This window comes from Mirounga leonina, unplaced genomic scaffold (assembly GCF_011800145.1).
Source record: "Mirounga leonina isolate KUSES-001 unplaced genomic scaffold, KU_Mleo_1.0 Mir_321, whole genome shotgun sequence".
NCBI classification, from domain to species: Eukaryota; Metazoa; Chordata; class Mammalia; order Carnivora; family Phocidae; genus Mirounga; species Mirounga leonina.
In genome coordinates this window covers 503375-574196 of record NW_023270680.1, presented here as the reverse complement: position 1 = coordinate 574196, position 70822 = coordinate 503375, and the positions used below count along the sequence as shown (strand labels likewise).

The 70822-nt window shown below is 46.4% G+C and overlaps 2 protein-coding genes and 1 long non-coding RNA gene across 4 annotated transcripts in view; 2 read left to right on the top strand and 1 right to left on the bottom strand.

Annotated features, from left to right (window-relative positions):
- Positions 1-10976: 10976 nt before the first annotated feature.
- On the top strand, positions 10977-52404 carry RHEB (Ras homolog, mTORC1 binding). The gene is made up of 8 exons (XM_035029836.1): positions 10977-11157; positions 32811-32882; positions 38949-39016; positions 44613-44695; positions 45337-45393; positions 45509-45556; positions 46309-46390; positions 51891-52404. The coding sequence occupies exons 1-8, from the start codon at positions 11106-11108 to the stop codon at positions 51981-51983; spliced, it is 555 nt and encodes a 184-aa protein (XP_034885727.1). The 5' UTR covers positions 10977-11105; the 3' UTR covers positions 51984-52404.
- An 819-nt stretch (positions 52405-53223) lies between these two features.
- On the bottom strand, positions 53224-56263 carry LOC118026820. The gene is made up of 3 exons (XR_004683684.1): positions 55787-56263; positions 55321-55450; positions 53224-53787 (listed from the first exon to the last, which is right to left on the bottom strand). It is a non-coding gene; the product is annotated as an uncharacterized LOC118026820 (long non-coding RNA).
- An 11498-nt stretch (positions 56264-67761) lies between these two features.
- Positions 67762-70822, top strand: part of CRYGN (crystallin gamma N) — a 6806-nt gene continuing 3745 nt past the window's right edge. The window contains exons 1-2 of one of the 2 annotated variants that reach the window (XM_035029835.1): positions 67762-67924; positions 69557-69805. In XM_035029835.1, coding sequence (XP_034885726.1) covers positions 67904-67924; positions 69557-69805 — 270 coding nt within the window. In that variant the 5' untranslated portion in view covers positions 67762-67903. Of the gene's footprint in view, positions 67925-68424; positions 68824-69556; positions 69806-70822 lie in introns of those variants that run through there. The other variant, XM_035029834.1, reaches the window with a different exon arrangement.

The following is a 70822-nucleotide window of genomic DNA, read 5'->3' as shown; positions in this document are numbered from 1 at the left end:
CAAATCAGAATGGGATATTTCAGTTTAGAATTTATGTATTGCTAAGCTAAACTCCATAAGGTAATCCACTGTTCAACCAGGGCACACAGCTTACTCCCCAAATTATCCGGTTTAAATATTTTTACCGTTTAGTATATGATACACTGAATGACAAATTTTCTTGAACCATTGACAGTTGACTAATTTTATGCTTGCATTAATCTTAAAAATTTTAATCCTCGTGGAAAGAAATTAACAGCCAAATTTTCTTATGCACAATAAATTCAAGCTGGCTTCTTTCCTTGTAGCTTATCTGGGCACATCACCAGTTTTTTTTTTTTAAATATCTAACCCATATTGTAAGTTTCCTGTTTGACCCTGACCTTGGTCATGCTGACATCCGACTAACAAAGGAGACTTATGAATCAAGCCTGGCTTTGCCCAGGTCAGGGAAGACCTGTGTGCCACACACTGAGATCAGACTGCTTTCTTCCCCCAGCCAAGAGCTGCCTCCAAGGCTTTTGGTTGGTTCCTCTCCAGCTGGCTGTTCCTCTCTCCTCTTAACTTAAGCAGTTGGTTCTCTTTTCTTCTGGGCTACCTCCTTCAAGGTCAAGCAGTAAGAGCCCTCCCAACTTTATTGGCTCTGGGACGGGACCCCATTTAGTTCAGGGAAGCATTTGATACTCCTTTCATGTTTGTGTTTTGGTTGAGTTGCTTTAATTTCAAAATATTTATCCGATTAATCTTTCCTCCATTAAAATCAAAGGAAAAGTTGGCCTCCCTTCGGAAATGAAATCTTTAACCAAAACCACGTATTAAGAACAAGTAACAAGAAATGAACTACTATTATGAAAGAATTCAGGGAAAAGTCAATATCACAGAATAACCGGAAAATGAGATTAAGAGGAAACTTCATATTCAGTGTCCTAGCATACACTATATGTCACACTGAGGACAGATCAAGCATTTAATCCAATCCCAGAAAAGAGGAAAGGTGAGGGGAAGGGACAAGATGACAAGCCAAGCCTTCCACCAGAGTTAGATCACAGCAGGTCTGGGAGGCACAGAAGGTAGAGTAGCTTATCCAAGGCTGTGCAGACTTCAGGAAGCAGAGCAGGAATTCAAACCCAGGGTACTCATTCGAAACTGAAGTCCTTCCCTTGGTAATAGGCATTTCTCCAGAAACGGCATACCAGTCAATGTTTCTCTTTTCATAATGATTTAAGACACAAATATCTCTTGCTGAAGTCTGAGGGTCTGATCCAATTGTATCTTGTCAAATAAACACCACACTTAATGGTGGAATTTGGGTTGCTTACCCCCTAAATCAAGGACAAGATAAGGATGTCCGCTCTCACCACTTCTATTCAATGTTATAGTGTAACAAGGCAAGAAAATTATATTGAAAGCACCCAAAATGAAATGTTTCAAGTAAAAACTACATGATTACCTATGCAGAAAAGCCAATGGACTCTATGAAAAATCTACTGAAACAAGTTTAGCAAAGTTTTAGGATAAGAGATCAATAATCAAAAATCGTTGTATTTCTGTATACTAGCAACAATCAAAAATTGAAAATGCCTTAATCCCATTTATATTAGTATCAAAATATGAAATACGTAGAGTAAATTTTATAAGAGATATTTATAGCCTGTACAGTGAAAAATACTAAATATTGCTGAGAAATTCATGAAGACCTAAATAAGTAGAATGATGTCCCTTGCTGGAATGGAAAAACTCAGATTTTTCCTTTCTGAGTAGGGAAAAACCCAGTTCTTCTCTCCTGTGTTTCTCTCCTGGGAGTCTCCTTTACTCTTCACGGAGAACACTTCACTTCTGACACTTCTGGTCACCAAAATGTGTGAAGTTTCTCCCCCAAAACCAACAAGCAATTCTTGGTCGAGTATCCAAGAAGTCAACTCAATTCTGACACCATCTGCCTGGAGAGAGCATCAGGCTAAGAAGTCACTTCCACAGTACTGTCCCCACCCTCACTTCAGATGCCAACTGCAAGTCCATGTTGCGACCTGTGCTTCTGACTCATCAGCTATAAATCAGATATTCCCACAACCACTTCTCTCGGTTCAATTAATTTGCTGGAGCAGCTCACAGAACTCAGGGAAACACATTTACCAGTTTAGTAAAGGATACAGATTAACATCCCAAAAGAAAAGGTGCATAGGGCAAGGTATGAGAGAAGGGGTGCCACTCTCCCAGCACCTCCACATGTTCACCAACCCAGAAGCTCTCCGACCCAGTACTACTGGGATTTTATGGAGGCTTCCCCACATAGGCATGATCAATTATTAACCCCATTTCGGGTGCCTCTCCCCTTCTGGAGAAGATGGGTGGGGAGGGCTGAAAATTCCAAGCTTCTAATCATGGATTGGTCTTTCTAGAGACCAGCCCCCATCCAGGAGCCCACCCAGAGTAACCTCATTAGAACAAAAGGTGCTCTTATCACCTTAGAAATTTACAAGGGTTTTAGGAGCCCTGTGTCACGGATGGGGTCAAAGACAACTATTAGAACAAGAGATGCTCCTAATGTTCTTATCGCTTAATACGTTACAATGGTTTTTGTTTATTTGTTTGTTTTTAGATAAATGTTAAGTTTCTTTTTGTTTTTTTTTTAAAGATTTTATTTATGGGGCACCTGGGTGGCTCAGTCGTTAAGCGTCTGCCTTCGGCTCTGGTCATGACCCCAGAGTCCTGGGATCAAGCCCCGCATTGGGCTCCCTGCTCAGCAGGAAGCCTGCTTCTCCTCTCCCACTCTCCCTGCTTGTGTTCCCTCTCTTGCTGTGTCTCTCTCTGTCAAATAAATAAAATCTTTAAAAAATAAATATTTTATTTATTTATTTGACCCAGAGAGAGCTAGAGAGAGAGACAGAGAGCAAGCACAAGCAGGGGGGAACAGCAGGCAGGGGAGAAGCAGGCTCCCTGCTGAGCAAGAAGCCCAATGCGGGACTCCATCCCAGGACCCTGGGATCATGACCTGAGCTGAAGGCAGACGCTTAACCGACTGAGCCACCCAGGCGCCCCTGTTACAAGGGTTTTACGAGTTCTGTGCCAGGAACCACGGGCATATATATATATATATTTTTTTTTTTTTTCCTATTATCTCACAGTTGCTCATGGGTCAGAAGACTCAATATGCTAAAATGCCAAATTGATTTATAGATTCAAAACAGTGCCAATCAAAATCCCAGCAGGATTTTTATAGAAAGTGACAATTCTAAAATTCATATGAAAATGCAAAGGACTAGATTAGTCACAATGACTTTGAAAAAGAAGAACAAGTTTGGAGGGATAAAACGACCAGATTTCAAGATTTATTATAAAGCTACAGTAATCAAGACAGTATAGCATTGATGTAAACACAGAATAATACATCAATGGAATAAAAGGGTGTCCAGAAATAGCCTTACACATATATGGGCAACTGAATTTTGACAAAATACAAAGGCAATTCAATGGATAAAGGGAAGTCTTTTCAATATATGGTGCTGGAACAATTGGATATTCATGTGGAAAAAAAAAAAAATGAACTTTGCTCCATACATTTCTCTATATGCAAGTATTAAAACAAAGCTCGTTTTCAGAATCCAGAATTTTTATAATACATCCTCCATAAGGCCCACTACAAAAGTTACTAGATGTGAAAACAAAATGACCTATAATCAAGAAAAAAGTCACTCAAGGGGCGCCTCGGTGGCTCAGTCGTTAAGCGTCTGCCTTCGGCTCAGGTCATGGTCCCAGGGTCCTGGGATCGGGCCCCACATCAGGCTCCCTGCTCTGCGGGAGGCCTGCTTCTCCCTCTCCCACTCCCTCTGCTTGTGTTCCCTCTCTCGCTGTGTCTCTCTCTGTCTGATAAATAATAAAATCTTTAAAAAATAAAAAAAATTTTTAAAAAAAGTCACTCAATAAAAGCAGACCTATTAATGCTCCAGATGCTACAATTAGCTGATTTAAAAATAACAGTAAGTGTGTTAAACCTAGAGAAAACAAGGGTATGTTGGGTAGAAAGAGGAGAATTTCAGGAGAAAAGGGAAAGTATAAAAGAGAACCAAAGGGAAATCCTCGAAATGAAAAATGTTACCTGATTCTTTTAAAAATCACTAAATTAGCAAGGGGGGAAAATACAGAAAAGAACAAACAGAGACTCAATGACTGGCAGAACACTATCAAAGTGTCTAATATGTCTGAAACTGGAGTCTCAAAAGGACAGAGTATGGGACAGAAAAATACTTGAAGAAATATTGACTGGGAAATTTTCCAAATCAGATCAAAAATAGTAACTCACAAATCTAAGAAGTTCAGTAAACTTCACATGGCATAAAAGCAAAGAAAACTACAAACACATCATAAACTCCGAACACCAAAAATAAAGAGAAAATCTTTAAAATTTTACAGTCTTGGGGCGCTGGGTGGCTCAGTTGGTTAAGCCTCTGCCTTTGGCTCAGGTCATGATCCTAGGGTCCTGGGATCAAGCCCCATGTTGGGCTCCCTGCTGAGTGGGGAGCCCACTTCTACCTCTCCCTCTACCCCTCTCCCCTGCCCATGCTCTCTCTCAAATAAAATCTTTAAAAATAAAAAGAATAAAATAGGGGCGCCTGGGTGGCTCAGTTGTTAAGCGTCTGCCTCTGGCTCAGGTCATGATCCCAGGGTCCTGGGATCGAGCCCCGCATCGGGCTCCCTGCTCCTTGGAGAGCCTGCTTCTTCCTCTCCCTCTGCCTGCTGCTTCCCCTGCTTGTACACTCTCACTCTCTGTCAAAAATAAAAATAAAAATCTTAAAAAAAAAAAAAAAAGAATAAAATAAAATTTTACAGTCTTAAAAGCAGGTATTACATAAAGGAAATAATATAATCACTGATTTCTCATTAGGAAAAATTGGAAGCCAGAAGAAAATGGAACTTTAAAGTACTAAAACACACACATAACACATGCTATCTACCTAAAATTCTAAATTCAGCAAAAAAGTGTTTCAAAAATGAAAAGAAATAAAAGGATAACATGAGAAGATCTCTGTGGTGATGGGACAGCTCTGTATTTTGACTATGGTTTTGGTTACACAAATCTACACATGTAATAAAATTGAATAAAACCACATAAACACAAGTGCTTGAAAAACTGGTAAAAACCTGAATGAGTTCTGTGGACTGTATCAATTTCAATTTCTTGGTTTTGATATTATAGTATATTTATGTTAGATGTTACCATTGGGATATTGGTACACAGGACTGCCCTGTACTATTTTTAAAACTATCTATATATATTTTTTAAGATTTTATTTATTTGACAAAGAGAGAGAGCACAGCAAGGGGAGCAGCAGGCAGAGGGAGAAGCAGACTCCCTGCTGAGCAAGGAGCCCAATTCGGGGCTTGATCCCAGGACCCCAGGATCATGACCTGAGCTGAAGGCAGACACTTAACCAACTGAGCCACAAAGGCGGTTCCATCTATAATTATTTCAAATAAAAAGTTAAAGAAATGAAATAAAGACAATTTTCAGATAAGTTAAGGCTGAGTTTGTTGCCAGGAAACTCCAGGAAATGCCAAAGGAAATTCTTCAGGTAGAAGGAAACTAGGGTAAAGCATAATTAACTCCCCAGTTTGTGAGGGCTACACACAGTAATTCCCTTTCAAAGAAAGCAGTGTGGAGAAAAGAAAAAAAAAGTATAAAAATCTGACAAACACTACCTCAGCCAGGAGATCAAGGTCAACATCAACAGTGATAAGCCACGCTGATAGCCTGCACCCTTGATATGATGTGATGGAAATGCACTTTACCTCTGTGGTCTTCCTCTCAAACCCAAATTCCCAGTCTAAACCTGGGAAAAATATCAGACAAATACCAATCTACAAAACACCTGAGCAGCACTCCTCAAAACTGTCAAGGTCATCAAAAAATAAAGTCTGAGCAAACTATCACATCTAAAAGGAGCCTAAGGAGACGTGATGAGTAAATGTTGGGTGGGATCCTGCAACAGAAAAAGGACATTAGGAGAAAACTTTAGAAATCTGAATAAAGTATGGACTTTAGTTATTAATAGAGTAGCAATATTGGTTAATTCTAACTAATATACCACACTGATGTAAGATGTTAAGAATGAGGGAAACTGGGCACAAAGCATAGAACTCTCTATACTATCTTTGTAATTTTCCTGTACATCTAAAACTGTTCTAAAAAAATAAAGTTTATTTTTTAAAAACTTAAGACATATAGCAACAAACTGCATTATATGGGCTTTTTTTTGGATTTGAATTTGAATAAACAGTTAAATTATGAGTCATTAAAAGACATCGAATAGTCTGGATATCTGGTGGTATTAAAAAGTCCTTAACTGGTTTTGTTTTAGGTGTAAAAATGGTACATTTTATTTTCTAAAGAGAGTCATCTTTCAGGGAAAATACTGACATTTACGAATGAAATGATGTCTAGGATTTGCTTCAAAATGATCCATGGGCGGGTGGGAGAAGCAGGTATGGTATAGATGAAACAGGATGGTCCATGATTCAGTAAATACTGAGTAGGTAAGAGGCTGTGTGGGGCTCATTATACCAATCTCTCTAGTTTTATATATATGCTTGAAATATCCCCCCCCCACAAAAAAAAAGTTGCAGAAAAACTTTATAAAGTCTGCCTTAGTGTTTTGGATGCTTAGTTTTTAAACATCTTGCTGTTTGTTAAGGGATACTCACTATGTATCATTAGCTAACATCAAGATGTAATTATACTTAGTCATCATTAATGATGTGGATGTGAATCTATATTTTAAATGCTCTTGTCAATTTTGACTTTTTTGTAAAAAAAAAAAAAGGTTAAAAATAAAAAATGTTTAAAAAAATAGAAATTTTGTTTTTCTTTTTTTCCCTGCACACCAATGAAAGAAACTCCCTGGATCCCAACATGCTAGAATAAACCCCACACTGAGATGTCTTCCCATAGGAGGAAGAACCAACAGTGAACACGTTCCTCAAACAGTAATTATAACTTCGGGTAGCTTGTGAACACCGTGAATAAATTCCACATCTAATATGCAGTTGAAGAGCTTATATAATCCAAGCCTGACTGGCACAAGCCATCACCTGTTTTATTGCACAGAATTAGCCTCCTGGCTCGTCTCAAGCATCCCCCAGGCTCTTAGGAACAGGTGTTCTGCTCCAGCCATCTTGCCTGACCACTACCAGGGACTGGTGAAAGCTCCTACGGGGTGCACTCTGGCTTTGGAGGTTAGGGATGAGGCCAATTTCATTCACGGCCCAGCAGAAACTAGATTCAAACTTTTAATGAAACTTTACTGATGATTTGAGGATAACTGATGGATTTCTTTTTCTTTTTTTTGGATTTTTTTTTTAATTCGTTTTCTAAGGCTGCCGTGACCAGGTGCCACAAGCTGGGTAGCTTAAAATAACATAAATTTATTCTCTTCCAGCTTCTGGGACCCCCAGGTGTTCCTTGGCTTGTGGCAGCATCATACCAGTCCCCGCCTCTGTCCTCACGTGGCTGTGGGCCCTGTGTCTGTGTGAGAGTCTCTTCTCCTCTTAGGACACCAGTCATATTGGAGTTGGGCCCACCTTTTTGAAGGACACGTTCAACCTCTAACAGCTGCAAACAATTGACAACTAGTGCATGTATCTAAACCTGTCCTCAGAGTTCCTTGCTGAGCCAACTTCCTCCCTTACGCGTGGCCTACCTCCATGGACCTAAGAGCCTTACTCCACTTCCCGCCTCTGGGGGCATCCCATGCAACTCTGTACCTCAGGGTTTGAGCCAGACTGATCCCAGGCATCAGAGAGAAAAGGATCTTTTTCATCCCAGTGCAGGTCGGGGACTTGCTTTCCCTAGGATGGCCTCCTGCTAGGATGCTGAGGACAGGCCTATCAGGATCCTGCTGAGAAAACCACTCTCTCATCCATAAGACCACACAATGCAATGACCTTGGCCTGTTTCCCCAAATCTGCACTGTTTGATTTGAATAATACTCTATATGAGCGAGACGTAACAGATCAGTCTAATTCAGCTTATGCCATGATTAAGAGTAGCTCTTTTCCAGTCTTCATCAAATATTGAGAAGCAAAACAAAAACAACAAAACGCCTTCATATCCACTTGCACTTAGGGTCACCCTTTCACATGTAAAAAGGTAAAATCATTTCCCAAAGTCCTTTTAGCAAAAGCAAGCACAGCAGTTTTACTCTTTGTCTAACCTAGTGTTAGATAAAAATAAGTTTTGTATAGTACCACAGGGAATTTAAAAAAAATGTTGAAGCTAGAAATAAGAGGTCATTGAACTTGGACATTATAATTTTCCCATAATAACGACGAGTTCATGCTTCAAAAAAATGCCATTAATTGCCATACCCAGCAATGCTGGAGGTTTAGGCCAATGGAGCCTTTCCTGGCAAATCTACAGGCTTAGCCTGAGCTCCTCACTCAAGGGATAGTGGTAATTAGCTGAACCAATCATGTCCTCTCTCTGGAATTTAAATGGAAGAGACAGAATTCTTAGATCCCAGGGAAATGGAATATAGTGGAAGGACACACAGAGGGAAGGCAGCATGCAGAGACCATAAGACAGAACGGTCCTGAAGAAGCAGAACCTGCAGAGGAGATATTGACTGGTGGCCGAAGTTCCAGCTGCTTAGACAGTTAACAAGTGATCTCAATCAGTAGAACTACTCTGAATTCAGAAGCAAGCACGTTTCTCCCCACCATGTTCCTGTAAGGTCTGGCTGCAGTCAGTCACTTCTACGTGAATTCACACCGTCAATCACAAGTAATTTTAGGGAACCGGAGTCATTTCTTAAACCAAATAAATTCTCCCCATTCTGGAATAATGGAATCTTCACAATTCCTGGGTCTGACCTTAATGACTTTAGGACACCTGGAACATTTCTTTAAGGACTCTGTCCTTTACAATGGAGCTTCTCAGTCTGGACTCCTAATATTCCCAGGCTAGGGCAACACTTTCAAACTGTGAGGCAACTCACAGTAAGAAATACATTTTACAATGGAACTCAGTACCCAAAACACATATCACACATTTACAAATACATATACACACAACAAAACATCATGAAACAATACAAAACAATACTTACCAATTCGAGCAGTTTTCTGTTCTGTTCTTCTATTTAAGAAAATAAAAGGTAACACCCACAAATCTGATTTCACAGCCAACCAAGGAGTTTAGTAGCATCAGTTCATCAGTTTACTGTGGTAAGGGGCATCCGAGTTGACGGGATAAAAATGATACATTTTCCTGGAGCTTCCCATTTTAAGACCTGAAGTTTTTAAATATCTCAACTAAATATAGAGTAGAATGCAAAAACCATTAAGACAAAACACAGAATTTCACAGATATTTCTCAGTTCCAGCTGGTTGTCTGGGACTTCAATCTGTAGAGTTCCTAGGATGTGAACCCACACCAATCCTCTCTTAGAAGCACTTCAGCAAGATGGTGGAAGGATTCTGCCCTAATGCCAGTGTTCTAACTCAACAGGGCATATTTATGGGACAGTCACACCTCTGAATCTTCATACCCAGGAATCCAATCCTGCAACTCCTCTGGGTTTCCTGGGAAAGGCGAAGGGCTGTGACCAGCAGGTGGTTGTCCCAACACGGTCAAACAGCCTGAGGACAGTAGGGGACATCTGTAGGAGTAGCAAGAGTATCTGCTTCTTCAGCAACCACCAAGGGCATGAAGCTCAAGCATGATGGAAGTCTCCCTGGCTGGAAAGGTCCCAAGCGCATCCTCATTTCTCAGGCCTGGCTTCCACCTTTATTTTCCATGACCGAGGCCTCCAGCGCTGGCTTCCCTCCCCCTACTCCAACACCCGTGCTCTTCGCGAGCACCAGTGGAAAAAGGGGTTGCCCGTGTGCTTTTTGTGGGAAATACAGCAGCGTCCCCTTCCCGGAGATGTCAGCCCGCACAGGAGGGCAGGCCCAGCAGACTTGACTCTCCCCCACCCCCCGCAAGGATGGTTCTGGAGCGTTCTCAGCCAGCGACGGCTGGTGTTGGAGTTTGCCTACTTAATCAGCCACTCAGGTGTTGACAGGTAAAGAGGTGTTGAATCGCGCTGGGTATTTTCCGTGAGGCGTGCCGGGTTCGCCCGTGGCAAGGCCGAGACCAGAACTGGGGAGGCACACACGTTTGTAGAGAAGTGTGTAAGATTTGGAATTAACGCATATTCCATTCTTCCCAGGATCCTTCATCCAAGGCTGGCGCCTAGTAACCACCTACAACCTCAATCCTAGTCTTACTAACTCTAAGAGAGTGAAGGGGTTAAAAAATTAAAAATTAAAAAAAACACCAAGAAGGAAGCAGCCAATCCACAACCCAGCCTGCAAGAGCTACGGGCCTCGCGCCTTTTAAGGGCCTGTGGGCGCGAGTTCACAAATCGCTCAACGTTCCACCAATCACCGCACTCCCCGCAGTTTGCCCTGCCCCTCGCCCTCCTCTAACCAATCGCTGGGGAGTTAGTTTCTCTCCGCCCCTCACACCCGCCCCCCACCCGTGAGACGTCGGAATCCTTCAAACTTCACTCGCGCTCAACCCCGGGGTCGCAGCCGGAATTTATTTTTAGCTGTGGGCGAGCAGCCCCGCCCTAGGCTCCGCCTCCTAGCCACCCCCAATCAGAGATGGAGTTTCCGCCGCGTCATTGCGCGGGCGGGCGGGAATCGTCCAATCAGCGCCCGGGGAGAATGGCGTAATTAAACAGCGGCGGAAGAGGGTGGGAGGGTCATGACGCAGCGAGTTTCAGTCGTGACTTTTCCGGGGGCATCTTGGCGTCCCCTCTATTTCCCCTTAAAGTAAAACGTCGCACGCACCCCCGTGCGTTTCAAGGGCGGGGGCGGCCGCCGCGGCGGGGAGGGCGGTGCTGACGCGAGCCGCGGCCGGGCCGGCGGCGGCGGTCACGTGGGCGTGTTTGGGGGCGGGGCCGCGCGGCGGTTCCGGGCGGTTGGGCGCGAGAGCGAGGAGCCCAGGCAGCCGCGCCTGCCCGCGCCCGCCCGCCCCGCCCCTGGATGCCGCTCTGCCCCGGCGCGGCCGCCGCCGATCGCAGCACAGGAGCCGCTGCTGCCGCCGCGGTTGATGTGGTTGGCCCGGGGCTGAGGAGGCCGCCAAGATGCCGCAGTCCAAGTCCCGGAAGATCGCGATCCTGGGCTACCGGTCTGTGGGTGAGTGGCGGGCGCCGCGCGGCCTCCGCGCCCGGGCCCAGCCTCGCCTGGGCGCCGGGACGCGGCGGCCCGGCCAAGTTTGGGGTCGGCGCGGCCATGTGGCGGCCGCGCGTTTCGTAACCAGCCGCCCGCCCGCCGCCACCTCCATTTTGAGCGGAGGCGGCGAGGCCGGGCCCCGCGGGGCGGTGGCGGCGGCGGCGGGGGGCGGCCCGGGCTCGGGAGGACGTGCGTGGGAGGCCGCGGGCAGACGAGGAGGTCCAGGGTGGCCCGGGGCCGCCGAGCTGGCGGAGGGGGTCTGCTCCCGGCCGGAACCGCCGCAGGGAGCAGTCGCACCTGTCTCCTCTCCACCCATTTGCTGCTGGCTGGCGTGATCTTGCCCGCGGCCTTTCCGCCCCAAATTAAATAAAGTCCGGGGGATTTTAACAAAGGGAACAGCACCTTGGGTTTTTTTCAATCCGTGGCGAAGTTCAGCGTTTTAGGGACCTAAAGGACGTTTGGCTACTGAGGGCAAGTTTCCTGCCGAAGAGACCCGAAAGAGCCCTCTTCGGAAAAGCCCCCTAGATGTGGCCGGCGACCGAAGTAGGAAGGCAGAGAAAACGAGATTTCTGATTTCTCGGTGTCCTATTTTTCTCCGGGAAAAAATAAGGCCAGGTACTTGCAACCGGGCTGTTGAAGTAATTCAGAAGTTTGCTGGGGTTCCCCCCCATCCCCCCAAAGGTTGACATATATTTGAAACTGTTCGTGGCAGTCGCCTTTTTGCCCAACGGGGGTGGTCTGTGGTGGGGTCGGGGGTGGACTGGGTGCCGGAAGACGAGTGAGAAAACAGCCGTTGAACTTCACCATGCTCCAGGGCGAGGCTTTATTGTCTTTGACAACCGGAAGCCTGGAGAAATCACGTTTCTCTTTTAGTGTTGTTTTAAGAAGTAACTGTCTAAGGAAAATGTGCACTTGATCGGGGGGGGGGGGGCGGTGAAAGCGAAGGTTTGGAGTCTACGGTGATTGCAGGAGGAGGCAACAATAACTGCCGTAGGAAAGCTTGTAACTGCCTGCTACCCACTGGATGAACTCCCCGACTCCGCTTTCTGTTCTGCTTCCTCACTCCCATTTTCCACCGCCGGTGCCAGGGTCTGTGCTCTTTGACCAAGATCAGCTACAGCATGCTTACTCATCCTTTTATCATCTCTCTCGTCAAAGTGCCGGGGGGGGGGGGGGTCATAAGAATGGGGGGAAATCAAAGGCTGAGAGATGCTCGTGTAGACATAGGGGGTGCCGAGAGTCAGAGGGATAACTCTTGTATGATGCAGTGCGAAACCGTGGGTCTGTATGTGGGGGAAGACTGGCTGAGGGGGCCTTAGCAGCTGCAGCTCTAAAGTAACCGTGCATCACATGGAGGCTTTTAAAAATCACTAGCGGTCCACTCCCCAAATGGCCGTGTAGAATCGAACCTTTATTGGCAGCCTGAATCACCCAGCCCTTGCTTCTCTGTTCTCTTTATTTCCTTGGCATTTTGAAGAGTGGGAAGAGGACATATCCTGTCTCTTGAGTGAGTTCTGATCAGATACATAGATACATAGTGCCCACTAGTTGAGGATAGCAATCTCTGAGTAATTTACAGGTGACATCTACCTGGGCTACCTGTTTTCAACTTGAGGGAATGTCCTAAAGATAGATGCTGACTTACTCCTTGAAATTCTCCAGATGGTGATTCTAGTTTTCAGTAATAAGCAAGTCTAGTGTTTTATTGCCATTTTGCTCAAGTTCCTTATATCCAGTTGAGATCCGTTCTGTTTTGTCTTCCATCTAATCATCCCCCTCAAAACCCAAATGTGACAGGTCACCCCTTGACCTTCTGTTCACAAACATTTATTTTAAACTGCTTTTGAAATACTGTGCTCAACTAACCTCCGGTGGGATACAGACTAAGTTCTGGTCCCCATTTTCTGTGCCTTCCATATGTCATATTACCGTATCCTACTTCAAGTGTAGTGATGATGAAACTAAAAGGTATTTTGGAGAGGTTAGATTATTCTCAACCTTTGCCTTTGATTTTAAAGTTGTTTACCTTTGTTAGGAACCAAGACACTTTGTGGTTTGTGGGTCTTTTGTTTTGCCAGCATCAAAAAAGGAAGTATTTCCCTGATGCTATGTACTAGCCACTCTTCAGAGAATTATTCAGTATTCAGACTTAATAGAGGTTACGGACAATACTTGCTCACATGTGATGCTGTACTAGAGAAGTTTGAGTACACGTGTTTCTAGGTTGTGTTATTTTGCGATGCTGAGCTGTTGTGTCATATTGACTAAAGGTAAAGAGTGGTAGAAAAGGGGGCGCCTGGCTGACCCAGCGGAGTGCGACTCTTGATCTCAAGGTTGTGAGTTCCAGGCCCATGTTGGGTGTAGAGATTACTTAAAAGTAAAATCTTTTTGAAAAAGGTTCAGCTAGAAACCACACCTTTCTTAGAATGTTCTCTTGATTATGCCAGTTTGACAAGTAGGGTACTTGTCACTGTGACTTTGTCATGTCACAAACTTTAAAAGTTTGCCTTCAGATAAAACTACTAAATTCTATGATTGTTTTACTTGGCTTTCAAATTTTGCGTTTGTTTTTTGTTTTTTTTTTTTAACATTGATAAAACTACCACTGAGGAATGTATAGTTCTCAGGTAATTTATACAACCCTTTTTCCTGAAGTACTTTTCCTGTTATTTACAATGTTAAGCTTTTAAGGACACGTCACCTATAACGCAGTCTGGCTTTCTGGGAGTGCTTTGTATTAATTGTTTAGTGGTGGCAAATGTTTGAGCTCCCTTACATCCATTGTTTCTAACACAAACAAGGAGTCCTATGATAGGAGGTAACTAAACTTAAGTTAAAAATGTAGTGTCTGGTAATGATCCTTAAATAAAATCTGGTACATCCTTCGCTGGAATCTTCTGCAGAGAGCTTTAATAATCCAGTTTACCATCAGACTGTAATCAAAAAATTTTTTGTCCTATAAAAGTCTCTGAGGTTAACAAAAGGGGGAGAGGATCACAGGAATGTGAAAGATCATTAAAGAGAAAATGAAACAGCTCTGTGGTTTGGTAAAAGAATTCAGAAGTAACTCAAATTATTACCTTGCCAAAATGTTTTAGGTAGTAAAGAAGATGCACCTTTTAGTTGGATACTTCATAGGGAAAATGTCATTAAATTTGTTCCCAATAAAATACAATCCAGTTGTATTCTGATTTACTGTCTTTTTTAATTACTCTATCCTTTCCTGACACATTTCATTGAAAACGCTAAAGGTAAAACGTTCTTTGCCATATATGAAGTCAATTAACATGTGAAGTTCTGTTCAGGCACTCAGTAACATTTTGGTTGTGCACCTGTGGGTAGGGTAGTTCTATAGTGGCCACCTTGTGTTGAAGCTTGAAATTAACTTTTTTTTGGTGGTGATCATTTGTTCTGTACAAGAGGATAGTCAGAGCTTGCATTTGTGATTATGATATTTCAGTGCCGAATGCTATTTTGATGTCCATGTGGGTTGTATCTGTCCATAACCTTCATCACCCCAAAAAGAAACTCTATACCTATGGACACATTCCCCCACTCACCCCTGCCCCTGGCATCCATTAACCTGCTTTCTGTTTCTATGAATTTACCTATTCTGGACATTTCATATAAATGGAATCACATGTACATGGTCTTTTGTGGTGAGCCACTTTCATTTAACATGAGTATTTTCAAGGTTCATCCATTTTGTAGCATATACCAGTAATTCCCTTTTGTCACCAAGTAATTTTCTGTTATTTGAAAATGCCACATTTTATTTATACATTTGTCAATTGATGGACATGTGATTGTTTCTACATTTTGGCTATTATGAATAATGCTGTTATGGCTATTCCTATAAAATTTTTGTATAGACATATGTTTTCATTTCTCTTGGGTATATTCCTAAGAGTGGAATTGCTGGGTCATATGGTGACTCTATGTGTAACATTTTTTTTATATATATAAAGGTTTTATTCATTTGAGAGAGAGACCGAGAGAGTACAGCAGGGGAAGGGGCAGCAGGAGAGGGAGAGGGACAAGCAGACTCCCTGCTGAGCAGGGAGCCCAATGTGGAGCCCGATCCCAGGACCCCGAGATCATAACCCAAGCCAAAGTCAGACACTTAACTGGGTGACCGAGCCACCCAGGCGCCCCTGTGTGTAACATTTTGAGGAACTGCTAAAACTGGTTTCTACAGCAGCTGTGCCATTTTACATTCCCACCGACAGTTGAACATTGGTTTCAATTTCTTTACATCCTCATCAACACTTGTAATTGTCTTTTTTATTTTAGCCATGCTTATGGGTGTGAAGTGGTATCACATGAGACTTGCACATGATTTCTTCCATTCTGTGGGGTTGTCTTTTCACTTTCTTGACGATGCCCTTTGAAGCAAAAGTTTTTGATTTTTACAAAGCCCAGTTTATTTTTTCTTTGGTGACTTGTGCTTTTGTTGTCATGTCTGAGTAACCATTGCCTGACCCAAGGCCATGGAGATTTACTACTATGTTTTCTTCTAAGTGTTTTATCATTTTAACTTGGACATATTTGATCCACGATCTACTCAGAGTTAATTTTTGTATATGGTAGGAGATAGGGGTACAACTTTATTCTTTTGCATGTGGATATCAAGCTGTCCCAGCACCTTTTATTAAAGACAATTCTTACTGAATTATCTTGACATCCTTGTCAAAAACCAAGTGACCATACATGTTAGAGTTTATTTCTGGATTCTATTCCTTTGACCTATATGTCTGTCCTTACGCCAGTATCATATTATCTTGATTGCTATAGTTTTGTAGTAAACTTCAAAATAGGAAGTGTCCGTCTTTATACTTTAGTCTTTTTCAGGATTGTTTGGGCTATTATGAATCCCTTGCATTTCCATATGAATCTTAGGTCTAGATTGTCAATTTCTGGGAAAAAAAAAAATCCACTAGGATTTTGACAGGATGTTTTATAATTTTGCAATTATCTTTAAATGTCTGATTTTGAAACCCGCTGAATTCTCATATCTGCTTCTAAATTCATTCCATTGCAATATGTTATTTTATTGCAGTATGTGAAGGAAATCCAGCCTTGTATAGATACCTAGTTGGGAAAGAGAGGAGTATTTTTTTTTAAAGATTTTATTTATTAGAGCGCACGAGCGAGGAGGGGGGGGCCAAAGGGAGAGGGAGAAGCAGACTCCCCACTGAGCATGGAGCCCGACATGGGGCTCAATCCCAGGACCCCGAGATCACCACCTGAGGGAAGTCGGATGCTTAACCGACTGAGCTACCCAGGCACCCCAGGAATATTTTAATACCTTTCTCAGATAATTGTTTCTGTTCTGTGCTACTCACCAGAACGCCATTGGTGTTGGTGGTAGTTTCAACTCCATAGGTGGTTGGTTGTTGTATACACAACCTGAAGTCATGTGGAGCAATTTTTTCTACGCTGTTACACTGAATTTCGTTGCTTTATTTTGCACTTTGAATGGATCTTCTACCCATGACTGATTTGGTAACGTCATATCTTGGTTATTTTGAAAAGAATGGCTCACTGTTATGCAAATCCTTCCACATTTTGATACATTTCAACATACAAACTTTTTTTTTTAAGATTTTATTTATTTGAGAGAGAGAGTGCACGTGTGAGTCAGCAGTGGAGGGGCAGTGGAAGAGAGAGACTCTCAAGCAGACTCCCCATGGAGCAGAGCCTGACCCGACAGGGGGCTCACTCCCACCACCCCAAGATCATAACCTGAGCCGAAACCAAGAGTCGGATGCTTCACCGACTGAGCCACACAGGCGCTCCAACATACAAACTTTGTATTCACATTTTTTAGTATCACCATCAGTCATTTTATTTACGTTACAAAAAAATGTAACTATTAGAAAGCTTGAAGCTCACCATGAGTGATGCAAGTTCTCCAAAATTCGCATTTCCTCCTGAGGGTTTGAATTGGATCCTTGGCAAAGTGCTCCCAGTCTTACTTGAAGTGACAGTCTCATTTCTTTCATTTCAAGAAGCTGCCTGCCGAATACAAACTGTTTGAAATAATGATCGCTTGTTGGTCATTCCTGCAAGTAAAAATGCTGTTTTGTGATAAAAGTGGCTAATTTCAGATCACTTCCCAAACAGCGGTGCACGTGCTTTTCTTCAAGGCAGCCGTCACACTTCAGTATCCGGGAGCGCTTGGTGTATACATCCCATTTGGTCACACAGTATTAAAAAGGCACACTTAAGGGTCAGGATAAAATTAATCGTTTTTACCGCTCCCTCAAGGACACTGTTAAGTGGAAATAGTTTGCTTTTGTAATGGCGGCAGCATGGCTGTGAAGACTGCCGTGCTTTCCACTACGGTGTGTGATCACGGTCTTGAGTCGAGCTGAGGGGTCCCACGCCAGCAGTGCCGCATTGCTTTTGCACCATTAGTGCAAATATGGACATGGCGGAAGAGGCAAATACTATCTTGGTATGGTGATGGAAACAGTTTGGACCTCATAAGCCCCCTGAATAGGGCTCCCGGGACCCCCCAGAGTGTCTCTGGCTGCACTCCGACTCCTTGAACCGTTGGTGTGCAGAACCTTGCCAGACTGCTCCTTGCAGTTGCGCAGAACTGGATCAAGAGGGGTTGCATCGTGGGTGCTACTCAAGGGGCAGGGTCACCACAGTGTCAGAGGAGCCTTCCGAAGAGGCCCTGTCGCCTGGCAGGAGAGAGGGATGGTGGGGCAGGAAAGAACTTAACGTGCTTGGGAGCTGAAGGAGGCAGGGTGACTAGCAGAGAATGTGGTGAGAGTAGGAAATGAAGTTAGTTGGAGGTGGTCAGGGGCCATGGATGAGGCAGGGCCTTGCAGGAGGTTCAAGAGACCATTCCTTCTGAGTAGTAAGCAGTGGGTTACTAGAGTATGGGGAGACTTAGGGTTCCGAAAGGCAGTTGAAGTGGCCTCTGATTGTGGTGCAGTTTGGAGTGAGTGTCGTTTTTTGATCTGGTAATGGTGAGGCTCCCAGAGATTAATAAAAATAGACATGGATGGCAACATATCAGGACCTATGTGCTAATAACACGGTTTTCCAGTACGAGCAGGAGAACTGGGGTGCAGGGGGGTACTGAACTACCAACAGCAACATTATCACAAAATCAGAAATGGCCATCTCTACCTGTGATTATGAAGTCAGTAATACCCAACACTTCTCTTACTTGGAGGTTTAAAATAAGGAGTTAACAACTTCAATATTGTCCATGAGTGGATTGTACTTTTATTTATTTGAATAAGTCAGAACTGCAGTTGGACATGATTGTGCAAGTTAAACCATTATCAGGTCTTGAGTGATCACCCTTGGGAGAACCTTTATTCTTAGTTCTAGAACTGTTTATCATGAAGTACCAGAGTAAGCCTTAAGTAATACAGTCCTCAGTCTGTCTTAACCTCATACCTGTCACAGTGCAAACTGGTGGGGACCTTTATCATGAATTGCTTGCTTGATTTGGAAATACAATTTTATATCTCAAACACAGAGGCCCTGGAATACTGTTTTTAGTATTTTAATATTGTTAAATGTATATTGGGCCTCTGATTAAAAAAAGGGTTCCATATAAGACATTGGAATTTGAAGTCTAAATTGAGATTAATTGAGAACAGAAGCGCTAGAAGCAGAAGTCTGGCGCTCTGTGGGCAAGTGAAAGCAGGGCAGTTTGAGGACCCTAATAAAATGAACTCCCTCATGTCCTCGGTTGGTTGATGTCCCCCTTAGCTCCCCGTCCCCCCTCCCTCGTTTTTCTTTTTGTTGTGCTTGCTTGCTTGCAGAAAGACTCCTCAGGGACTTTTGAAACAGAAACTGGTGTTTTAACAAGATCCTGCTTCTTGCAAGATCAGAAGTTGAATGTTAACTCTACAGCGTCACAGTAAATAATTTGTGCACGTGGAGATGAAAATACCGGCTCTTACAGTTAATATAGTTTGATGAAACAAAAATGCTTTTCTTAAGACTTGTATTAGATATAAATGCATCCAGTTACATTTAGAATTTATTTTAAAGAGAATATTTTAAAATATAGGTTCTTCTTTTTTCTTTTTTAAAGATTTTATTTATTTATTTGAGGTGGGGAGAGAGAGAGCACACGTGTGCGCAAGAGCGAAAGAATGGGGAGGGAGAATCAGGCTCCCCGCTGAGCAGGGAGCTGAGACATGGGGCTCAGTCCCAGGACGCTGTGGTCATGACCTGAGCCGAAGGCAGACGATTAACCGACTGAGCCACCCAAGCACCCTGGTTCTTTTTATTCTTGTTCATTTCTTGTATAGGTGCCTGAGTAAAAAATGTAAGTGGCAAAATTCAACCATGGTGGCTAACATCAAGGGGAAGGAGGGCTCAAGATGACCATGGCAAACCAGACGCACCAAGGTAAACTGTTGATGCTCTGTGGCGGCAGGGAAGTGGGAAAACACTAGAATCTCCAGTCCACATTCTAGAAAAGAACTCTATGTGGTAGGGTGAATCTCTGACCAGGCTCGTGTGGCCTTGAGTACACCAGGGGGCTGGAATGCCTGACTCTGGAGACGGCAGAGCTCTGTGAACGGAGAACCAGAACATTACTGACATGGCTACTGGAGGAAAGGACGACCAGAAATGTAAAGTCTTGGGGCACCTGAGTGGTGAAGTTGGTTGAGCGGCCAACTGTAGGATTCAGCTCAGGTCATAATCTCGGGGTCCGAGGATCAAGCCCCACATCCGGCTCTGTGCTCAGCATGGAGTCTGCTTCAGGATTCTCTCTCCTTTCTCTCTCCCTCCCTCCCTCTCCCTCTCGCTCCCTCTCCCCCTCCCCTTCCCCCAGCTCATGTGTGCGTACTCTCTCAAATAAATCTTTAAAAAAAAGAAAGAAATGTAAAGTCTTATGCTTATGTTTCAGAAAAGGTCTCCTGAGTGCATACAGGTTGAGGACCTGGGTTAATTTTCTGGGCATTTTAGTTAACCAACACTCCTTCTGAACCACAAGTAGAGCAGTCTCTTCAGTGCTGGGTGTCACGTGTTGAGGAGCATTGCCAACTTAGAGGAGTGGTTCTTGGAGGTCATGAGCTTTCCCTGAAATCATGGGCCTATTTTCTGGGTAAAGAGTTGGCTTCTGTCAACTATCCAAAGGACTTCAGTCCCCCAGAAGATTGAGTTGCTAAAATGATGGGTTGAAGAGGACACTGTGTGGATTAGGTGTCATGTTATTTAGATAGGTGTTCATTAAATGTTCGAATCAGCCAGACACTGTATACTTAGTCACAGAAGCAAAGACAGTCCTGATCCCTGCCCTCAGGGAGCTTCATCTAGTGAGGGAGTCACGGGAGACTGTACTGCTACTAATAATGTGGTGGTTTTTAAAGCATCAGTGGTATGGGGTGCCCTTAAACTCTGTGAGGTAGGTATTATGATGATGATGATGATGATGATGATGATGATGATGCCTGTTTTGCAAATGAGGAAACTGAGCAACAACAAGGTTAAATGATTTACCCAAGGTCAAACATTTATTAAGTAGCTGAGCCAGGATCTGAATTTAAGCCATAGTTCAAAGCCAGCACTCTCATTGGGCCACTATACAGATGATTATTTAAAGACAGTTGGGATAAATGCTCTGAGAGAAATCATCGAGGGGAGAGCTCCTGTAACCATGGGTGAGGGTAGAGAACGGTCCCTAAAGAACTGTCATTAAAACTGGAGTTAGCCAGGCAGAGGGTGGGGGTGACTGGGGTAGGGGAAGAAGGGCAGAACCTTCCAGTCAAAAGGAGCGGCATACGCAAAGCTCCCAAAGGATGAGTGGAGCTTGGCACAGTGTGGCTGGGCCTGGGAATGGTGAACGAGGCAGAGAAGAGTAAGATGGGAGTGGGCAAGGAGGGGTTTATCTGTGTGCTGACTGTCTATCAAGAACAGCCTTGGAGGCCTTGTTGTGGAAGTTTTAGTCTTTTCCCTAGAAAGAGAGGAAAGTCACTGACGGATTTTAAGCAACAGATAAGATGATCATCTGCGCCAGGATTGACAGACTTTTTCTATAAACATATTGTGTATATATATATGTATTAGATATTGTATTGTTGCAGTAAAGTAAGCTAGAGAAAAAATGTTACTGAGAAAATCATAAGGAAGAGAAAATACACGTATAGTACTGTAGTGTTATTTATTGGGAAAAATCTGCACATCAGTGGACCTGTGCAGTTCAAACCCATCGTGTTGGAGTCAGCTGTGCTCCTGCCTTTTGTAGCCAGCAAGAGGCTGTAGATAGTACGTCAATGAATGTAGCTGTGTGCCAGTGAAACCTTACTTACAGACACTTGACATTTGAATTTCATCTAATTTTCACATTGTGAAATATTACTGATTTTTTTTTTTCAACCAGTTGAAAATGTAAAAACCACTTGGAGTTCCTAGGCTGTACAGAAAAAGACTGTGGGCCACATTTGGCCCCTGGTCTGTAGTTTGCTGATCCTCCTGTATCCTCAGATCCCTCCCCTCCCAAGCTCTCTGAGGTGGATGGGGCAGTGAGGGATCAGAAGTGCCAGGGCCAGCCATGTACTGAAGTTCACCGGCCAAGGTGTCAGGGACTGGTGCAGTACAGGCAGGATGATGAGACAGAGTTGAGAAGTGACGACGGGGGAATCGCCAAGGCTGTGGTGTGGGGATGTTAAGGATAACCTTCAGGTGGTTCGCACGAGGGCCTGAATGAACAATGGTGCCACTGGCTAAAGGGAGAAAGGGTGGACCAGGATTTGGGGGTGGACCACATTCATTTATGTACCTGCCAGATAGACGCACTCACCTTGCTTTCTGGGTATAGAGGCCCTAGCAGGGACCCACACAGTTCCCACGGTCCTAGAGATAGGTGGCTGTGCCTGCATCATGGACTCTGAGGGTATGCTGCTCCTGGGTCGTCATGTGACCCGAGGCTGTGCCCAAACACCTTCCTGCTGCGGCGTTGTTTCCCTGCTGCCTTGGACACCAGAGGTTGCAAGACCCGCTTGGCCCCACACACCCACACTGTTCATCCACCAGGCAGGTGGGAGATGGGGAGTTGGGCTTCATCTCTAGACTTTTTCTTTTTTTGTTTGTTAGTTTTTTAAGTAGGCTCCACGCCCAGTGTGAGGCTTGAACTCATGACCCTGAGACCAAGACCTGAGCTGAGATCAGGAGTCGGACTCCTAACTGACTGAGCCACCCAGGTGCCCCTAGACTTTTTGATTCTACATAACTGCTACCAAAATGTATGAAATGTGTTTTGTTTTGTTTTGTTTTTTTAAAGATTTTATTTATTTATTCATTAGAGACAGAGAGAGAGAGAGGCAGAGGGAGAAGCCCGATGCGGGACTCGATCCCAGGACCCTGAGACCATGACCTGAGCCGAAGGCAGACGCCCAACCATCTGAGCCACCCAGGCGCCCCTGAAATGTGTTTTTATAAAAGAAATTGTTTTCCTAATCCAACCATGTTTCTGTTATCCTAAAAAATTGGACTATACACAAAATGGACATAGCTTCTATTTTTTAAACTTCTGTGGAAGTCTTTTTGGTAGGCAGCTAAGTTCATACAAGTAGGATGTTCCTGTACCTTTAAACCATGGTGTAGAACAGCATTGTCCAACAGAAACAGAATGCAAGCCACATAGGGAATTTAAAATTTTCCAGTAACCACATTAAGCAAGTAAGAAATAGTTGGAATAATTTAAGTATAGCTTTAATTTAGCCCAATATGTCCAAAATACTATTTCAATATATATTGAGTATTTTTTATATTGTTACCTTTTTTTATGCTAAGCTTTCAAAATCTTATATATGTTTTACACTGTGTATGACACATCTCAGGACCAACCATGTTTCAAGTGTTCACTGCCCACTGACTCCCCACTGTGGGACAGCACAGGAATAGGAATGAATGAATTGGTGGTCATAAATGGATCATTGTAGACTCTTAAAGAACTTCTGAAGAAATAATTTTTATAAATAACCATTCGTGCTGATGTCCCATTTCATTTTCCTAATTTTTTGTTACTACTCTTGATGAGTCTTAAACTTCATGTTCTTTAATATATTAAAGATTGTGTTATAATTTGAGGATCTATCTCGTTTGCTTTTCCCTAGCTCTTTTCCACCCTGAACCCCAGCTTTCTCCCCAGTTTTGGCCACATATGTAGCAAAAGTCTTTCTTCATTGTTGCCAAACATTGAATTTCCTGCAGTTTATCAGGTCTGTCCCTGCCTTCCAGCTCAGCTGTATCTCTGAATCATCCCACGGAAATGGATCTCCTGTTTCAAAACTCTTCAGGGAGATGGTTCCATAGCCTTTCTTGGCAGAATTTTGTTTTTCTTTTAGTTTAGTAACCCTGACAGTTAATAACATTCTTCATTTATGTAGCTCAAATCTTTATGTTTTAAAGATTTTATTTATTCATTTATTTGAGAGAGTGAGAGAGAGAGAGAGAGCGCACATGAGAGGGAGGAAGGTCAGAGGGAGAAGCAGACTCCCCGCCGAGCAGGGAGCCCGATGCGGGACTCGATCCCGGGACTCCAGGATCATGACCTGAGCTGAAGGCAGTCGCTTAACCAACTGAGCCACCCAGGCGCCCATCAAATCTTTATGTTTTATTTTTTTTTTAAAGATTTTATTTATTTATTTGAGACAGAGAGAATGAGATACAGAGAGCATGAGAAGGAGGAAGGTCAGAGGGAGAAGCAGACTCCCTGCCGAGCAGGGAGCCCGATGCGGGACTCGATCCAGGGACTCCAGGATCCAGGGACTCCAGGATCATGACCTGAGCCGAAGGCAGTCGCTTAACCAACTGAGCCACCCAGGCGCCCCAAATCTTTATGTTTTAATATAAACTTATTTATTGTGTTCTCAGTGGCATACATCTGGTAGCATCATGCTTGGCAATAGTAAGCACCCTGGAAGTATTTGAATGAGTAATAATTTTATGAACCAATTTTGCTTGGTCATTCTGTCTTGTCTTTGTTGTAATAATAATTGCACCTTCCATTTTTTTTTCTCTCACCTAGCATCTATTTGAAAAAATCAGGAAGGGGGTGTGAGAAAGAATGAGATGATGTCATCCCTGGTTAACTCAGGAACAAATGAGATAATTCATACGAAAATGTTTTACAAACTCTTAAAACAGTGTCTGGCTTGTAGGTTCTAGTGAACAATTAAATTTTGGATTATCTGCATCACGTGCCTTCATCTGACTCTGATGGAGATGTTGTAGGGGTGGGTATGTATGTTAGAATAACGGCAAACACAGAACACACAAGGACTCTTTACGCACCGCCTTTTTAAATTAGAATGGTGAGGTAAGTGTATTTTTTCAAAAGGCTTCCTTGGTGACCCTGATATATGTATATGTGTGTGTGTGTGTGTGTGTATGTATCACCCCACCCCCTCAAAAAAGCAACAACCTGCCATTGACAGAACCACACATTTACTAAAGTGGGTGCGGTATTTTAGTAAGCGTCTACTTGGCATTGTGTATCATCTGAAGAACATTGTTGAACCTTTATACAGTTCATTGTTATTCTAGCCCTTTTAATAATGATATGTTCAGGTTGCAGTCCATTTATAACCCCAGGTGATTCTGCAGTCTTTCTGCTGTTTGCAAACTGGGTTGTTTTATTGATGTCCCTTCTATTGGTGGTTCCCAGAGAAACACCTTCCTGGTATTCATGCCCTTTCCCTGTGACACTCTTGAATTAGCAGAATGCTGCAGATATAATGATGGGCTGGTGCCAGACTTTACTCCTTAAGAAATCAGCAACTGCTGCTTTTGTGTTCTCTGGAACTGTTAGTAACATGTGGGCATGCTAGGCGAGGAGGATGTGTGGAAGGTGGAAGGCCCAGCTGGCCCAGCTTAGGCTAGCCACCCGCCCTCCCCCCCCACCAGGGAGTGACTGCCAGACGAGCAGAGGGCCCAGCTGAGCCCAGCTTTGGTTGTAGAATTCGAGAAGAGATGATGTAGCTGTTGGTATTAGCCACTGAGTTTTGTTTGTTTGTTTGTTACGCAGCAGTGGATGACCGAGCAGTTGGTCATTTACTGCTGGGGGGGTGTATTTTTATACTTATAAAAATACCGATTTCTTTATCGTGTTTTTTTTTTTAAGTAATCGCTACACCCAAAGTGGGGCTCGAACTCACGATCCAAGATCAAGAGTCACATGCTCCACCAATTGAGCCAGCCAGGCACCCCTGTCATGTTATTTTGAGGCCTTAGCTGAAATAGTTGTTAGTATCTGTCATTTTCTTAGATTACAGATTAATTTATTAGGAGTAATTATTGAATGCATTTTTCTCCAAAGCTGTTTAGTCTTAAGAGCAGTTAATAGTATTGCTACTAATGGGGACATTTAGTGAGGACTTACTACGTACCAGCTACTCCCCGCGTATTTTCATTTAAACCTGACAGCAATCTATAAGGTAGGTCCTGTTATTACCTCCAGTTTACAAACAAGGAGAAAGACTCAGGAAAACTGCCCGCAGTGACGTAGCTAAACTAGTAAATGTCTTCCTTTTTTTAATATACTTTTTTTAATCAACTTTTATTGATGTATTATTTACATATAATAAAGTATGCATTTTAAGTGTAAAGTTACATGAGTTTTGATAGATTTATTCACCTGTGCAACCATTACTCCAAAATACAAAACATTTCTGTCATCCCAAAACGTTCCCTTATACCCCACCCCCACTCCACTCGCAGGCAAGCATGGATGTGCTATCTATCACCAGGGATTAGATTTTCTTGTTCTACAGTTTTCATATAAATGGAATCATACAGTAAATACTCTTTTTGTCTGGCTGCTTTCAGAAAGCGTGATGTTTTTGAGATTCATCCGGTTGTCACATTTGTAAGTAGTTTCTTTTTATCGCTGAGGAGTATTCTATCATATGGCTATGCCATGATCTGTTTCTCCCATCACCTGTTGATTGTTTCCAGTATTTAACTACTAAGAATAAAGCTGTGAGAAGTATTTCTTACGTCTTTGTGGACGTGCGGTTATTTTTCTTTGGTAAATACCTAGGAATGGGGTTGCACAGGCTACATATATGTTAAGTGTATAATTTTGTTGGAATACCAAACTGTTTCCCAGTACATTTGTACCATTTTACACTTCCACCAGCAACAAATGAGAGTTCCATCCTCGCTGATGCTCAGTATCCTCGAACTTTTTAACTTTAACTAATGCTGTAGGTTGTGGTTTTATTTGAATTGTCCCAGTGACTGGGGAGGTTGAGCGTCTTTTCATTTACCTGTTGGTAATTCAAAGATCTTTTGTGAAGTGTCTGTTCAAGTCTTTTGCCTCTTTTATTGGGTTCCTTTTGAGTTATTTTGCATAACAGACACAGAAAGTAGCTCAGTGGTTGTGGGGGGGCTGGGGAGCACCCAGGGGAATGGAAGTGACAGCTGACAGGTATGGGGTTCCTTTTTGGAGTCATGAAAATGTTCTAAAATTGGTTGTGGTGATGATGGCACAGCCCTGTCAATATGCTAAAAACTTAATTATGCTCTTTAAGTGGTTAAATTATATAGTATGTGAATTCTTTCATATTAAAGTTGTTCAAAATCAAAAGGCAAGAGAAGTGTATTCATTTCCCGGGGCAGCTGCAAGAGAGCAACCCAAATGGCAGGTTAGGGGGCTGGAACAACAGACCTTTATCATCTCACAGCTGTGGGCTCAGAAGTCTGAACTCAAGGTGTGACTTAGGGTGATCAGTTAAGTTTGAATTGGTTTCCTGAGGACAGTGCTTTCTTCAGCTTTAGTGTGCAGCTGAATGGGAGTGGAGCTTGTTAATACTCTCGGGAGGTTAGGTTGGGGCTCACTAATTTGCATTTGTAATAGGTTACCCTGGGATGCTTCTGGGACCACATTTCCACTACTATACTGCAGGAGGAAAGGGGGCTCCAGGGAGGATTCCTAAGGCCTTGGGACAGCCAGGGGGAAGGCGGAAAGACCATAGATTGAGAATAGTTGTTAACCAATCTGATTGCAGAATTTTTCTGCAGCTGAGCTCAACAGGCTCACCAAAAGGCAAATGATTAGATTAACATCAGAGGGTTTTTCAAGGAGCCCAGAGAAAGGAAATTGGAGGGTAGACAAGATAGTAGTGGACAGTGATTTATCTTGGGGCTTAAAGTGATAGGCAAAGAAGTGAAACGTGGTGGAGATTGGAGATTCAGGATAGTATCATTTAGAGTAGTATATTTCTGACCTTTGTGACTGCAGCGTGCAGTGAGAAACCCATTTTACATTGTGACCCAGTCATGAATGTTTGATAACTGAAAGAAGAATTTTAATAACTTTATTCTTTGCAGTCCACTCTGGTGTTCTCTTTCTTTAAAAACAGTGCTGATGATGGGGCGCCTGGGTGGCTCAGTCAGTTAAGCATCTGCCTTCGGCTCAGGTCATGATCTCAGAGCCCTGGGATCAAGCCCTGCATCGCATCGGGCTCCCTGCTCAGCAAGGAGTCTGCTTCTCCCTCTGTGCTCGCTCGCTCTCTCAAATAAATAAAATCTTTATTTAAAAAATAAAAACAGTGCTGATCATAGCTCAGTATATTAATTTCATGACCTGGTGGGTTACAGCCCCTGGTTTGAAAACATTGCTTCCAGAGATGTCCTCGATAGAGTCAGAAAGTAAGGGCGCTGGGAGACTGCGCCGTCCTGCTTGTGGTTGGTAAGAGGGAGGTTGCAGGTGTTGGAGGTGGAGTCGTGTGGGAGGGGTGACCAGCCAGTGTTTCGTGTGCGCACAAGGTGGCGTGAAGATAATTATCAGTGGCAATACCAGTGAAGCTTTGAAGCTAAACTATTAGCTTATGTATGTGGACAGCGGGGTCCCATAAGGTGATGTTGAGAATTTGAGGTGTAAAGGAAAGCAGTCCTCGGAATGGATTGTGTCCCAGATACATTACATTGTTCCCATTGGACCCTTGTGCCAAATGACTTGACAGACTAGTTGATAGATTGAAACCTATTCCTTCCCATTAGGTCCCAATGAACACGTAACGTGTAAGCTGTTCCATAGTATGCTGGTTGGGGGTGTGAGATGGACATAATATGTAAGAGTAGTGGGGTTTTTTAGGAGAATAATCATGAAAACTAGTTCAGAATTAATCTGAAAGCTCTTAAAGTGTTTTATATACAATGCCTATTTTGCAGTAATCACAAGTGTGAGAAATTTGGTCAACAACCTTGCAGGTATGTCTTCTGTAATGAAAATACCAGGTGAACAAACTTACTGGCCGTATTATCCTTGGCAAGAAATACATAAATGCTGTGTTTACCTGGTAGAAGTTTAGAAGAAACTTACTAAAAATGATCTGTAGGATTTTTTTTTTTAAGTTAAGGTGGCCTTTAGTCTGGCAGAAGACTATTTCGAAGATAGTTGTGGCCTGTTGGGATATATTGTTTTCACACCTTTTAGTACGATGTTATTGTCATAAAAGGAGTAATCCGTGCCTCTCTGTGTATTGATAACACACATCTGGGTACACGCTGCCTTTCAGTTTATTTCAGATCACTCCTGGATTGTTTTCATTCAAGATTTCTCCAGAGAGTTGATCTGGAATTTGAGGTCCTCCTCAGGTTGTACAAATTTATGAGCCTACTGAGAGAGAGCATGAAACATCTTCAGGAAATAACTATAGTGTTTCAGAATCTGAGTTTGATGAATGCAGAGGCCAAAGTAAATGTATGACATTATAACGAGGGGAAAATGTTAAAGGTGATGAGGTAAAGAACATCATTTGTACATCAACCGTGCCTCTCGTAGCTGCAAGCGAACTGCACAGAAGCGTGACCTAAGAGCCAAGCTGCTGCTATAGAGGACAACGATGTCCCTGGAAGCCAGAAACTGCTGGAACCAGGACTGGGAACATTATGAGCAGTGGGATTTGTTTACTAAGATTAATATGAAAATTTCAACACTAGTTGTTTAATAATTCTGCTTTTTAATGGAAACAGCAAAAAACCCGCTGTGTCATGTCAGCAAATGTAGTCTTCCTGTCCTTTCTTAATATAAATAATTAATGATCTCCCCTTAGGGGAGAGGACCAGGGAGGAGAGACCCAGGGGAGGCTCAGGCTTTTCTACAGTCCTGCCTCTGCTAATGGATAGTCCCCTTCTCCCAGGATCAAGCTGATTGAGAAAGGCAGTTTGCTCCCTACAGACTAGGGTTTTAAATTCAGGTGTCCCAGTTACTCGTGAAGACGAGAATTTGCCGTCACCCTGCATCCTGATTTGGGTTGGACTACACTGTCTGCTTGTGCTGGAATGATTCTTCGCGTTTTTCAAGTCAAATGTTAATTGAGCCTGCCAAATATTTTCTGCCCTTCATGATGCAAACAAGGAACTCTTTGGATAGGTACCAATAATTATATTTTTAAAACGTGGTCCCCTTGTTTATCTGAAACTCCATTGTTGCACTTAATCTCATGCGATCTTATTTAATGTAACTTTCTTCAGTTTCCTGTGATAACTCCTGAGGTTCTTGTCCCGTCCCTTCACTCCTGGGGTAAGGCCTATCTTTGACAGCTGTGTGTGCCTGCCCTCCCCTTGGGGGGCTTATGTACACCGTACTTAACCCCTTTCTTTCACTATTTTTAATCCACTTCTACTTTGGAAAATGTGTAAAAATCCTTTTAATCCCTTGTAACTCTTGCCCATTTACCTTCAGAAAAAATTACTGTCTGCTTTCTTCCTTCCCTGTGTCCATTTACAAGCCAGAACCGCCCCCCCTCGTAGCCTACAGAAGGGTTTCAAAAGCCCACCAGAGTGCCTAGAAGTACTCTTCAGAAGCCCCAAAAGAAGTTTCTTCTCTCTCATTAAATTTCTTTTGCTTCAAGCCGTAGCATTCAATGTAAATAAGAATTTTCTTATTCCTTAAACTTAATAGTTTTTTCCTTGCTATTTCATTACATAAAATAGTTTTGCTGTATTTTAAGCTAAATGCTCTTTATGAGCTAGTTTAGATAACGTGGTTTCTTTTGAACACGGTCCCTTTGCAGTGTGTGGGCTCCTGGATGACCCCTGCATCCTGTAGAGCACAGGCAGGCCTGTGGTTGGCTACCAAATACGACAGAACTGTTTCTGAATTCCTGTTGAACTGTGTTTCCTGGTCACGTATGTATATAAAATTGAGATCTTGTGTAGTATCTGGAGTGTATGAGAGTGCCCTTAGGGCATGTGAGTTTTAATTTCAGTCACGTGTTCGGAAATGACAGTGTCTGCAGTGCATCCGCCACCACGCTGGTCTCAGTGGGCTAATGAGTTGGAGATAACGTCTGATAACGTCAGGCACTAAAAAGAAACAAAGCAGGATGGCAGTGATCGCTGTGACCGGTAGGGAGTGGGCGCCACCATAGATGGGGCGGTCTTAGCGGAGGCTTCTCTGGTGAAGGGACGTTTGATCCCAGACCAGAATAATGACAAAGTGCGTCATGTGCGGAGATCTGCGGAGATGGCTGAAACAAAGGGACGGGGATGTGAGTGGGGCCTGGGCGGGTCTGGGGAGAGGGGCGGTGGCGGAGAGAGGTTAGGGTGATAGGCAGAGCAGGGCCTGGGCAGGGAGGGCCTGGTGTTGTGGGCCTTGGTTAGGAGTTGGGAATTTATTGTGATTGCAGTGAGGATTTTAAGCAGGGAGGTAACATGTAATTGTCAAAAGCTCTTGGAGGCTGCTTTGTAGAGAATGATTTCAGGTTTTAATAATTCCAGAAACATTTGAGCTGTGTGTTTAACTGCTTGTGAGGAGTAGAATAGGCCTGCCTACTTGGGGGTTTTTTAGTTGTCTCCCCACAGCTCCCGCTCTTAAACTGGTTTATTAATTCATTGATTTCTAAGTATGTAGGGCCTGCCTTTGTTGGGAAAACATGCCACCTGTCAGCTGCCCTCTGCACAGACTGGGGGAGGGCAAGCACAACCTAAACCCCAGGGGCAGAAGGTTCCTGGTACAGCCTCTCTCCCTGAAGATCTTTTGAGATGGAAGTTCAGTGAGATGCAGCAAGCGTGTGGAGCACGTGTTTAAAATTCATAGTGCTCTGAGGGGCCGCCTGGCTGGCTCGGTCAGAAGAGCGTGCGACTCTTGATCTCAGGGTGGGAGATTCAAGCCCCATGCTGGGTGTAGAGATTACTTATAAATAAAATGTTGCGATACCTGGGTGGCACAGTCCGTTAAACAGGCGACTCCTGGTTTCGGCTTGGGTCGTGATCTCAAGGCCGTGGGATGGAGCCCCACATCGGGCTCCACGCTCAGCAGGGAGTCTGCTTGAAATTCTCCCTCTGTCTCTGCCCCTCCCCCCAGCCCCTGTGCTTGCTCGCGCGTGCGCTCACTCTCTCAGATAATTAAATATTTTAAAACCATAGCATCTTTTTAAAATGTGCTCTGAGAATGTACAAGAGAAGAAAGGGTTTGGGGTGAAATTTGGGAGGGACCACTTCTGTCATTTCCTGGACTATTCTTGCACTGTCTTTATAGAGTCCCTTGGTCTAAAGTCCTTGAGTAGAAATTTTAGGTAACGAATAGAGGGGTGAGAACTTAGGGCTCTGGCTCTTGATTTCTTAGCACACAGCTCAATTATTAGCAGTGATTTTGTGAAGTCCAGAACATTTCTTAATTGTCTTCTGTGTGACAGACATCACTAGGCCTTTTGACACTGAATGGTGAAGACAGGATTTCTACCCTCAAGGAGTTTTTTATGTTTTGTTTTGTTTTTTTAAAGATTTTATTTGACAGAGAGAGACACAGCGAGAGAGGGAACACAAGCAGGGGGAGCGGGAGAGGGAGAAGCAGGCTTCCCGCGGAGCAGGGAGCCCGATGCGGGGCTCGATCCCAGGACCCTGGGACCATGACCTGAGCCGAAGGCAGACGCTTAACGACTGAGCCACCCAGGCGCCCCTTCAAGTAGTTTTTAAATAAAGACTTCTGTTACATATTCTCAGTTTCCCCTCTTTAAAAGCTGTACCTGGTAACATTTCTAACAGCCATATATGAAAGAGCCCAAAGAAATAAATCCTGTCTTACTAATTTCTGTATTAAAATTAATATCCACATTTCAGGGACACCAGGGGAAATTAGCTTAACTTAGACCTTATTTCAGTTTGTTTACCTTTAGCAGAATATGTGATATGCTTATTGGTCAGTAATATTTGTTAATGGGACAAAAGTGTTTAATTCATAATAGCTTAATTGCTTAAATTCCTCTCGTATAGAGCAAATTCATAAAATTTATTTCCTTTTTAAAATTGCCCAGGGGCGCCTGGGTGGCTCAGTTGGTTAAGCGACTGCCTTCAGCTCAGGTCATGATCCCAGGGTCCTGGGATCGAGCCCTGCATCGGGCTCCCTGCTCCGCGGGGAGCCTGCTTCTCCCTCCCCCTCTGCCTGCCGCTCCCTCTGCTTGTGCTCTCTCTCTCTCTCTCTCTCTGTGTCAAATAAATAAAATCTTAAAAAAAAATAAAAAAATAAAATTGCCCAGAAGTTAATTAAAAGAGTGTGTTGTGATCCCAGTACTTTCCGTCTCTTCATCTTGTTAGAATGGGGTTTTTTGTAAAATAGTAGAATTAAATTTTTTGTTACTTTAATATGCCAATACATACTGAGCTTTTGCTCTCTTTTATAGGGAAATCCTCATTGACGATTCAGTTTGTTGAAGGCCAATTTGTTGACTCCTACGACCCAACCATAGAAAACAGTAAGTATTGTTTTGAAGGGTTTATAAACTGAGAAGCCTGCATTCTTCACACAAACAGCCATTGTGTGTTCCTGGAGGCTTTGATGGCAGGGCTTATTGGGGTAAACCTATAGATCTGCAACTGGGGTCCCAAAAAGCTTCCAAAAGTTTGATCCAATTCACACTAAATGGGTTTTTATTCAGTGTCCAGATCCCACCATCTAGAAATTGTTACTCAGTTCCATAGGAATCCAGTCCTACAGTGAACCTCCTATCCCAGACTCTGCTTCAGGAAAACAAGAATAGAGAGCACAATCTTTTTTTTCCCCCCTCCTTCTCAACAGTAGCCCTTCTTAAAGATTCCACGCTTGAAAAGAAAGGACGAAAACACTCCAGATCCTTTGTACCTTACTCTTATGGAATCACTAGCCCTTCCCCCACCCCTACCCCCCCAACCCCTTCCAATCCTGAAGAGTTGAAAGAAGGCTGTGGAGAAGTGAGCTATTCTGGGATGGGGAGAGCAGTTGCAGCATGAAAACAAAGATGGCTCTAAAGTCTATTGGCATTTCAGGCCATGTGCAGAAAACACCAGAGAACAGGACCAGCCACAACCTTTACCTTGTCCGCTTTCAATCCGTGGTTTCAGAATCTTCCTGAAGGATTCTAGGACCATGAGAGTCTTGATTCTAGGATCATGGAAGAAAACCTGAAGCATTTCATCTAGGGAGGCTGGTTTGTTGGAAGCTGGTCTTGTTTCAAGCGATCTTAAAACCCTAAGTAGACCCTAGAACCAGTCGTCTCAGATTCTTGATACCTGGACTTAACCCAGGATTGGTCACCAGGAACATACACATTTAAACATGGGATTCTTCAAAACCTGATGGGCATATTAGACATGAAGCTGACTTAATAGTCAGGTTCATACACTTCAGCAACTAGATTTGTAGACCTCACCTGCCCAGAGCTTGCAAGAGAGACTTCAAAAGAGGCTTACAACAGGGAGTTGACAAACTATGGCCTATAGGTCAGAAAGACCCACTGCCCTTTTGTACAGTGCATGCACAAAGAATGGTTTTTATTTTTTTTAATAATTAAAAAAGTCAAAAGCATGGGGTGCCTGGGTGGCTCAGTCGTTGAGTGTCTGCCTTTGGCTCAGGTCATGATCCCGGGGTCCTGGGATTGGGCCCCGCATCGGGCTCTCTGCTCAGCGGGAGGCCTGCTTCTCCATCTCCCACTCCCCCTGCTTGTGTTCCCCTCTCTGTGTGTCTCTGTCAAATAAATAAATAAAATCTTTAAAAAAAAAAAATCAAAAGCAGAATATTTGTGACCTGTGAAAGTTACGTGAATTTCACATTTCAGCGTCCATAAATAAAGTTTTATTGGAACACAGCCATGTGCATTCATTCATACAGTGTCTGTGGCTGCTTTTGTTCTACAATAGCAGAGTTGTTGAATACTTGGAACAGAGACTGTTTGGCCCTTTACAGGAAGAGTTTGCCCACCTCTGACTTAAAATATGCACCTATCCTTCATGTCCCAGTATTCTGGTGGCAAGGAAGCCTGTTGGTTGCTAACCCGACTCGGGGAAGACCCGGGTTTGAAAGTAACCTCTGTTGGTATCTGGAAAGGAGGAGTCCTGACTACATACACATCCTGTGTTGATTTGTTTGGCTGTCACTTACAGAATAGTAGGTATGCCAGTGGGAGGAGCAGATTCATTTGAATGCTACATGAACAAGTTTGGTTTTCTCTCCGTTGGAATAGGAACACAAGAAAATTGTGGTCATGGCCTTAATATTTGCTATATGTAACTGTTTAGAATTGTGTGTCCTTAAAGAGAGATAAGGCTCATTTGGGCATTTTATTCATAGAAGAGTAGAATATAGTTTTCTTGGTAGGCCCTGCTCATAAAAGTGGTTCTTAGAATTGTGTGTCGTTGTACCACTTAAAGTTGAGGTGGAGGGAAAGTCGTGGTGTTGTATATAAATAGATTTTCTTTATATGTAAGTAGTCAATCCAGTGAATGTCCAGCTTTCTTACCTTGATATTGTCGCAGAAATTGAATGAGGTGACCCTACTTTGAAGGCTGTCGACATCATCTTTAACTGTGTTTTTAATGTTCCCTATCTAATACTTAGTGTTCAGTAATAGACTTTTTCATCTCAAAAATGGACTAAAAATATTTATTAAAGTCTTTAGGCAGGTGCGAAATGAATATCAGGGTAGATGAATGGCTTAAAAGTTCATGAGGCATATGCAGACATGAGTTTCTGTTTACCATGCTTCTGACCATCTAACCAAGGCAGAAATCCTTCCTCCACCTTATTCTCCTCTGTTTGGTCAAAAACACTGTTCAGTGATTACAGGGAATGAGAAATGGAACGGTTGTCGTAAGCCTGTTGCTAACAAATGAATGGATGGTTTTAAGAAGCACCGCATTCGGGCGCCTGAGTGGCTCAGTTGGTTGAGCGACTACCTTCGGCTCAGGTCATGATCCTGGAGTCCCGGGATCGAGTCCCGCATCGGGCTCCCTGCTCGGCGGGGAGTCTGCTTCTCCCTCTGACCCTCCCCCCTCTCGTGCTCTCTCTCATTCTCTCTCTCTCAAATAAATAAATAAAATCTTTAAAAAAAAAAAAAAAGAAGCACCGCATTCTGTAAATCTGGAAATAATCCGGTAATTATTTTACACTTAACTTTATAACCTAGAACAAGTGGTTCATAACAGACATTCAGTGGTGACACAGCTCTATGAAGCATCACCACAAAAGCAAAAATTCTGGGACTGTGTCACCTTTTAAAACGGGATATAAGAAAATAACATCAATAAAACCATGTATTTTCTAGTTTGGGGAAATTTTTATACCAAAAATACTGCCTACGCAAATGTGCTTTTATTATCTACTGTATTGTTAATCTAACAACTCAATACAAACCAAATTGCTATGGTGAAATTTAGTAGCAGTAGTTTATAAATTAAGGAGGAATAGCAATTTACAACTTCTGCCATCTCAAGGTGGTATTGTTGATGCACTAATAAACCTTCCCAGAAAATTGGAAAGTTCTAATTAGGAGCTTTGCAGCATTATCAAGCATTGCATGGTGGGTGGGCTTCTCAGTAGGATATGAATTAGGAGTCCTCAATACACTTTAGTAACACAAATCTTACTTTATGAATTCCAAGTTTTAGAAATCTATTGTCTTGCTTATTTTAGTAGGCTTTACTAGTAAGTAGCTATTAGTCTGCTCAGGGCAATTTCAGGATTTTCTGTTGGAAATTGGATTAATTTCTCTAGTGATTGAAAAAGGGAGGGGGAGGGAGAGAGGGTTCGAGGAAAGTGAGACGAGGAGAAAGCCAGCTTTCTGCTGCTGCAGGAGGTTGAACACAGCACGCAGAAGAATTGGTTCCTAGTTTATGGAACTGACAGATCTCTTATTACACTTCCTTTTTTTTCTACAGTAATAAGAAGAGGCAGTTTTCCGTGACAGATGGAAGGGCCTCGATTTCATTTTACTGCTGTGCGTTGGAGGATTTACATCCTTTTTATGTGCAAGAATATACTAAAACATTGATTAATAATTTTATTTCTTACATCTTATGTACAATTACACGTCCTCCCTTTTTACTCTAAGCTCGTGGCCAGTATTTCTCCCGTCTCCTTGGCTGAGTCTTCATCATCTGGACCTGGCAGCGTAGGGTGCCCGTGGGCTCCGACATCAGGCTCAGGCTTTCTCTCTGCTTGGTCACCAGCGATCAGCCCCTCTCTCCGGGAATTTGCTGGTCTCACAGTAGCCCCAGCCCCACCCTCTGCCCCAAACTCTGGGCTTTTTTATTTAGCTGCCCTCACTTCCCCTTGGGTGTAGGCTTCTTCGTTTCCGTCCTCCCCCATCCCCAGTGCTCCTCCCCCAGGCTTTCCCGAATTGGTAAATGGCGATTCATAGGTCTCCTTGCTCAGACCAAAAACCTTGGGAGGTGTCCTGCCTCTCCATCCTCTCACACCCTACTTCCAGCCAGTCAGAGATCCTTCTGGGCTCTACCTTTGACTACACCCAGAATTCCACCCTGGCTCTCCACTCCTCTCTGCCCCACTGATCCAGACCACTGTCGTCTTCAGATCCCCAGTCTGTATAGGCACTGTACTATGGGCTCCCACCAGTGGCCTCTGTCCGCTCTTGTCCATTTCTGTTACAGCATAGTTAGAGCCATCTCTTTTAAATATAAATCAGACCAGGTTACTCCCCTACTTAAAACCCTTGGTTTCCCATCACATTTAGAATAAAACTCTGAAGTCCTTACCATCTCCTATAAGGTCTTCTGCCTCCTCCCCAACCTGATTACCTGTCCACTACTGTCTCAGCCTCTGCTGTGCCGACCTTCTTGCTTTTTCTCATGGCGCTTTGTCATTCGCTGTTTGATCTCCGCCTGGATGCTCCTCTCCCAGAGAAGATGACTGACAGTGTCTGGGTCTGCCTTCCTTCCCCGGGGCTGGAAGCTCACTGAGGTCAGCTGCAGTATTTCGAGAGCACCCAGAACAGTGCTTCTGGGGATAATAGGTACTCAAGAAATAAATCTTGCATGAATGAATGATGTTTTCATAGTAATTACATTCTACTTCATAACCACAATTACTTAGTTCTAATTGGAGGTTACTTGTTCTATTGCTCACCGCTGTTATGTCTGTAATTTTCACCAAGTCTAAAATGCACATTTTGGGCTTACCTGAGTAAGGTGTCGAGGCAGGTATTCCCACAGGAATATCATGACTGCCCCCTGGCTGACAGTGATCGAAAGCGCAGTCAATGCAAGATGCATCCCAAGTTCAGAGAGGTTGCAATGTGGGGGAAAAAAATACAGTAGAATTTTTTCTTAGAATTGACGAAACCGAATATATTGGGTACTCCCTATCTTGAAATACTTGGATTCAGTTTTCATCTGATTTAATTATTCCCTAAAGTGGTCGTTTCCATCAAAGGCACAAGAATGAAAGTGTGGCAACCAGCTTGGGTGGCCTGGTCTGTGATTTTTGCCCACCTGCTTCCCGCACCCCTGCTTGCACTAGGAGGCTACGATGCTAGCATGAGCATCCCTTTCTCTCCCTGTGGAACTCAGCATTCAGATAAGATCTCTCTGTATCCCCCTTGTCACTTAAAGTTTTCTCTCCTAGTATTCCTGTGTCTGTTTCTGCTTTCCTTTTTGGCTGTGGGAGACCGTGGGCAACAGTGGGTCCTCTCCCAGCCGTGCAAGGGATAGATTCTGCTGCACAGTTCTAGTCAAGTAGAGTGGGCAGCCAGGAGATTGGAGGACGCATGTCTGAAACAAATGGCTGGGACTGGGAATGCAGAAGACATCAGTTCCCCTTTCGTTGCCAGGGTTCCAGATGGTTACACTTTAATAATCTGTTACTATTAATAGTTCTTTCCTCTTTTGTCTGCATTTGTTTGAAGTCTATCTCCTCAGAATTCTGAATTGACTTTTCCGGAAGTTACTTGAGTCTGGTTTTTTTTTTCCCCCCTTGGTAGGGAAAAGAAGTTGTCACAAAATTGCTTGGATCCTTAAGCTGAGCGGGCATGATGGCTTCACGCAGAACACCTGTTCCATTGCTGTTTTATCTGTCAATAAAATTGTTAATTTTTTTATGTACTGAAAGTTCTCAACACTGCAGTTAATATTGGCTCTTTGTGCTCTGACACCAGACTTCCTATAAATTAATGAAAAGTTTTGTGCTTTGGGTTCATTCTAGATCTCAAACTTAATGTCGTGTATCTCACTTTTTCACAAGAGGAAGGCTTAGCCATAGATAGAGCACTCAAATGCCTTATAGGATACGAATTGTTGCCTCATTTCAGTTCCTTTGATAAAGGTTCAAGGCGTACTAAACCTTGATTTTCATCAGTCAGCCAGTATTTCTTAGTTAAATTGTGGAAGTGGGGAAGAATCTGTAAACTCGGGGTGATCTGTTCCATTTTGTTTTATGGGATCTTTTTATGAACTTAGTAGGGACTCTGCTTAGTTGGTCATCAGTGTTCAAGCTTTAAGTGATCTAAAGTCAACTTTTTAAACTAATATTTAATTCCTTTTATTCCCTGTAGCTTTCACAAAATTGATCACAGTCAATGGACAAGAATATCATCTTCAACTTGTCGACACAGCAGGGCAAGTAAGTCTCTAGTGTCTCAATCTTCTCGCTGTCCTTCTGTCTGGCAGTCCCGGCCCCACCATCGATGCTTCAGCACAACAGCAATGCCAAGGAAACCCTTTGGGGTTTATTAACGGGCTGTCTACCAAGACATTTATGGCAGTTTTTCCAAATCATTAACTTGCTCTTCTACTTTAGAATTGTGTGAAATATACTCATAGCATTGGGAAGGTTTGTATTTATCCGTAGGATAGTGTATTTCCGTTTTGTAAACTTGCGTTCTATATCAGGATCCTATTAGTACTTTTTTCTTCCTTTCTAATATGTATGTTACATCAAGACAAAAGTAAGTCTTTTCCCGAGGAAAGGCATGAGAAAGGTATAGGGCAGAAAGGAGCTGGTTTATTGATAGGTCACATGATTACTAGATTAGGGAGTGTAGATTTGATTTGTAGATAGTAGGTAATTGCCAAAGATTAAATAACCAAAAAAATAAAAATAAACCAACACCATAGTCACAGTTTAACATAGTAGGGATTTGAGGAATGGAAGACCAAGGGAATTGACTAGAAGCAGTGGGTGAAAGAAGTTCAGAGAACTTGAAGAGTACAAACAAACCCCTTAACCCTGATGGCTAAACTTCCCCATTCCCATGGCGCCCAGTCCAGCCTTTACTAGAAACCATTCTGTTGGGCTGAATCTGTTAAACAGCTGCTGGATGTGGGGATGTTGGTCTCTGAGTCCTTCCTTGCATTTTACAATCGACAAAGGATCAGACTAGCAGGAGGGTGCGTGTAGTGTAATCTGGTCTGCCATGTTAAATGGAGGCTTTTCTTCTGGAACCTGGGGAGATTGAGATAGACCTAGAATGGTGTGGCCTTCTTATGGGTTTGGAATGAACTCCCTCTGCTTTATGTTTTGAAGTGAACACAGAAGCAAAGTGTAGCCCCCTAGTGAGCAAGAAAATAGTTATATTGAGGGGGGTGAGCACTGAAGAAACCCTGGAGTTTCCATTCTGGAAGCTTCAAAGAAAATAAATGGGATGTGTATATCATAGAGATCTACCACGTGTCTCCCTCGCTCACCCTACACATGCCCCCTGGTGGTGGGTATAAGGGGCTTCCGTCACCAGACCTCACGATGGCTGTCTTAGAGCTGAGCCGTCCTAGGCTCTTACTCTGCAGGTACCTGTCAGTGACAGAAAGGGGGTATGGAGCTTAAAGGAACAAGGGGAGCAGGAGAAGTCTTCATAGGAGAATGAGGATGTGGAGGACACAGCTTATTTTAGAAGTTACCATAGAAGAGCCTCTGGGATAAGACATTGTATTGGATTCTCAGAGTTTGTATCTTTTATGGTTAAGGTGACTGTAATTTATTGCCTAAAACAAGACACTTTTAAGAGTGAAGGGAGCCCTGGTAATAATTATGCTGGGACAGCAGGTGTTAAACGGTAGTGTCCTGGGCGAAGAAATACGGCCACATCATTCATAGTGGGCCTCTGACATCATCAAGATTTGGGTTTGCTTTTTATATCTTCATTTTGAATTTTCATTAAGATTCTGGAAAGTGGGGATGAGGATGTAAATTGGCAAATCACTTTTATGTGACGTTATTGTAGAAGTACATTTTGTAGTAGGCCAGGAGGAGAACCAGTATTTCAGAGTTGTTGGAATGTGGCTCTGCAGTCACGCTGCTGGGGCTTGAATCCTGGGTTTTTTTACTAACCAGCTGACCTTGAGAAAGTTATGAACCTTTCTGTACCTCAGATTCTTCTTCCGTAAATTGGCGATGTAGTGCCTGCCTTCACAGGACTGTCGCATGGTCTAGAGTGGATGTGTGAGTTTCACGAGGATTTGGTCCTTATTTGTAGATCTTTGATGCTTCTAAGGCCAGAGGAGTGCCTAGCATGGCAACTTGATGTTGATGTTAACAAGACACTGAATGGAACAGTGAGGGTGTCGCTTATACTTGGAGTAGAGCTGTCCTTGAAAACATTTTTCTGGAGAGAAAATTTCTTTATGTTGACTCCTTATCAAAATAGAAGATGTGTTCCTCTAGGGTTCTGTTTTGCTCTAAAGTCTGAGTGTACACTGGAGCATCACATGCCTTTAACTGTTTTGATGACAGAATAATAAAGGATGCCCCCCCTCCAAAGAAGCAGAGATCTCGGGGAGTGAGTGTATGGTGTGAGGGATGGCAAAGGCAAGGTCAGTGACTAGCTCTGCCTGTCTTGCTCTTACGGCCAGATAAGAATAGTTAGAGAATTTTTGCACAGAATATTTCAGTTGGGAGACTATGGAATAGAAGGTCATGTTCGTATCTGTGATCCGTGATTATGCGATGCGCGCACTTCCTTGTGCTGTAGAACCACGTACACCTCGTTCGGTAGCAACTGGATGAGATGTCGCATTTACAGCTGCTCCAAGAGCTGTTTCTAAAATTGGATTCTGGGGCCGCTGGCTGGCTCAGTCGTTAAGCGTCTGCCTTCGGCTCAGGTCATGATCCCAGGGTCCTGGGATCGAGCCCCGCGTTGGGCTCCCTGCTGAGCAGGCAGCCTGCATCTCCCTCTCCCACTCCCCCTGCTTGTGCGTGCGCTGTCAAATAAATAAATACATCTTTAAAAAAAAAAAGAAAATCATTAAAATTAAAAAAGAAAAGAAAATTGGATTCCGCTGGGCTGGGGCTGAGACCCCCAGTGGCGGGGGAGATGATGAAGAAAGGACAGATCCTGTCACCGCCATCTAGAGCACATTTGTTCACTGGTGTACACGTTTTAGGAGTAAAACTGTAGCAACATATGATGGCAAATCCTATTTACTTAGTAGTTTATATCGTAGCTGGTTTCATTGCCCAGCAAGGGATGATGATGAACATAGTTAAATACAGGTCGATTATTTTTAGTTTGCATGAAAGATTTTGTTTGGGCCTAATTTAAGTAGACTCTGACAAGTGACTCAGTGGCAGTCGTGTTTATAATGTCAAATCCCCCCTTTTAAAACAAGTATTAAATTACAGTTTTTTAAAAATAGTACTAAATAGGGGCGCCTGGGTGGCTCAGTTGGTTGGGCGACTGCCTTCGGCTCAGGTCGTGATCCTGGAGTCCCGGGATCGAGTCCCGCGTCGGGCTCCCTGCTCGGCAGGGGGTCTGCTTCTCCCTCTGACCCTCCCCCCTCTCATGCTCTATCTCATTCTCTCTCTCTCTCTCAGATAAATAAATAAAATCTTAAAAAAAAATAGTACTAAATGCACATGTTACAGAAATAAAATAGCGCAAAACGGTAAATAGTAAAACTGCGGGCTTTCCCCGTCCGGCGGCATTAGCTCCACCCTCCGAGAGCAGCCCCATCACCGGTCTATGGAATGTGCTTCCCGGATATTGTCTGCATGAACGTACAGATAGAGTTGGGGTTTCTTTCTTTTTCTCGCTTGAAGTAAGGTATCTCCGTGTCTCCATCCTGGAGGTGATCCCACAGCCATACACACGCCGCGGTCTTCCGCCGCGTGGCTGCATGACCCGTGTCGCTTGGCTACGGCCCACTCGGACGACTGATGGGCCCGGACGTGGTTCCCAGCCTCGCTGCCGCCGGCGGGGGCCCGGGCCGTCAGCGTCTTGCGTCATTTGGGGCCGTGCGCGCGCGCGCGAGCACGTCCCCGGCCGGCAGTTAGTTCTCGCCCGCGAGGAGCGGGTGCGCGCTCTCGCCCGCACGCGCATGTGCGCAGTGTCTTCGCGAATCTCCTGTTAGTGCCGCCCCAGTGGGTGAGGGAGAGTATCCCGGTTAATAAGTACTGTTCTTCTCATGAAGGAGTTTGAGCGTGTTTTCCTGTTGGAGGGCATTTGTGTCTCCTCCCCTGGGAGTTCTCCTGTCCGTGCACTTTGCCCTTCTTCTCTTGGGCGGAGCGTCTTGGCTTATTGGTTTGAGAGACCCCTTCATAATGCGCAGAAAATCAGCTTTGTATGTGACGTGAGCCGCAAGGTTTTGGTTTGAAAGGTTTTTAGTCATGAAGAACTTTCTCATTTTCATCTAGTTGAATTTATTAATCTCTTTTCGACTGATACTATTCTTTTTTTTGAGAGCGAGAGAGAAAGCACGAGTGGGGAAGGGGAGAGGGAGACGCAGACTCTCTGCTGATCAGGGAGCCCGACGTGGCCCCATCCCAGGATCTGGAGATCACAGCCTGAGCCCAAGGCAGTCACTTAACCAACTGAACCACCCAGGCGCCCCCCGTGATACTTCCTAACTGGTGGCGGTTTGCACCACGCCTCTGAAATACGATGACTCTCTTCTTTATTTCCCTGTCTTCTCTTCAGGGAAAAGGTGGTTTGAACTCTGGATATACTGCAGCTCAGCTGGCGACTAAAATCATTTGGAATTTTGTTTTTAATCTGGGTTTAAAGACCTCTCATTCCATTAACAAAAATGCATTCTCAGAGTTTAACACTAAAATGAACTCAATTTAATGAAACTGATAATGAAAACAAAGGTTTTATTTTGCAAATGTGGTAAGCCCTGAGATGTAGAAACGCTGTCTTCTGATGAATGATTACTATTGATGATATCAGAGAGCTGAGAGTAAAACTTAATTTTCCTTTGATTTTTATTTTTTAAAGATACTTTATTACTATGGTAAATAGCAATAATTTGGGGCAGTAATTCAGGGCCATCATGAACATTAGTTGTAACCATACTGTGGAATTGCAAAGTTAACAGAGACAGTTACTTGATATAATGATGGTTTGACCTGATTTTCTATAATAGTGCTTAGGATAAGTGGCATGTTGATAATTATATTTCAACAGAGAATAAAATGTTTTATACCAGGCAGTGGCATTGTCCTAAAACAATTAGTATGCTTTAATAATTAGCAGCTTAGTATGCTAATTAGACCTTTAGTATGCTTTAATAATTCTAAAGCTGAGTTTTGAGTTTCCTAAAGCTGCTTTATGAAACTGGGTACTGATACATTGTTATGTAATGTGTACCTTTGTTTTTAATTCCTAAACTTGCTCAATAAATAACTGTTTGATCCTCAGAAGTCTGGGTACACCCGGTCTAGCGTTTTGATTTTCTCCTCTCTCCTCGCCCTCTCAAGTGCTGGGGACAACCCACTAACGACCAATAGACTGGCACTCCGGCCGTTGTGACTTACACGCAGAGAATAGGTTTAGTGAGGACGTAACAGTTTTAGGTAGGAAAATACAGATTTATGGAATAAACCAGAAGCACTCATGAATTTCCCATGAGAACTAAAGTTCTGGACTTTATCTCCATAAAAGAACTGTTAGTCCTTTTCGCCCCCTATAAGATCACAGGACCTGTTGTCTTGTCATTCCTTCCATCCTCTTTCCCCAGGAATTGCAGAAGTTACTAGCCTTCTCCACAAAAGTCTTAGAATAGCCAGAGACGCTTTTCGAATGTTGGCTTAAAGCAATTATCAGCCCCAAACCAGTCTTAAATAAGTCCTAAGTGTGTAGGCTGTGTTTCTAGAAGAATATTTTAATCCACTTTGTTTCCTTTGATTTCTTTGACCAGGTCATGTGTGAAAAACTTTGGGTACAGATTGCTTGTTATGCTACATGAAGACTTCTACTCAAATGGAATTATTTTTTCTCCCACAGGATGAATACTCCATCTTTCCTCAGACATACTCCATAGATATTAATGGTTACATTCTTGTGTATTCTGTTACATCAATCAAAAGGTAGGACTCACTCCTGCTGCTTGCTTGAGTTTGTTTGCTCTGCATAGATAGCATTCATCGTTTTAAAGGATCTGATGGAATTGGTTATAGCAACTCAGACTTACCAGACTAAATGTTTTTCAGTGATTGTCTTGTGGAGCAAATAGGTTGTTAAGGGAGAAAAAATATCCCAGTAGACGTTCTCTGACACTGATAGAATAAAAACTGTATTTCTTCCCTCCAGCTGCCTAGATAGTGATTGCACATGATCTGAGCTCTTTTGCTAATGGAAATGGGAACTACATAAATTGATTTACTTTTTGTGTGTTTTCACCATATTAATGTGGATCACAGGCTGACTGCTAGGGCCTTCTAGCTAAAGAACATCCTACAAATTGAGATTAAAATTCGTGTTTATGTGATTTGTCAGCCAAGTGTTAGACTTTCCCATTTAAATATCTCACCTATTTCATCTTGAATATTCTCAGTAAGGGTGTCAAATACATGCACACATGAAGAAAGATTTGTAGGAAAGAATTAAGGAATTCCTTGTGTTCAGGTTATTTTATATTAAAATGGTGAGTTGATGACATATGTTTTTCCCATGATAAACATTATATAACACTAAGATGGATGTCTTATTTCATGCTTCTGTTTTACAGTTTTGAAGTGATTAAAGTTATTCATGGCAAATTGTTGGACATGGTGGGGAAAGTGCAGTAAGTAGTAATAGTTTCTCTCTTTTGTTAGATACACTCCTTATAGTTCTGTCTTCTGAACAATAAGATCTGGCACTGACTAGTTTCCTTTGGCTTTTTTGTCTCACATTACTAGAATACCTATTATGTTGGTTGGAAATAAGAAAGACCTCCATATGGAAAGGTATGTAACTTCTGAATAATTGATTTATAAAATCAAGTCTGAGATGTATGCACTAAAGTACTTTTTGTAATTATTGTTCTCATGGTGAAAATAGGTGTAGCATATCTGTGTTCAGAAATATGGCAGTGAGTGTACCCAAGCAGCAAAACCAATATAAAATCTCACCCGTCCTGACCAATGTTTTCTCTAGAAAAGAGGGAGCAAAGGTGGTAGGAAATTAGCTTTGGGTTCTTCCACCATTTTGTGCAAAGTGGACTCTAAAGAGACCACAGAAGCACTTATTCATTCAACAAATAATTTCTGAGTACTGCAGCCAGGATTAGGTCAGCGAACAGGGCCGCGGAGCCCAGTCTGGAGACGAGGAGGCTCACCAGCTGGATGCCCGTCGCCTGCGTGCAGCAGAGTTGAGCTGTGGGCCCCTTCATGGCTGCCCTTCCTCGGGTACTCACAGCCCACCTCGCTGTGAAATAGTCCGTGTCCTGGGTACTGGAAAACACAGTCGTGTTCTCTGAACCTCGAGGGCTTGCTGGAGCATGGGTAACCCCAAAAGGCCACATCTGTCCCGTTCCCCAACTTAGGCATTAATAAAGTGCTCCTCTGTGGTACACACTGGATGATAAGACTGAGCAGAGAGAATTCTTCTGCATTACAAGAAAACAGTTGATAAAAGTGGAGCCTGGTTTGTTAATAATTATAGATGTTTTCTAAATAAAGAGCTCAGTACATTAATTAGAATTTTCTTTTTCCTCTAGGGTGATCAGTTATGAAGAAGGGAAAGCGTTAGCAGAGTCTTGGAATGCGGCTTTCTTGGAATCTTCTGCTAAAGAAAATCAGGTACCAAGTTTGTAGAACTCCTTTCATGCTGCAGCCGTCAGTCCCAGGCCTGTGTCCCCTCAGTCAGCCGAGCCCCGCCCTCCCTGCCTCTCCTGTTTCACCTGTGTCCTTCCTTCCACCACTCTCGTATCAGCCTTTGGGTTGCTATCAGGATTCTGCTTCCAAAGGGACCTAGAATATTTGTAGGATAAAACAGAAGTTAAGAGTGAAGGAAAGACTACTTTGTGAACATAGATTATTATTTTTGTTTTATATTAAAGGCTGGTACAGAAGTAAGTCCAGACGTAGAAAAGAAACGAGAATGATCTTAAATCATTTTGGCAATAATTTTGTGCCTACACCAAGCCCCTTTCTCTGTAGGATGAAACGGAGTGTGGTGGATGTATTGTTTCTCACATAGAAACTGTTAAGAACCGTTTTACAGGCCTCTGTTCCCAGGTCAGCCCGGCAGATGTTCCGTTAAAGGCACATCCTAGGAAGGCTGTCGGTTTTATCTGCGGAGGCTTCACACAGCCTCTCTTTCCTTTTCCTCCCAAGGCCTTACTGTAGCCCCGCAGCGCCCCAGCTCGCCTCCTGCCTCCATTTTCTCTCCAGTGTTTCTCTGCGGCCACTAACTTCTTAAAGCTGCATGTCAGATGGTGTCGCCCTCTGCTAGAAGGCCTGTCAGTGGGTTGCCTGTTGTCTAGAGAACAGACTCAGAGCCCTTAGTGATTCGGAGGGCGGACGAGATTGGTGCTCTTCCAGTTCCTCTTGTTGTGTCCCCGTCCTTTCTCAGTCCTTCTCAGGCATGACAGAGTACGCCCGCCACCTTCCCCACAAGGGACACTTGCCCAATGCGCCCTTCCTTCGTGCTCTCCTCAGACCTCAGCTGTCCTTTCTCGATTCACCACTTACATCCATATGGTGCTTTACAGCGTTTAAAGTCTTTTCCACTTGTTCTCTCATTTGATGCTCATATAAGAGTAGTTAATGTTCATGTCTGTGAGGAAACTATTCAGTAAGGGTGACTGGCGCATCCTGGGTAAGGATGGCTGGCACACTGTGGGCCTGGTGCCCGTTTTCCCCACCTCTGCCACTTTTCCCCTGGCCCTCAAGGTTCTTTTCTCTTAACCCCCTTAATTTGTTCCGAAATCCAAGATGTGTCGTTTACCTTTGTATTCTCCATAATGTCTAGCATGGCGGGCTCTATCAGCACATCTGTCTGGTAGGTGCTTAGTCAACCCAGGAACCCCTTGATAGTCCAATCCCTTTGTCCTTGGGTTCAGATAATGAGGGAGATTAAATCTGTGTAATTGGTTCCCAAGTGCCAGGTAACAAGGGATTTGTGTGACTCTGCTCAGCTCTTGAGTGCAGACAAGTAAGAATTCAGATACCAAGAGTTGAGATAGTAAGAGATACCTTCATTTCCTAATGGAATTAAATCAAACATTTATTGGGTGTCTAATCTGTCCTTAAAATCATTTAGTTGCACTATCTCATTTTGGAAGTGAGTGTAAGATCCAAAGAGGTCAGTGAGTTTTGTAAGATCAGTCTATTTATACGGCATAAGAATTAGGACTAAAGTTTAAATCTAACCACAATTTGGTCCTCTCTCCTCTACACCATGGTTTCCGATGGATTTGGAGAGAAGGCCTCGTGCATGACCAAAGCATAATAGAGATTAAAGTATTCTTGGGGAGGGATACAGATACAGACTGTCTGGATTACAGAGTCTGTGTGTCAGCCTTGATTGGAATCTGGTTGTAAAAACCTTGTAAAAAACATTTTTGGTCCATTGGAGAGATTTTATTATGTTCTGTATATATTAGGGAAATAATGTTAATTTCCCTAGATGCGGCGATGGTATTGGAATTATGAAGAGAATATACACATTCTTAGGAAATGCAAACCAAAGTATTTAGGGGCCAAGTTTCATAATGTCTGCGACTTACTTCCAAATGGGACAGATGGGTGGATGGACCAAGAGAGGGCAAGCAAATACAGCAAAGATGTTAACATTTGCTGAATCTAGAATAGTGGGGCTAGGTGATTATTGTACAGTTCTTTCCATTTTTCTGTATGCTTGAAATTTTGCATAATCAAGATTTGAAGGTGGTCAGAAGATAAAAACTTCTGCTTAGAAGATCAGTAAGTCTCGGACGTACTGTACAGCATAGTGGACTACAGTTAACGATACTGTGTTGTTTTTGTTTGTATTTGGAAGTTGTTGAGAGAGTAGGTCGTAGAAGTTCTCACCACAAGAAAAAAGAATCGTAACTTGTGGCAGTGAGTATGAACTGGACTTGCTGTGGGGCTCACTTCTCAGGATATACAAACACCGAATCGTTATGTCATACACGCAAACTCACACAGTGTTGTAGGTCAGTCATACCTCATTTAAAAAGCGGCTTTTGGGGTGGAGAAGTGCAGTCGAATGGCCCCGGCTGTCTTGGTTCTGTTTGCTGACTTCACTCTTTCTCTCTGGTGAAGGTCTGCGGGTCCTGATGCAGTCGTTCCGCTGGACACGGTCCTTCTATAGGCAGCGGCAGGATTGGGGCACTGTTGTGTGCGCGAGGGCAGCCCCGCATGCGTCAGTAGCTTGTGGGCCCTCCTCCAGCATGACTCGGGGGCTTTGCCCGGGAAGGCCCACCGCCTGGGGTTAATGTAGCTTTCTGGCGATGACCTGGGATGGTTTGCTAGAGCTACGTTATTACGCCACTGCAGGGTTTCAGGGTGCAGGCCTCCGCCGTCTGGTTTATGCCAAAGTATTTTGTGACGTGGCTTCCAGTTTGTGACGTGGCTCTCCGTTGGGTCATTCTTCAATCTTGGCACTTCCTTTAGAAGGTAGCAAGACCCAGATAAAACGTGAATCATGCTGAAGGCTCAGAGCTAAAGAGAAAGGATTCCAGCTACTGTGATTCTTCTCAGTTTTGATACATTTAGCAAATGGATCTGATAGTTGCCAAACATGTCAAGGGAGGCAAGGGTCCCGTATGGCCGCCTCACACAGCTCAAGCCAGAGAAGCACAAAGATGAGGTGATGCACTCGTCATCTGTTCTGTTGCGCTGCCCTCAGATCAGCAGGTTCCTCATTAGACGGGAAATGAATCCTTTAAGGCGAGACGATCCTTGTGCCCAAATCAGGTAATACAGCAGTGACATGCAGTTCTTGGGACACTGACGACCTGAGCATTTATCTCAAAGGCGTGTCTAGAGATGCCTCTGCTCTCTGTCACGCTCTCGTACTCCTGCCCACGTGGGCTTGGAATGTGCTGAGGGGAATCAGGAGACCCTAAGCCTGGCGAGTCTCTCCCCACCCAAAGGGGAGAAACCAAGTAATTCTATTCCCTTACGTTAGAGGTGTAAGTGATTCTAACCCACACATGGGCCAGAATGCTTGCTACTATTGGTATGGAGTAGGGAGAGAATTTGTCTGTGTGGTAAAGACCATGCATGCACGCACACCACACACCAAGTTCATGTGATTAGAGACCAGTCTGTGTGAACTACTCAAGCTTCTTATCTGTGATTTTTCATATAGCTTGTTTGTCATTTGTATTACTTACCTAAGTAATACAGATTCAGTGGACTTTGTTAACAGAGTGCTTGCTGGAAAAAATGATCAAGTCAGTGAGAATCCTGTACTCTGTTACTGAACTATGGGACGTGCTTGCAGTTCTGGCTTATTTCTTGTGGAGGCCTGCAGCTGTATTTTCGCAACGGGATGAAAGAACATACTTGGGCAGAGTCAGATCACACAGATAATCAAGGAGAATTCTGAGATTTATCTGGAAAGCCAAATTCCAGGCACACTGTTTTCTTGGTGAGAGTTTGGCACGTGTTTTTCCAAATATTTTTCTGTGCATTTTTGTACAGTGAAATAAACACTTTGTCTAATCATGGGAAAGGAGGAAACCTTACTGAAGCCAGTGACCTTGATTAGACAAGAGGGGTGGGATCTGGGGCCAGCTTTAGCTAAATTAGGGGTGCCTTGTCCATGGCAGCAGGGAAGGAGCCGGAGCCGGTGAGCCCAGACTCAAGGGTTGGTCAGTTTGGTGGACGGAGTATGTAGAGTTCTCTCATGAATGCTGCGAACTGGAAAACACAGTTACCAGCTGAGTGTGAGAACGGGGGAGAGGCTTTAGAAATCCCGGGAGAAAGTGAAGGCATGAAAGCTGCATCCGGGGAGTGACTAGCCCAGGGGAGTGCAGTTGGGTGGTGCCGAGGGTCCCCTCTGGAGTCCAGGTCCCAGCGGTAAAGTGAGCTGGGCCCCTCCGGCTGTGCGGCTGCAAGTGCCGAGCAGGCGACGGCTGGCCGGGAAGGAAGCTGCACTACGGTGACAGCAGGCGTGCGCTGTGGGCCCAGTGCCGGCCAGGGAGGACAGTGAGGATGCGAAGTGGTTAAGGGACAGAGAAGTGTCCTCGGACAAAGGAAACCCTTCCCTGTGGGGCTGAGAACTGGGGAGTTTGGGGTATTGAGGGAGGGAGGGAATGAGAGCGAGAAAGAAGATGGGTGATGGAGGGTACTTGACATTGGGCGATGGAGGGGTAGCTGTTGGTATTGACGAGACCTAGGTGCTGCCCCTTGAGGCTTTTGAGAACAGGGGCAATTTTTGATTATCATCAGGGACGGGTGTTCAGCCTAAGAGGGGAATCCCTGGGGCGCCTGGGTGGCTCGGATGGTTAAGCGTCTGCCTTCGGCTCAGGTCATGATCTCAGGGTCCTGGGATCGAGTCCCGCATCGGGCTCCCTGCTCTGCGGGGAGCCTGCTTCTCCCTCTGCCTTTCTCTCTCGCTCTGTCTCTCATGAATAAAAAAAAAAAAAATCTTTAAAAATAAAATAAAAAAAAAGAGGGGAATCCCTGCCCAAAATACCAGTGACGACTCATGAAGGGCCTGTGGGGCTGCCCAGGCGGCTGAGCGGCGGCGGTGGGGAACCGACCGGTCATTGGAGGAGAGGAGGCCACGGGGCTGAGAGCGGTGTTGGAGACAGTGCCGCCGCTCCAGAAGGGAGAGGGGAAACGACTCGGGGCTTGTATGGGCTCGAAGCTGGCTTACATCATTGCAGAGCCGCGTACGAGTTGAAGCTGAGCGTTTCAGGGAAGTGGGGGGCACAGGTCTGGAGGGGTTAGTGGGGTGTGGGAAGGGCGCCTGCCCTGCTGTCGGTCCCGTGGCTCAGGGCTGTGAAGAGGGAACCCTCCTCCCGGGAAAGCAGCGTTCAGATGGGAATGAGAGCTGACAGGTGAGTGGGTGCTCGTACTGGAACCTGAAACTAGAGGAACCAGAGCGGGGAGGGACTTCTTGGGCTGCGGCCGGTGAAAACGGGTCAGAAGCGTGATGCGAGGTTAGCTCCCGAGTCAGGAGGTGGCAGGGGTGAGGTGTGGGGCAGGAAGGGAGTCTAGGGACCTCCACCCGCCGGGGCGACAGTGGGCGGTGGGCCTTCTCAGTCCTGCCAGCAGTAGAAGTATTCATCAGGGTTCCACTTTAAAACTAATGCGGTCTAGTTTTCTCTTTGATTTTCAGACGGCTGTTGATGTCTTTCGAAGGATAATTTTGGAGGCAGAAAAAATTGACGGGGCCGCTTCACAAGGAAAGTCGTCCTGCTCGGTGATGTAACCCTGCTGCAGAACCGGACACTGGGAGTCGATCCTGCCCGAAGACGCAGACTGCCCGTTACCCTTTAAGATAAACTCAGCTTCTTTTTCCTTCTGTTAACCTGAAAGATTTCATTTGGGTCAGAGCTTTCTCCTGCCCCACCCCCCTTTCAGATTATGTTAAACTCTGACTCTGTCCAAATGAGTTCACTTCCATTTTCAAATTTTAAGCAATCATATTTTCAATTTATATATTGTATTAATAATATTATGACCCAAGAATTTTATCGGCATTAATTTTTCAGTGTAGTTTGTTGTTTAAAATAATGTAATCATCAAAATGATACATATTGTTACACTACTATTAACTAGGCTTCGATATATCAGTGTTTATTTCATTGTGTTAAATGTATACTTGTAAATAAAATAGCTGCAAACCTTAACCCCTCGAGCTACTTGGTGTGGCCTTTAAAGAAGAAAACGTGGTCCCACTGAGGGAACCTTTCCCTGCCTCGGGGGGTGGGGGTGGGGTGGCCGCGGGCCGGCCTGCTGACCGCAGGGGCTCTGGGACTCTGGGGCTCTGGCACCTGGCAGGCCCACCAGATGGCAGGGCCATGGGACGGTTGGGAAGAGGCCCAGAACTGGGCTGGCTCTCGATCGACCCCAGCTGCTGAGTGGCCTTGGAGGGTCTGTGAGGAGAGTTAGTCCCCAGTAGTGACTGTTCTCCCCTGCACCCTCAGAGCCCCCACCTTGAGCGGGGGGCTTCGTGCCGTGGGGGCACCGAGCAGAGCTAGAGCCTTCTCTCCCTGCTGCTTGCCCGTAGGCCACCTGAAGACAAGGGGAAGTTAAGAGTCACTTCCTGTTTCTCCTTGGGCCTTGCTTGATGTCCACCGCAGACAGGATCTGATTCAGATCCCACAACACTGAGTCGTTTCAAGGGCAGGGAATGTTGCCAGTAAGTGTTGTGGGGGGGGCTTGGGAGAACCTCCTTCAGACCCCGACCGCACCCCTCCCTCTCCGCAGGGACCAGCGAGGAGGAGGAAGGAGGGTTTCCTTTGCTCAGTGGCCACCACGTTGACTCTTAAGTCCCACTTGAGTGGCGCTTTCCCAGTGATGGTGCACAGAGCCAGTCCCGACCGCGAAGCAAACGTTATCACTGACTCTATTAATAAAATACAGTTTTTCAAATACTCAAAATCTTCTTGGACCGCACAGTACTGATTCTCATTAACAGGGTTTCTTCTTAGGCCTTGTGTTCTACGTGGGTCCTCCGTGTGTGGGACTTTGTTAAATCTGGATCCACTTCACCCGGGCAGCCTTTTTCATCTGAAAAGAATTTCTGTGTAAATGGGAGCTTCGAACACCATGTTCGTGCCGGAAGCCAGCTCTCACCAAGTGATCCTTGGAGGACCCGGGCCCTGTCTGGAGGAGGTCTGGGCTTCCTTTATGTGGTGCTGTTCACCTAGTCACTCCGATAGTTACGTTCTTTTTTTTCCAAGTTTTTCTTTAAATGTCAGTTACCATGCAGTGAGACTGTTCTGCGTGTCATGAACACAGCAGGGAAACCTGCACCCTTAACAGAGCCTGCATCCAACCTTGAGCCTTGGAGATACTACGGGCCGGGCCGGGCCTGCTCCCCAGTGCGTTGATCCCGTCCGCAGGCAGCTGACTGACGTGCTGGATGGACTGAGCGTGTTTTGTGTTCCAAACGTGGTGCCGCAGCTCCAGATTTCAGTGACGAGGAGTTCATTCCCTTGAGGTGCCGATGGGAGGTGGTTGGTAGTCACCTGCGATGTGCTGATGTCCTGGTTTGCTTCCCAGCCGCCCTATTTACAGATGAGGAAACCATCTTAAAGGTGTCAGCAATTGGTTAATGTCAAGGACCAATACCATTGTGTGTCCTCTCTGCTCATGTGATACCTGAGCTTCTGAAGAAATGCTAGCAACTGCCAGATTTGACTTAAACTTTTTGTTACTTAATACTGTGTTCAATCACTCACTTCTAGGCCTTTTTTTCTTATGTTTTAGCATTTCTGAAATCAAAAATGAGTCTTACGATCAATGAAAAAGCATCATGTTCGGAAAGATAATGTTTTTCTTAGTGGTGCATAAATGTGGTCTTAGATTCATTGAAGTACAGTACGTACAAATATAAAACCAGGTATGTATTCAAAACTATTTTGCAGGGGTGCCTGGGCGGCTCAGTCGGTTAAGTGTCCCAACTCTTGGTTTCGGCTCAGGTCATGATGTCGGGGTCGTGAGATCAAGCCCTGTGTTGGGTTCTGTGCTCAGCGTGGACTCTGAGAGTCTTTCCCACTCTGTTTCTCCCCCCACTTGCACTCTCTCAGATAAATAAATTAAATCTTTATTGACATAAACTCTTCTGCAGCTCACAATTAATACAAATTATAAAATCACATTACAAATTTAAATTAACATGATGGAATTTTGCTCAAACTAGATTGTCCAGCCGCTTATACCGAGACCGCCACGTCTCAGCCATGCCACTGACGGCGCGGCCCGCTTGCCCAAACTGCTCACCACCCCCTTGTCAGCACACCCATGGGTCCTCCTGGTTGCTTTCTTGACCTTTCAGCAGCATCGCACACGGCTGGTGACTCCGCAAGCCTTCTCCCTGCTTCCATGAAACCATGTTCTCCGGGTCTCCTCTGGCGCACTGTGGGCATGAGTCTCCTTTGCTCTTTCCTTCTCTGCCAGACCTCGGCGGGCCCTTGTCCTCCCTGCACCCTCTTCCCTGGTTTCCCTATGTTTACTACCACATTTCCCGAAGGCCCCAAAGCTCACACCTGCCCCCCTGACCTCTGTGGGCTTTTCTTGTCTTAGATGTCTCGACCTCTCAGGTGTGTTATGTCAAAATTGAATACTTGATTTCCTCAGAAGCCTGGGCCTCCCCTAGACCCTGATTCAGGAAATCACACCACTGCCCACTAGATACTAAAGCTAGAAAGTGGGGCGCCATCCTCTCCCTCTTCCTCGTCTCCCGTGCAGTCCACCCCGGTGCATACTGGCTTCCCGCGGTAGGTAGCACTCCCAACCCTTCACGTCGTGGACCAAGTCAACTTGTTTAAGACCAACCATTTCATGTCACTCAAAATTCTCTCGTAATAATCATGCCAAAATCCAAACTTCCAAAGCTTGGAGCCCAGCACGATCGAGCTGGTGCTTAACCTCATCTGCCCCCGAGGCCATGCTCCGGTTCCTTTGGCCTTGGTGGTTCCCAGACAAAACGCTCTTCTCCCTCCAGAACGCCCTTCCCCAGACTTCCCACCCCCCCGGGCCACCACGTGGGCTCCTCTCCGCGAGTCTGAGCCCTCACCCTCTGTCACCCGGTACGGCACCTGCCGCGCTCCATCACTGTGGGTCCTTGTGCACACCGTGTGTTCGCCGACTAGATCCACCTGGAGCGGACGCAGTGATCCATCTGTCCCAGGCACCCTGACTCCCCAGCGCCCCCGAGCACGGGGTCTCCTGAAAAAGATTGCCCAGTGCACTAGTTCACTCAGCCGTGTCTGTCATAACATGTATTTTTTTGTGATTTTCTTAGTGGTTGCCCTAGGAATTATAATGAACATCTTAATTCATAACCATCCAGTTCGGATTAATGCCATTTCAATAGTGTACAAAAACTTGGCTCCTATATATAGCTCATGCCCTCCTCCCCATTTGTAGTATTGTCCTACAAATTACATTTTTATGTGTTGTATAAAGTGAATAGATTTGTTATTGCTTTATGAAGTCATCTTTTAAATCAAATAGGAGAAAGAAATTACAAAAAAATACATTTATCCTGTCTTGCGTACTTACCTGTGTAGCGACCTTTCCCGGTGCTCTGTAGTCATCCAGTTTCCTTGGTTCCAGCCTGAGACTCCCTCCAGCATTTCTTGCGAGCAGGTCTGCCAGCCCTGAATTCTCTGGAGGTTTTGTTGCTCTTCATCTTTCCAAGAAGGCCTTGTTGGATGTAGAGTTCTGGGTGCAGAGTGTTTCTCCTTCGGCCCTTCCCCGCCCCTTCTGGTTGAGGTTTCTCATGAGCAGGTGCAGGCCACGCGTGTGGTGTTCTGGGCTCCCAGGAGCCTGCTGCCTTTTCAAAGGCCCCTTGGACACCTCCTTTTCCAACATTTTTCTTTCTTTCTTTTTCTTTTTTTTTTTTTTAGGCTGTTTTGTTAGCTTGCTGTTGGCCCCAATGTCAAATAAATGGCTGCCGACTGTTTTTAACAGACACCATGGGAAACAGCGGTCGGGTCAAATAAAACCAAGACTTGGCAGTGGGGGTTTTCCAGGGAACTGCTGGATGTGACAAATGAGTTTTCTGAATGCGGGGCTTTGAAAGAGCTCCAACCCCCTCTTGACCCTTCCGGGGCTGCCACAGTGCTGGTTTGTCCCAATTGCGGCTGTTGATTTGCAAGGCACCTGGGAGTTGGGGTCAGGGTCTGGCAAGAGGGCAAGTGATGATGCCCCAAGGCTCACTGGTGCTGAGAACCATTCGCTTTTCTTAAATAAACACCCCCTGGTTGTTGCAAGCCTTTAGTTAATGTCCAGAATCCTGAAGAAGTCAAATTAGGGGGGACGGTTTTTACTGGTGTTCTCGCTGGGTTCTCAAAGGTCCCTACGGCAGTGTTCCCAGTGACGTCCCTGCAGGGCCTGCGCAGTGGGACGGGTGAGTGGATGAACCCTTCTGTGGGCTGCCTTCTAAATGGTTCCTTTGAAATTGGCCCATGTCCATTGGGGTGTGGTTGAAATTCCCCACCACCCACACAGGGCGCTGGGACAGCCTCTACTCACTTCCTGAGCCTACCCCTTATGGGCTCATAAGAAGGAAGGTTGGTGCCGTCTGCCAGGGTCAATGCAAACAGCCTGGGACTCAGATGGCGGCAGTCCTTGGTCATCAGGAAGTCATTCAGATGACCCAGAATACACTGCTGCCTTTTCGGTTATCGTGGTTATGGAAGTACGGTTGAAGAGTTCTTGGAGAGGCCTGGGCTCCAGGAAAGCCTCTCTGGCTCCTGTGGGCTGCGGCCGGCCTGAGCGGAGCCCCCCAGCCCGAGCCTCATCAGCCCTGCCTGCAGCATTTCCAGAGCGCGTGCCTGCCCCATGCCTCAGGCTGCCCTGGTAACCAGTGGACCAAGACTGTGGTGCATATTAATAGGGCCTGCCGGGAAGGCTGTACCAGCGGGAAACCAGGATGCCTCCCGAAGCATTCCTCCGGAGACTCCGGAACCATTCCCTCTCTCTTCCCCCTCCCCAAGAGGGCAAAGTTTTACATTAAGCAGAACTGCTGTGTTACCCATCCTGATGATCTTTCTGTCCCTTTGATGACTTCCCTAGTGTGGCAGGCGGTCTGCTCTGGAGTTAACAACTGGAAAGCTGAGAGCGGACTTAGCATCCCTGTTTCCAGAGGCCGGACCTGAGGCCCAGAGATAGCTCCCAGCAATTAGTCCATTAGTATGTACTATACCCCAGTACCCACCAGGAACCCCACGTAAGGTGGAGCTTCGGACTAAGACTCAGAACAGGGGCGCCTGGGTGGCTCAGTTGGTTAAGCGACTGCCTTCAGCTCAGGTCATGATCCCAGGGTCCTGGGATCGAGCCCCGCATCGGGCTCCCTGCTCCGCGGGAAGCCTGCTTCTCCCTCTGCCAGCCGCTCCCCCTTCTTGTGCTCTCTCTCTCTGTGAAATAAATAAATCTTTAAAAAAAAAAATAGTAAGACTCAGAACAAAGCAGTTCTGGTCCCAGCTCCGCAGCTAAAGTGTGTCTTCGGGCAACTCCCTCACACTCTCTGGTCTTGATTGGCCAGGGACTGTTGTCATGCCACAAGGAGGAAAACCTTGGCTGTCCGCAAAGCCCTAATGAATGCAGCATCACAGTCCTGAGGATTGCGAGCCGCCCCCGCGCCAGCCCCAGGCCTGTACCTGCTGCCCGGGTCCCGCTGTTTCTGAAGCTTCCATGTGTGGCCAGCAGCACTGGGTATTGTGGGTGACTCCGGGATTCCCGCAGCCTGCACACCCAGAAAGACACGATGGAGAATCACCAGTGACCTCGACACGCAAGTTTACCAAATCCAAAAAAACGATTTCATTCCAGTCTGGCCCAAGGTGTCAAGAACACATGGGTGTCCAGCCAGGCTCATCGGGGAAATGCAGGTCTGCCACCGAAGGCCCCTGTCGGGACCAACGGAGCTCAGCCTCCGCCAGACCCTGTCGCGGTGCCGTGGAGAGTGCCCTAGTCTGTGGGCAGACAGCTTGCTCCCTCAGGTGCCGAGTGGGGACCTCAGTGCACCTTCCAAGGAGAAGAAGCCCGTGCGGAACACGGACTCCAAAGGCCCCTCCACCTCCCACATTCTGTTAAAGCCCAGGAAGCGGCCTTGGCTAAGATCTGTAAGGCATGAAGTTTCTCAGGAAATAGCCAAAGATTCTGGAATTATTATGGCCTCAGCAATCAGGACCTTTCACCCAGTTCTTCCTGCTGCCCAAGAACGGCCCAGGCCTCTCGATATAGAACAGAAACCGAACGACCCGCTCGGCTGCCTGCTCTCAGAGGGAGCACATCCTGCAGGACTCGCTGGCTTGCTAGGGTTTGGCTTTACCCTTTTATTCCCTCTTCGAGCCCCTATCACTGTAGATTAGCCAAGGAGCCAAGTAAATCAACACCGTAATCCCTGGCTTTAGTATGTGGCACGGCTGCGGGCTTGTGCTGTCCTGAACTTTACCCTAAAAGGCTGACGCAAAGGGCCAGCCTGGCCGTGGCAGCTGGAGCAGCCGGAAAGCTTACATTCCTCAGCTCTGACGTGCCGATTTTTAGGATCCCGTAACCGAAATCATTCCGAGGCACAACCCTTTCTGTGCCTGTAACTGGCGCATTACGGGACGTTGTAAAGTGCTCGGAACAGTTGCAAGTCCACGGCTGGCTCCCCTGCGAAGCCCGGGGCAGGCAGCTCCAGCTCAGGTGGGTGGTTCTCGAACGTGGGCCTGCCTCGGCGTCACCGGAAGGGCTGGCTAAAACACACGGGGGCCTCAGCCCAGAGCTTCTGATTCTGGGGGTGCAAGTGGAGCCCGAGACATCCTCACTGCTACCGAGTACCCAGGGCTGCTACTGCTGCTGGTGGTTCAGGAACCATGTTTTGAGAACCGCTGACTTAGGCCATGATACCTACATAAAGGGGGACAGGCAGGAGTCCCGTGACTGTGGGATCTCAGAGTGGGGGGGGTGACCGAACGCCCACTCTGCCGGGGACTAGGGGGTCGCTGTAGGTTAAACTGGGTCCTCCAAAAAGCTATATTGAAGTCCTAATCCCGGGTACCTGTGAACGTGGCCTTCCTTGGAAATAAGGTCTTTGCAGATGTCATCAGGTTCAGTGAGGTCATACCGGACTAAGGTGGGTCCCAGTCCAGTGGCTAACGTCCTTCTAAGAAGAAATCTGGATCCAGAGAGCCAGGACGCGCAGGGAAGCAGGCCATACGGTGACGGAGGCAGAGTGGGCAGGGGCAGAAGCGGGCAACAGACTCTCCCTCCGAGCCTCCAAAAAGGAACCAAGGCTGTCCACATCTGGATTTTGGACTTCTGGCCTCCAGGACCGGGAGAGGACCCCCCAGACTGTGGCTCTCTGCCGGGGCTGCCTAAGGAAACTCGGGCACAACTTGCACCGTGGGACTTCGGGCAAACCCGAGCGAGCTGGCCATCCCAAATGACACGTGGCCAGAACTCTGCCGTTGACAAAGGAAGAAACTAAAGGTCGGAGTTGTGACCTGCTGTCTAGTCCACTGGGGCCATCATGACAGAACGCCACAGCCTAGTGGGATTGGGGCAAGGTGTTATTTCTCATCGTCCAAAGGCTCCCATCCAAGATCAAGGTACACGCAGATTTGGTGTCTGGTGAGAGGCACTTCCTTATCTGTAGACAGCTGTCTTCTTTCTGCATCCTCTCATGGTGGAAGAGCCAGGGAGCTCTTTCCTGAGGGCACTCTGGTCCCATTCATCACAGCTCCGCCCTCATAAGCTAAGCACCTCCCAACACCAGCACCTTGCAGATCAGCTGTCAGCACATGATTTGAGGGGGCACATACGTTCAGTGTACCGCTCCTGACGAGGGTCTCCTAGCAAATTCCTGAGACCCAAGCCTAGAACCCATTTTCTAAGAGTTGACCGTGACCCCCAGATGATTCCCGTACACACGAATGCATAGTATGTATACCCATGTATAAACCTATGGACGGCCGTCCAAGCGGGCGGGGCGGGGGGGCGCTTAGTGCACATTCAGTTTCTGTCCTTCTGGGATAGAGCTCTAAAATTTGCATTTCTGACAAGTGTAAAGTGATGCCAATGCCCTTGGACCAGAGGCCACACTGGCTGCGTTATACCTCCCCTTGGCAGCCCCTGGAATAAATAAAGATCTGGCACTGCTTGCCCGAGGACGGGGACCCACGTTCTCACCCTTGCTCTGCCACCAGGGGGATAGTCCACATTCCTGGATACACCTCTCTTTTCCCATCTGCAAAATGAAGAAGCATTACGGGCGCCTGGGTGGCTCAGATGGTTAAGCGTCTGCCTTCGGCTCAGGTCATGATCCCGGGGTCCTGGGATCGAGTCCCGCATCGGGCTCCCTGCTAGGCGGGGAGCCTGCTTCTCTCTCTGCCTCTGCCTCTCTCTCTCTCTCTCTCTGACTCTCATGAATAAATAAATTAAAAAAATAAAAATTAAAAAAATAAAAATGAAGAAGCATTTGAACCAAATTGGTTGTTCCCAATTACGCATGTTTCTTGAGCTGGATGAAGATGTTCTGCTGCAAGAATTTAAATTTCCCAATTTTAAGCCAAAAAAAAGTTTTTTCAACGTTAAGGCGTTTCTCCGCCCCCCCCCCACAATTTTTCTTTAACAGGTAGCAGGTGCAGCCACTTGCCAGTGTGATTGCACCCCAAATTATACCTGGATTTTAAGTGCTGTGTCAGTGAGTCAGATGCTTGGCGGGGCCTGGTAACTTCGGGGCTGCTTGAGAGCCGGCGGGAGCCAAGGTCCACGAGCCAGGTTTGTGCTGTCGCCCCCTCGAGTCTGAGAAAGGCACACATCTCTGTGCTGATTTCTTCTTCCACAGTTCCTGACCGTCCCTCGGCCGCTCCTGCCACTGGGTGGGGTCCTGAGGCCCGCCCTCTGCCTGCTGGGCGGTCAGCTTTTCCCCACACTGGGGTGGAGCTCCTGCTGCAGATGGTCTTGCTCCAAAAGCCAGACCTCTCTCCCAGCGTGAACTCCGCAAACTTTCCATCCTGTGATGCTGCTATGGAAATCGTGACCCCCGCTAGCGTTAGCCGACTGTGCCCTCATAACCTGCCCCCCTCCTTCCCGTTCTGCCTCTGCCCCCAGCTGACCCGACCGGCTCGCCCTCCCCAGTTCTCTGCCGCCATCAAGACTCTCACCAGGTGAAAGGAGCACGGGCCTGAAGCCAGGACGCAGGCCTCTGCCCCCCATTGCCCTACACACACCCCCAGCCCCCCTCCCCCCGTCCATATCCATGTTTGTGGTTTGTGCCCTGTGACCCGCTGGAGTGGGCTGGGACCCCGCTTGGCCCCACGCGAACCGGACTGGGTCCCTTTGTTCAGGTGTTGGGTTGGATACACTGAAGGAATGAGTCCACTGGCCCTGGGAGGCCGGGGGGTGGAGGCAAGTCAGGCCACCCGCTGCCACAGTTACGATGGAGGAGAGCGAGCCAGCAGGCACGTGTGAGGAAGCACACGGGCTGAGGAGGTTGTTCAAACTGCCACTGACCTGTGCCTGGGCCACCCAAGATTGGTGCCATGGTGCTGATTTCAGGTGCCTCAAATTATATATAGACAGGGGCCCTAAAAAAAATGTTCGCCTGGGTCTGGGTCTGGGACTCAACTTACTCATCTGTAAAATGGACTAACTACAGAACTGTAGAGGGATGTAGGTTTGTCACGAGTGGTCATTAATAAACAATGAGAATGTATTAAATATCAAAAGAAAAAGTAAAGAAACAAATCGCTGCCATGCCCCCCCCCCTCCCCACAACACGCTGCTCACTCTTACTTGCTGTAGTTCTGCGGAGGAGGGATTTTATTTGCCCCTTTCCCAGATTAGGGGATTGAGGCTCAGGGCCAGGAGCCAATCCAAGGGCGGTGTGGCTCGGTGGGGCCATCCTTCCTGCAGGCTGGGGCTTGTGGAATCTCAGAGGACACCTAAGGGCCCTGCTCTGGGGGACACGGGAGGATGACGCAGCTCTTCTCTTTGGTATCTTCAAAGATCTGCCCTTTAACTGTGCTGTTCTGGAGCTCCACCACAGTGTGTCTAGATGTGCTAGTTATTTTTATTTATCTTGCTCAGTACTCAGTATTCAGAGTGCACTCTCAATCAGAGTTCAGGATCGCCTTCAATGCTGGAAAGTTCTGAGCCACTACCTCCTCAAATAGGGCTTCACTGCTGCTCTTTTGTTTTCTAAAGACTTACTTATTTGTTTGAGAGAAAGGTGGGGGGGAGGGGCAGAGGGAGAGAGAATCCCAAGCAGACTCCCCGCTGAGCGGGGAGCCAGACACGGAGCTCAATCACATCACTCTGAGATCTTGACCTGAGCCGGAACCAATTTAAAGATTTTTATTTATTGAGAGAGAGAGCGTGCGAGAGAGAACCAGCACGGGGAGGGGCAGAGGCAGAGGCAGAGGGAGAAGCAGGCTCCCCGCCGAGCAGGGAGCCTGAAGCGAGACTCGTTCCCAGGACCCTGAGATCATGACCGGAGCCGAGGGCAGAGGCTTAACCGACTGAGCTGGGTGCCCCTCTGCCACTCTTGCTGGTGCTTTTCTGGAATGTCCTTTAGTATATATTGGAATTATCAGCCTTCCATTCATGTCACTTAAATGTGTTTTCATAATTCTTTATTTGCTCTCTGTTTACTGCTTGGATGGATTTCTCAAAGTGGGCTTATCTTCAGCCTTTGAGTCATGAGACGAGGAAATGCTGAAGACTCGGATGAAGGAGGGGAGCTGGAGGAGGAAGGTCTGAAACAAGGACAGGAACAGACAAGCTAGACTGTAAAACAGCAAAATGCTAGGAGAATGTACGAACTGTAATCTCTTTGGAGATAAGGGCACGGACTTCGCCTTCAAATCGGAGCTCCACTGTATACTGGCTCTGTGGCCTGGGGCCAGTTACTTACCGTGTCTCACGTCCCCTTTCTACAAAGTGGGAGTGTTAATAACACCTGCCTCTGAAGATTGCTGAAGGAATTAAGTGGCATGATATATGTTGTGTTAGTTGGTCCCTGGATGTATAAACACTGAAATGACTGTCCCTGCGGTTGAACGAACTGTAATTCCAAGCCCCGCCCCCAGCAATTGGGGATGTAGTTATTGTAACCACCACTAGGGGTCAGGCTTCGGCGCCGCGCACGTACCCAAGCCCGCTTATTCTGGGGTGGGAGATGGGGCCAAGGGGACGTCTCCCAGAACCCAAACGTTCAGCTTTGGCACTCCCACCTCTTCCTTCCCTACCCTAATCCGATACTCGCCCCTCCACTGCAGACCTCTGGCCCCTCTTCTGGGAGGGAGATGTGTTCTGTCTCCTAGAAGTAGACCTGAAACAGGGCGGAGCCGGAACCCCAGGCTGGGGGGCTTGGCACTGAGCAAACCCCAGGAAGATTTCACTCCTTCTCCCAAGGAGGTTCAGGACCCCGCTGGTCCACAGACAGTCCTCCCCCCGACCCCACCCCCATTAGAAGGGCGCAGATTCTGGCTAAAGGAGCTCCCTCCCTCCCTGTCCACCAAAGGTCAGTGTGTCCCCAGGGCCGAGGCTGTCCCCAAGCTGCCCAGTGCACTTCCCGGGCACACACTAACCCCGGCCCAGGCAAACATCCTGATGGCTAACCCTGCACCATTGGTGTGCTTGCCCTCATTCACTCATGCATTCATGCAGCCTTGGCTGCTTCCAGTGGAGTTGAGGTGAGCTCATGCTTCACCCAGCGATTTCACACAGAGGTATGGCTCCCAAACGCGGTGGGATTGTTCCCTGAAGGCGTTTGGATATCTGAGGGTATTTCCATTTGTCACAATGATAGAGGAGGGACAGGCCTTTAGTGGATAGGACCCCGGGATACTTGATATCTTGCAACAAGCCATGAGGCATGGTCCCACAATTTCACCCCAAACACATCGTATTCTCTCTTGTTTTTAATAGACACTGAGTTTTCCTAGCATGCAATGTACTAGATAAATAGATGGAAGATTTTACTTGGTTCTCTGAGGAACTTACCAAGAGTTATCCATTCACTATTTCAGAAACTGGGGTCACAAACAAGAAGGTAACAAATTGCGGAAGGATACATGTACAGTGTTAGCCTATTGTAAAATGTACCTTATTTCCAGGTACACAAATAGTAAACGTATGAAAATAGTCAAAGAAATAATAAACATAAAAATCAGGATAGTGGGTATTTCTGGAGAAGGAAGGCTTTTGATGACATCTTTTTTTTAAGTTGTATTTATTTATTTGAGAGAGAGCAGGGAGGGGCAGAGGGAGAGGGAGAGAGAAACTTTAACAGACTCCTCGCTGAGCTCGGAGCCGGCAGGATCCTACAATCTTGAGATCAAGACCTGAGCCTAAACCAAGACTCAGATTCTTACCCAACTGCGCCACCCAGGGGCCCCTGATGACTTCTTTCTTTAAAGAAAAAAAAGTCGACCTGACATAAAAATGGCAAAATGTTAAGATTTAACAAAGCTGGGTAATGGGTGTGTTATTATTCCTTCTAGTACTCTCTAGACTTCTCTGTGCTCTAACTTACCCCAAAAGGGAAGAGTTTCGACAAAAACCCAAGGCAGGAGGATGGAAGCGGGCAGGTGGGCACTGGATCGGCACATGCCTTGCAGCTTTCCCACACTGAGCAGCTACTTGCAGCTTTTCAGTTTGCACATTGTTGAGATTTTCTTAAAGTCAAGACAGCATCCTCAGACCTGCTCCTTCTACTGTCATCATTTTATTCTGAGCCATTCTCCTAGCATTTTGTCACCAACCAGCAGTCATATGTGGCTTAAGATCTCACCTATTTCAAGGTTCCTCTTAACAGTGCACTATTAAAGATGACTCACTCAAAGACCAGGCTCTGCAGCGGTGAGGTTTTGCCAGCCTGGCCTTTGCTTGTGTAGATAACTATTTGGGGCAGGGATTCTTCTTGGGCACAAATACATCATATGAGCCATGGCAGACCTGACCTCCTTATAATGAAAATCCTGGGTGAGACCTGAGACATGGCGCTGGGATAGGGGAGTGGAGGTTAAAGTTGAAGAAATCTGATCCACCTGTTCATTTTTACCAATTCTTTTAGTGAGGCTGTGGCTTGTTGTTGTCCATGTATACTCTGCAGAAAACACCTGAAATTGCTGCTTGTGTTTTGAATCTCCCCACATCACCTGGGTGCATTGTCTGTGGGCTCTGGCCCTGGTGCTGTAAGGGCAAATACAAATTAAACTATGGACTTCAGGTGATAACAATGTGTCAGTGTTTATTCATAGTTGTAACAAATATAACACCCTGGTGGGGCGTGCTGATGATGGGGAGGCTGGGGAGGGCAGGGGATATATGGGACCTTTCTGTACTTGGAGCTCAATCTTGCCATGAACCTAAAGTTTATATTAAAAAAAATAAGAGGCTTAATTTTCCCAGTTGAAAATAAGGGAAGAGACTTTCCATCCCTCCTTTTTCTTTGTTTTTTTTTTTTTAAGATTTTATTTGTTTGACAGAGAGAGACACAGCAAGAGAGGGAACACAAGCAGGGGGAGTGGGAGAGGGAGAAGGAGGCTCCCCGCTGAGCAGAGAGCCTGACGCAGGCCTCGATTTCAGGACCCAGGGACCATGACCTGAGCCGAAGGCAGACGCCCAACGACTGAGCCACCCAGACACCCCCCCCATCCCTCCTTTTTCTTCTAGAATTTCTTTCTTGGTTCTTTTTTTTTTTTTTTTTAAGATTTTATTTATTTATTTGACAGAGAGAGAGAGACCACAGCAGGGGGAGCAAGAGAGGGAAAAGAAGATTCCCCGCTGAGCAAGGACCCAGGCGCTTGGTTCTTATTACATGTATGCACATCTTTTAATGGCTAAACAAGCTGCTTGCCAGTCTGAAAACTCAGGAATGTTTCCTCCAGGAGCTGGGAGCCAACTCTTTGAAAAAGGAATCATCAAGGAAGATATCTCTCCACCTCCTGGTTTCCTGCGAGAGGAGAGGACTGGCTTAGCTCCAGCTGTCACCTTACTTTGAATTGCAAAACCTATCTGGAAGCACAAAGATACAAGAAAACCAGCAAATTCTCTTAAGAACACATATGTAGTGAGTCGCATCTGCCTGTCTAGATAAAAAGGCTGAGGTTTCCTCGTCTTTGAAATCTCTTTAGCGGATGGCCTGTGATGCACATCACATTCAGGCTTCATGCTTATTCATTCAATCATACAACAGTTTTCTTCCTCTTCTACCTTTATGGACAGGCTTTTGGGGAGATTTTGTTTTTAATTATATTTCCCCAGCAGGGCCCGGGTCGGGAGGCAAACGTTGGACTGGGTGGTTTGGCCAGTGTGGATGCCTGTGGGGGCAACAGCTGGGCCAGGGCCGCTGAGAGGCCTATCCTTGGACAGCCTCTCAGAACAGGGGCAAGGTCACCCCAAGAACTGCATGACTTCCTCTTCGGAGCCTGAAGCATCTCATCTGTGAAATGTGCTCAAAATTCTTCCCTGAAAGTGGAGAAACAATTCAGACTGTTCCCCACAGCATCCCCTCATCCCCTGGGACCCACTGCCCTGCCCTCCGTGAAGCCCCCTGGGGTCACCCCTGTGCAGATGAACTCTGTCTCCTTTGATCTCAGAGCTGGCCCCCAGCCCCAGGTAACGACCAGAGTCGCTGTTTTATGTATACACATCTCATCCCCCCCCAGCCTAATCCGGGGCTGCACATCTTGTGGGCTCAGTGTTGACTCTCTTCACTTCGCAATCTTTGAGCCTTTGTTGAGTGCCAAGAACTTCTGTGCCCTGAGAAAGTCTCACGCTGCAGCGGGGCTGCCTGTTTCCTTAAACTCATCCTTGTCGTCCAGGGTGGTTTGGGTACAGAGCACTGTGGACCACCAGCGAGGGCTGCGGGGGCAGGGCAGGTAACACGGAAAGGGATCGAGGATGAGCACTGGCGGGGTGGGGGACAGCATTCAGGGAGCAAGAAGGCAGGAGGGGAAAAGGAAGGGGAGGACAACCTGGGATAGAGATGCAGGGGCGGGTGGGCCACCAGCGACCGGGTGCCGTTGGAGTGGAAAGTGTAGGGTGGGGCTGGGGGCTGAGACCAGAGCAGGAGGCGCTGGGGGGTGGGGTGGGGGGCAGTCAAGGGCTGTCCTCTTTGCTCCCAGGAGCTGGGTTCCATCCTTGGTCCAGAGAAAAAGCTCAGTCACAGCTCGAGCGCGGGTGACCAGGTGAGAAAGGGAGGGCGCGGGAGCTCGGGGAAGGCTTGGGCCCAAGGAGGGGGGGGGGAGGGGCGGCACTGCTGGAGAACCCCAAGGCAGAGGGGAGGCGGAGGGGCCCGGCGTGTGCGTGTGTGCGCGCACGTGTGTGCGTGTGCGTGCCCCTGACTCAGCAGGGACGGCGGGCGGGCGGCCGGGGGTCAGAGACGGAGGCGGCGGTGGGGCCGGCTGGGGGTTCGCGGGGCCGCCGGGACCGCGCGGGCGCCCGGCCGGCCGAGCCGGGCAGGGGGCGAGGCGCGTGGCGGGGCTCGCGGCGCCTGGGGGGCGGGCGGGGAGCGGCGTTGGGTCCCACGGACGGGGCGGGGCGGCCCCTTGCGGGCTTAGGGCGCCGGACCAGCACTAACGCGCCGGCCAGCAAATCTTTTGTCCCGGGCGGCGCTGAGCCAGCAGGGCTGCGGCCGGCTATATAGGGGCCGGCCGCGGGCGGGGCGGGCACACCATGGCGCAGCGCTCGGGAAAGGTGAGTGGGGCCCCTCCGGGCCGGCCCGACGGTCACGGACGCCGCCCGCGCGCGGCCCGACACCCGCCGCCGTCCGCTGCTCCTCGTCCTCGGGAGGCAGGGGCCAAGCTGTTCCTTGAGGCGCCCTAAGCATCCCAGAAACCCGAGCAAAGCTGGCAAAATTTCCTACCCAAGCCGGGCGGCCTGGCGCCGGCAGAGGGCCTCTCTGGCGTGGGAGGCGGGACGGTCCCCGTCTCCCACGGCCCCCAGCACTGGCTCTGGGGGCGGTTTGAGGCATCTTGGAGTCCGGTGGGCGACCGGATCCCCCTGAATCTCTCTGCGCCATCGACCAGACCTGTCTTGTGCGGGAAGGTGGCACCCCCATTTTCTGCTGCCTCCCCTAGCTAATGTGGTGCAGCCTTTGGTCCCCAGGGGCTACGGTCAAGGTTAGCGGATGAGAACATTACTCAGTCTGCACAGGTTTGGTTATGCTTCAGTAACAAACAATCCCAAGAGCCCATCATGCCCCTGCACACCTTCCCCAGGGCCCCAGAGGGACCCAGAGAGCTGGGAAGTCACACCCTGGCTCTCATAGCTTCTGCCCAGGGGGCCCAGAAGGGCAGTCACTGGTGACAGGGCAAGTGATTACAGCAGTTACCAGCCCCTGGGCACCATTGTACTTTGCCAGGGCCCTTCTAGGAGCACAATTCTAGAAACCCAAAGAGTTATTGCGTGGTTGGAATTTCACGCTCCGTGGCAGAAAATGAATTTTGGGGCGCATAGTGTTGTGTAGTTTAGGGGCAAGGAGAACCTGTCAGTGTTACATTGCCATAGGATGCTGTGAACTGACCGCTGAGTTGGCAGTGTTCCAGCTCTGACACATGCCTGTCACCCAGAGGGGTGGCCCAGTAAACAAAGGGGTGAGTTACATTGAAAAAGCCCCCTTTTTAGCCATTAATCCCCACACCAGGCCCTGACTTGGCTCTGTTGCATTTAGCCTCTCCCGCTAAGGGGCCCAGTCCCAGGAACCTGACTTTCTGGTAATTCAGTGTTTGGTTATGATGGTGGGTTGGTGGGTGAAATGCTTTCTTCTAAAAACACTTCCTTGGATGTTATGATTTAACCATGAACAAAAACTGAGTTTTAAAAATGCAGTGAGAGGGTGCCTGGGTGGCTCAGTCGGTTAAGCGACCGCCTTCGGCTCAGGTCATGATCCCAGGGTTCTGGGATCGAGCCCCGCATCAGGCTCCCTGCTCAGCCGGGAGCCTCCTTCTCCCTCTGCCCCTTCCCTTGCCCATGCTTTCTCTCTCTCTCTCAAATAAATAAAATCTTTTTAAAAAATGCAATGGGAGTTTGAAAAGAGCCTGTTTTCAAATGGGCCCAGGGACTAGGGGGACTCCCTGTCCCCAAGTATCTTCTGAAATTAGTCTGCTCAACTGTGAGCCCCCCAGGGTGGGGAGGGCCAGGCCCTGGGTCTGACCTCAACCCACCATCCATGCGTTCTTTCACGCAGCTAATGGTGTTGAGCACGTACTGTGCACAGCGGGCCTGGGAATCAGGGTTCAATCAAGGGTGTTGGACACCAGGTGTCTGCTCCCAAAACTGAAAGGAGAGAAGCCCCTGACCCCGAGCCCTCTAACCTGGCCTTTCTAGATCATCCTCTTTGAGGGCAAGCACTTCACCGGGAGGAAGCTGGAGGTCTACGGGGACTGTGACAACTTCCAGGACCGAGGCTTTATGAACCGGGTGAACTCCATCCGTGTGGAGAGCGGCGCCTGGGTCTGCTTCGATCACCCCGACTTCCGAGGCCAGCAGTTTATCCTGGAGCATGGAGACTACCCCGACTTCCTCCGCTGGAATGGTCACAATGACCACATGGGCTCCTGCCGCCCCATAGGAATGGTGAGTGGGCCTCTGGCTGGGGGCTTCCTGCCAGAGGGACTGAGGGTCGGTGCTGCTCAGCCCTGGGACAAATAATCTGGGAGCATGACCCTCCCAACTTTAAGATCTGACGAGGCCGTGGGATGTTTAAGAGGGAGAGACGCCCCCATGCAGACACACCACTCCCGTGTGTGGGATGGCATGGGACCGAACCCGAGAGCCCCTGGAAGTTTTTATACCTACATTTATCGGCATGTATCAGGCAATCACCTCCAATGTCCAATCCCAACATCTTGCTGCATTTTCCACTTAAAATGCTGTTGGAAATAATAGAAGTTTGGATTTGCAACCAGATGGGGGAGAATTAGGCTAAAGCCAGGCTGATTTGGGCCCGAGGTATCCACCCATGCAGGTCATCTTAGAGTGCTTTTCAAGAGACTTTGATGCTCTGACCGTGGAATGACTGAAGGAGGAGGCCTAAGTCACTAGCCAGTCCTCAGGAATTTGGGCGCAGGTCTCCTGGAGCTACACAAGTGGCCCGATGTGTGTAGGGAGAGCATATGAGGGGTGTCGCTACCCGTGGTGAAGGACGGTTCATGTCTAGTTGCCCTTACGGGGAGGGGCTGGTTTGAGGACTGAGCATTCCTATTCCTTTGGATTCTCCCAAGTTACACGTGCCAACTGAGCTGCTGGAAGGTCCACATGGTCAGGTGGGAAATGGCTGATCCCTGAACCAGATTCTCACCGGAGTCTCAGCCATGTGTCTGCAGAAGGATCTTTCCCTGGACATGGGGGCCAGGCCGTGCTGGTGAACATCTGAGGAACCCCAGGGAGGGAGCCTCGTGTGTGTGTGTGTGGGGGGGGCCTCTCTCTTTTCTACACGAGTTACAAAACCAGCTGGGCTTTGGCATCTCAAATTGTAAGAATGCTTTCTTAGTATTTCCACCAGGCTGTAGACATTTGGAAAAAGGAATTAACATGGCTGGCTCTGGATCTTGCATAATGCTATTTCTATGAAAACTCTCCTAGGTATTTTTT

Coding starts and splice junctions, on each gene's coding strand:
- RHEB (XM_035029836.1), top strand. CDS start 11,106: ATGCCGCAGTCCAAGTCCCGGAAGATCGCGATCCTGGGCTACCGGTCT. Junction 11,158..32,810: donor CCTGGGCTACCGGTCTGTGG/GTGAGTGGCGGG, acceptor TCTCTTTTATAG/GGAAATCCTCATTGACGATT. Junction 32,883..38,948: donor CGACCCAACCATAGAAAACA/GTAAGTATTGTT, acceptor TATTCCCTGTAG/CTTTCACAAAATTGATCACA.